Raw genomic sequence first — 72,089 nt, forward strand, 5'->3', positions numbered from 1 at the left:
TTGATGAAATGTAATAGCAATGAAGCATCTTTTTCACCTAAGCCCAAACCCCTTGCAGAATTCTGCTTTTTCCAAGACCACCTCAAAACGTCCAAATGCAAAATTTAATCTTCTGATTTATTGCATCTCAGATCAAAGGCATTGGTGTTTTTAAAGGATGCCATTGTGATCTGTGCAGGCCACCCCTCCAGGGGACACATTGCTGGTCAATAGCTCTCAGATGAAGAGAACTTCCTGAGACTTAATCCCTATCCTGGATCCAGGCTTCATCCAATGGCTTGTTGGTATGGGGATATGAAGCTTTAGCCTGTTCCCTCAACTGGGAATAGTTTTGAAGGGCCATCCAACTCCAGAGCCTCCTGCAAGATTGCCTGAGCTCTTCGTTGCAACTGCTTTGCAGTTCAACTTTTCTCTTTGCCCAACCATGCTTCCTTTACTCACTTACAGGTGTTAATTCCAAGAGTATTTCCCTGTATGCTCAGCTCTGTCACAGAGCCTTGTTTTCAGGCAACCACTCTGCTGGTATCAAGGGAAGTTCAGGAAACTCTAATATGGGGTTTTGAAGCTGGCTCTCCTGCTGATGGGCCATCAGTGAGTTGCTGGCGGCCAACAGCTCTCAGCTGAATCCCTCTTGAAGACTTAGCTTCAGCTGATTGACATGAGGTCAGACTTGCCCAGGATTAATATGAAGTCAGACTGCCACCAGTGACTGCTCAATATTAGGTAAGTGCCTAGCCTCTTTTACACATGTATTTGTGCTTCAATAAACAGTTAAAATATACATTATTTCCAGGATGTTCACACCTTGCAGAAGCAAGGTGGAAGCTGAATTATGTTCAGCATCATTGCCAAAAGAAGAGATCTGAGAAGTTGATATACTGGGAGTGGGGGCAGGGGCAGGGAAAATCCCACAAAAGAGACTTAGAAAGTTTAGAGGCAAGATTTTGGATGTCAGTGAACTTCGTTCCATTTCCTCGGGCCTCCTCGGGTTTCTCTAGGCCCTAGAGCACTAAGCCAGGGGCTGGTTTTGGCAGCTATCATTGACATACGTAAACAGGCAAAAAGCTTTCCCCTGGCTTTCCCAAATGTGTTAACAAAGCTGACTTAAGAGCAGCAATTCATTTTTTACCAACTTTTTAAAGCTTGATCGTGTGTATGATGTTAAAAATGATGGCATGTTGATAAGCCAAGATACTAGGCTTGGGTGTGAGTTGGAGAGAGAAGAAGTACCTAGAGAAAGCACTCGACAGAGCATTCTACTGCGGTAAATTCCCTCTCCCCTTCTTACATTGTCTTCATCCGCTTGTGAGAAGCCTATGTCACATAGCCCTTAGCTTTTGTTCCATCAAGGACTGGTTACTGTTCCTCCTTACCATCTTCAAGACTCCTGGTTTCTCCAACTGAAAAAGTGACACATATATGACAGCAATTATCAGTGGTCAAAGTCGAAGTGTCAATCTTTTGAAAACAAGAGTTTTAGTCCCCTCTGCAGGGGCTTTGCATCAACTCAGAGATTGTGCAATCTCCCTCCTCCATCCAGAACTGGTCTGGGCATCACCTGAACTTTCATTTATGCTATCTTCATGGATATTGACCATCTCGTAAATTTATTTCTAAGAAGTGTATCTCTAAGAAAATTTCCAGCACATTTTTTAGGATCCAAGTATAAGGTCAGGAAAAGATAGGCTAGTGCCCTCTTTTGGGGCCCAGGTCCTAGAGGCAGCTATTTCCATGTGAAAATCAGAACAAATGTATTATTAGTGGGCTCTGTGATCACCCTTGCTCTCACAAGAGCAGCCATCAGGATCCTTAAAGTTCACTTTGAAAATGGTTAACTCACTAGAGCATATTTCTAATGAAGAGCTCATGATTATATTTGTTAAAGAAGAAAAATAAAATGATAGACAGTTCCTTTTCTATATGAAGTCATTGTCTCAAATGCATCTGACTGAGAAAAATATCACACAAATGCCGTCATACCATCATACCTGCAATATTCCTTCCAAAGCCCTCTTATCATTTATCTTAAGCTTAATCACCCAATCCCACCACTGAATTCCTATGATATCCATCATGTCTTCTGTGTTTCTCTTCCATGAAAGGCCAGGAGAGCTGGGAATTTAAAAAAAAAAAAAAACAGACTTGGTGTTTTGAGTTTGATTCCATGAGTGGAAATTTTCTTGGTCTCTCATTCAAATATTTTTAAACCAGTGTCGTAAACAGAATTATTTATTACAATCTAGACAAGATATAACAGTGGCAATATAGTGGCGAGAGCACTTCTCAGGCATCAGGAAGCCTGGGTCTTGTTCTGGATCTTCTTCTCCTGAGTAATGTGATCTTCAATCAGTCCCTTCACTCCACTAGACCTTAGCTTCCCCCCTCTGGACAAAAAAAAGAAAAAAAAAAAGACTCTTTCTACCCTACCTCACATTTTTTTGAGGATTTCATGAGAATGTGAAAGTGATTTATAAACTGGAAAGCTCTAACCAAATGAAGAGAGACTGTTAATATGTTGGTGCTTGTCCCACCAGACCCTTGCTCCTTCACTATCATTTCTGCCTCCATCGCTTCTTAGGGAGAAAAACTGATTATGGCTAAGAGGGAAAGGGAACACTGGAAAATCCTAATCTTAATCTTTGTGCCCTTTTTATATCCAAAGTCTTTCATCAATGTTAGGTTTTTAACTTTAACTCGAAACAGGATAGTCCCAGGAGAAAGGAAATGTTTCTTTTGTCTTTAATTCTGTTTGTTAGAGGGCACAGACATCCACATAAGAATGGAAATTTAGGAATCCATATTCTCAGAATCGTATTTTTCCCTAAACAGCCTAAACATCCATTAACACAGGCCTCCTGGTCTCCGTGATTGCAAAGACTCAGAATGAGGCTTATGTGATGTAATTGCTAAGTGATCATCTCTGAAACTTCCAGGGCCATGAATTCCTCATGTTTCAGAATACTGCACGCTATCATGATGTAACATTTATTTTAATGCCCTAGAGATGCACCGTGTAACAGTGCAGCAAATTAACCCCATCTTTCTGCTCGCCTGAAACTCTAAAGAGGCAATTTGAACCACGTTTGGTGTTTATAATTATTTTGTGATTCAATTTGCATAACTGAAACTATTATTAGGTACATAGGTAATATATAAAGCTTAAAAAGAGATTTTGATTTTTTTAAAAAAAACACAAACATACCCACTTGGTCACTAGTAGAAGGAGGAATATTTACCTGACTCTGCTTGACTACTTCTTTTGGCTTCAGGAGAGTAAATAAGAAAGGAGACAGGATATTCTACATATATGCCTCTCAGGAGCAAAAACTCATTGTAGAGATAGATGCTCACTTTGGTTATTAGGACTTGTAAGGATTTTACCCATTGCAGACTATACTTGACTTTCCAAAGACTTAGATCAACTGAAATCCATTCCAGAACAGCCTCTGATAGGAGCTGCCTTCAGAAATGATTGAATCTCTCAGTAGCTTCTCTTGCTGAGATAGTGGAGTAACCAGATAAAAGTACCCTGGATCAATGAGTGCTCACATTAAAAATTTTTTTTTGTTGTTGGAGGATAGTTGATTTACAATGTTGTATTAGTTTCAGGTGTACAGACAAGTGAGTCAGTTCTGCATATACATATATCCATTCATTCTTAGATTCTTTTTGCATATAGTCTGGGCTTCCCAGGTGTTGCTAGTGGTAAAGAAGCTGCCTGCCAATGAAGGAAATGTGGGTTTGATCCCTGGGTTCGGAAGATCTCCTGGAGGAGAGCATGGGAACCCACTCCAGTTATTCTTGCCTGGAGAGTCCCATGGACGGAGGAGCCTAGTGGGCTACAGTCCATAGGGCCACAAAGGGCTGGACACAACTAAAGAGATTTAGCATGCTCATATAGGCCATTGCAGGCTATTGAGTAGAGCCCCCTGTGCTATACGGTAGGTTCTTGTTGGGTATCTATTATACAGATAGATATTTATATGTCAATTCCACTCTCCCAGTTTGTCCCTCCACCCTCACCCCTGGTTTTCTACATCTGTGATTACTTCTACTTTGAGTGTTCACACTGAGGGCAGCTGTTCTGTAGAATTGCCCGGTGCTGCAGTACTTGCCTGAGCAGGAAATACATCTTTGTTGCTTTAATCCTCTGAGATCTTTTTAGGGGGTGGAGGGTTGTTTGTTATAGCAGCAGAACCATATTAGTCTGCTCAGACTGCCATAACAAAATATCACACTCTGACTATCTTAACAGAACTTTATTCTCTCACAGTTCTGGAGGCCAGGACGTTCCAGATCAAGGCGCTGGTTGAGTCAGTTTTTGCTGAGAGCTCTCTTCTTAGCTTATAGGTGGCACGCTTTCCTCTGTGCCCTCGGAGAGAGGGAGGGGCAGGGATTTCTGATCTCCTCTTATAAGGACACTATGATCATAAAGACCTCGTTTTCGTGAATTCATCTATACTAAATCACCTTCCAAAATCTCCATTTCCAATCTGGGCTTCAACACACAAATCTTGGGGAAACCAGATTAGTCCAAAACAATCTAGCCTGTGCTGATTAATTTAGTAATGATTTCAGGATTTCTTAGCATCTTAATATCTCCTTTATATAAAATATAGAATTGGGAATATAAAAATGTTAACATAAGTTTTATCTCTGCAAATATTACCGTGTCTTCCTTGGCTGTGCTGGAAATGACCTCAGTGGAACTTGAATCTTCTAGTTCTTGAACTTCTAGTTCAAGAAAGCATGTCACTGACTATCTCCTAAGGTTTCTAAAGTTCCTAATGTCAGGCCCCTTGAAGGTTACTATAATATTTTCTCCTCTTGGGTTCTACTCTGAGTGGGGAAAACCAGGACATTCATGTTTATGCAGTTCACACTCCCTCTCCTTGTTCTCTCAGTAATCAACTAGGATGGGTAAAGTGGATTTCCACTTTCTTTTACTGTCTAGCAGAACTTCCTGTTCTTCTTTCCAAGAAGGCTTTGTTTTTCTCTCTTTATCTGGGAAATGAGGGAAGAGGCAGGGAGGGAAACTGACTTATTGATAAAAGGGGAAACAGAAGTATGGTATGCGGGAGCTGAAACTCCAGTACTTTGGCCACCTCATGCGAAGAGTTGACTAATTGTAAAAGACCCTGATGCTGGGAGGGATTGGGGGCAGGAAGAGAAGGGGATGACAGAGGATGAGATGGCTGAATGGCATCACCGACTCGATGGGCATGAGTTTGAGTAAACTCTGGGAGTTGGTGATGAACAGGGAGGCCTGGTGTGCTGCGATTCATGGGGTCGCAAAGAGTCAGACACGACTGAGCGACTGAACTGAACTGATCCATGTTCCCACTTTGTGTTTATTAATGGAATTATTTTATTAATAGTATATTCACTGCTAAGTGATGAGGTACATGAAGTGAGGAATTGGGTCTATTTTTCTCACATTGTTGCTTGGAAGAAAAGCCATGACAAACCTAGACACCATACAAAAAAACAAAAACATCACTTTGCTGACAAAGGTCCATATAGTCGAATCTATGGATTTTCCAGTAGTCATGTATGGATATGAAAGTTGAACCATAAAGAAGGCTGAGCACTGAAGAACTGATGCTTTCAAACTTTGGTGCTGGAGATGACTCCTGAGAGCCCCTTGGGCAGCAAAATCAAACCAGTCAATTCTAAAGGAAATCAACCCTGAAAATTCGTTGGAAGGACTGATGCTGAAACTGAAGCTCCAATCATTTGGTCACCTGATTCAAAGAGCTGACTGATTGGAAAAGACCCTAATGTTTGGAAAAATTGAGGGCAGGAGGAGAAGAGGGCAACAGAGAATGTTTGGATGGCATCACTGACTCAATGGACATGAGTTTGAGCAAACTCCAGGAGATAGTGAAGGACAGGGAAGCCTGATGTGGTGCACTCCTTGGGGTTGCAGAGAGTCGGATCCGACTTAACAACTGGACAACAACAATCCCTGGACTAGCACATTGCCTGATACAGAAAAGGAGAGCCATATTCATCCTTCAGAAGGGAGATGATGTGATACCAAGCAGATGTTCTTGACCACATGCTTCTCTCTCTCTCCTTTCCAATGCCTCCTTCATGCTTCTCCAAAGTTGGCTCCAACCCTCCTTCCTCCATGAGCCCGATGGTTAGAATGAATAACACATGAGTTAGTGTGACAGCACTCAGCTCAGTTGCTCAGCCATGTCTGACTCTGCGGCCCCGTGGACTGGCATGCTGCAGCAGGCCAGGCTTCCCTGTCCATCATCAACTCCCAGAACTTGCTCACAATCATGTCCACGGAGTCACTGATGCCATCCAACCATCTTACCCTCTGACATTCCCTTTGATAGCATGGCCTTGACTTAATTGTTTCTATGATTATGTCCTTTACTAGTTATGGAGAGCAGACTGCTGTATGTATCCCCCACTCTCCTTACTATTCTCAGTGGTGCCTTGTTTGTTGATTTTAGTAGGTGTTTGATGAACATTTGTTGAATTAAAATGAGTTCTCACTCTCATTTTCTCTCTCTCTTTTTAACTTCCTAGGAATAGATTCTGTAGAATTCCACACTATTTCTAGATCAATTTGTGTGTGTGTCTTTGTTCATCAACAGCATCTTCAATCTGCTTGCCGACCTGACACCTGAGGTCGTCCAGCATAGTTTTAGCAGAAGGGCTCAGCAAATGCTTTGTGCTGACAAATGGATAATGAAGCATGCAGGGACAAGAAACTGGCCTGGGGTTCCACCATGGCAAGGTGGAGGTTGAACTTCTTGTGCAGAGTTTCATTCTGGATCCATGCCTTCTTCTCATTTATCATTCTTCAGCTCAGCAATCAATTTTTTAGCTTAGCTGAACAGAGAATAATGCTAACAGGGGCAAAGCTGTAAAATTGGTTCTGTAAGAATGCTTGGCCTGGCTCTATTCTACAGCCATAGACTGGAGTACCAGTGATAGCCACAGCTATCTTGGAAATGCAATATCCAATTACAAGAGGTTCAGGCAATAAAGTGACACCTCCAAATGCATACACTATGCATGTGCCCACAGCATTACTTTTGTAAAAGAAGCAATCTTCTTTCTACTAAATTTATTTAATCCCCAAGAAGAGCATTGGCTGAAAATCCATCCAACTTCCTATTGATTGACTTTGGAGTGCCTGACTCCCTACTGTACAGTTGAAGTCTGGTCTTCATATTCATGTCTGTTCTATCAAAAGAGTCTCTCACTTGTCTCCATGAAAATGGTCACACCATTCTCCAAACTACCCTTCACCCCGACTCCAGAATTTTCCTTGAAAAACAAGTGAGCAAAAGATTTCATGCACCTGATTATGAAAGTAACTCTATCCATGGTAGAAAATGCAGGACCTCAGAGTTGGAAGAAATTGCTAAGGGTGCTTAATTTGATCTCTCACTTCAGGCCATGGAACCTACTTTATGACTGTTCGTTCCAATGGGGACTTTCCATTGAGAGAAAACTCTCTGCTCCCTGAGATAGCCAGCCAGTATTTTCCATCTTTGGGAAAGTATTCATAATACAATTAAGAAGAAAATATAAGTATGTGGGCCAGTTAATGCAAAGGTTCTAAAATAGGAGGGAGGTGGCCTTCCAGAGAAAAAGAAGCAAGACCAGTGGGACTGCAGGGCTGGGGTTAAGGCAAGGGAGAGAGGCAGGCTGGGGATAGAGCATACAATTATAATCCAGGGTTAGGAGATAGAAGGTTATTCAAGTTGCAGAGAAAGTCACTGGGAGATTTTAGGTAGGAGAGTAACAGGATCTGAGTTATGCATTGGAAAGATTATTATGACAGCCCTATAGAATGTGGACATGGGAGGGGGGCATGGCCTGCATGGAAACAGGGAGACCTGTTAGGAGGCTGCTCTAGTAACAAGATGAGAGATGATGGTGATTTGGATCAGGGCTACAGGATGAAGACAGATATGGGTTCCAGACATATTTTGGAAAGAGAGCAGTAGGGATTTCTGATATATTGAAAGTGGAAACTCTGGGTCTGAGCAGCTGTGTGAAAGATGGTATACTTTGGTGAGATGGTAAAGACAGGATGAAGAGCAGAGCTGGGTTGGGGTAGGATGCCCTGATGTCTTAATCATTATCCCTGCCAAATCTTGCATAATAACCTCCTTGTCTTCAGCTTCCCAACCTCTACCCCTTCTCCAGGGGGAAATCCTTGTTCCACCTGCTCTGCTCATGGAAGCATCTCTTTTCAGCCTTTCCACTACTGAACTTGATCCTTTACTGAATTAAGGAGCTGCCCCCGCTGTTCATGTCTAGAGCCTCTAAAGTGGGGTTTGTGCAGAGTGAGTGTGTCCCCTCTTGGAACACACTGTGACCACTGCTTCTGGAAACCCCACAGACACCCTCCCACCTACTGCTCCAGGTAAGCACACCATGGGACAATTAAAAATAACAAGGTAACCCTGCAAACACTTGTGCTTCCCCCAGGGTATATTTTCATTCCGTGGCATCATAAGACAGACAGATAAGGCAATAGGTGCCCACAGTTGTTTAGGTTACTGTTTACACTAACCCTAATCAGAATTCTGGGGCCTGTAGGCCTAGTGTAACCCTTTTGTATAGAATACCCCCCAATTTCCCATGAAGATCTCATCCTGTGTATGCTACTCTAATCCCTTCCAAACTTTGGCCCAGTAATTCCCCTTATGAAAAATAATCATAGTAGCTAATATTTTTGTGTTTATTCTGTTGCTAAGCATGTTACACAGATTATCAATTCAATTCCATGAAAAGTCATGAAGATCAAGTACTATTCTTTTCACCATTTTACAAAGAATGTGACTGAAGCTTAGGAAAGTTAAGTTACTTGCTCAAGTCACACAGCTGGTGGATCACGAGCCAGAACTTGAACCCCATTCTGTCCTCAAAGCCACACAAAAGTTGTTAAACATAAAGATATCCATTGCTACATTATTTATAGTGATGAAGAATGGAAATAAAAATCTGATAATCTGGGAAGGGTGAACTAAATTACGTAAAACATATGATATAATAGTTTTCAGCCTTTAAAATCATGAGTTGGAAGTAAATATTATATTGTAATATTATGAAGTAAATATTATGAATAAAATCTATTATAACTTAAAAAACAATTTATATAGCCATACTTAGTGTTGGGCAACATTTAAAAAAATCTGTACTCATATGTACACTTTGATAAAGGAAAGGCATACACTGAAATATCAATAGTGCTTTATCCCCAGGGTGATTGGATTATGTGTGATTTTATTTTGTCTTTTCTATATCTTCCACAGTTTATATAGGGGCTTCCCTGGTAGCTCAGCTGGTAAAGAATCTGCATACAATGAAGGAGACCCTGGTTCGATTCCTGGGTCAAGAAGATGCTCTGGAGAAGGGATAGGCTACCCACTCCAGTATTCTTGGGCTTCCCTGATGGCTCAGCTGGTAAAGAATCCACCTGCAACGTGAAAGACCTGGGCTCAAACCCTGGGTTGGGAAGACCCTCTGGAAAAGGGAATAGCTACCAACTCCAGCATTCTGGCCCAGAGAATTTCATTGACTGTATAGTCTATGGGGTTGCAAAGAGTTAGAAAGGACTGAACAACTTTTATATATTTTCCACAGTTTATATAATCACCATCAACATGAGTACCTACCATGTGCAAGGGCAACAAATACATTATCTATTTAATTCTCATATCAACACTATGATTTGAAGTTAACAGGTAACTTGCCACAGTACACATGTAAGAGGTGACATAATTTTAAATTATATTTTAAATGAAAGTTCATATTTAAATTAAAATTTTAAGTTATACTGAACTCAAAGCACAAGAAATGAACTGTTATTATATGCTGTCTCTAAATTACTTTTATGGTCAGAAAAATAAAACCACAAATGAGAAATGACACCAATGGGAGCTAACTAAACATATAAAATGAATGGTTGTGACACCTGGGTCAATTGGGACTTGCAATAACAAAAGTTGACTTGAGCTGGTCTTGAAAAAATGGATTAATCTTTAATATTCTTTGCATAACTTAAAACATGATAAACACTTCTTAGATATAATTTTTGTCAAGCTTTTGGCTGTTGAGGTGGAGTGGGGTGCTCCAGAAGAAATCTGAGCATCTTTTTGTTGGGGACACAGGGCTTGGTCTCAACACGAGCTCAGTCTTTGACTAAAATTCACCATGGTGGATTTTTTGTGGCAGTTTAGAGTTGAACCAGAATCATATTCCACAGAGTCATTGACAGAACACCACAAGAGTGTGGAGGGTTTTAAGCTTTGTTTAAATTACATAGCAAATACAAACACAGTTTCAGAATCAGGCTAAAAGGCCTCAACATTGTGACTCCAGTGAATAAAAATGTCTTAGATGTGGCTGAAAAAGTATTACCTATGCATAGAGTTTTTGGGAAAGTTATAAAGAAAATTTTATCTGTAAATATTTTTAGAGTTATAAGTATTTTTTAAAATAATTATAAAAATGATTCATCCTACCAGTCCAGGAAGAATGGATAACTATTGCTGTCTTTTCCCATTTTATAGTCATATATGTCTATGCTGGTCATTTATCTAGAATTCTACAGTTTCTCCTTCCAGGTGAAATCTCCATGTTTGCCCACAGAATGCAGTATTATGCTCTGCTTAGCTGAGCTGTGTAATTCCTCAGCCAGGAATCATCAGCATAAGAATCTAACATGTGCAGTGTATCATACATACTTAAAAATGTGCATTGAGGAGATGAATGAATGATGCATGGTTATAAAACATTTCATATACACCTTCACTCCTTCACACAGGCCATGGCTAGGGTTGCCAGTAGGTCAGTGGATGGTGATTCTGTGTCTTATGGTGCAAAATGTCCTTCTACCTTTCTGGTTGCCTTTTATTATTTATCATGTTTAAAGGTGGCTTCTTTGGTTAAGACAAAGCCTGTGTTAAAATACCCGATCTAGGAAGATACTGTTTCATTTTTGAATTTATTACTTATAGATAATGACTGAGCTGGAACTGGTGCTCATTTCTCTCAGGCTGTAGCTCAATTACTCTCAGATAGATATCCATGGTGTTGCCCTGCAGAAAGTGTGAAGCAAGTGGTCTGGGGTCTATTCTTTAATCATGCTCTTGCCCTTCTTATCATATATGATAGTAGGTGTCATTCATAGAACTCCAGGGAGGCTGACAAGGCCACCTGGGATTTTCCAGAGACCATATTTATGGTTTTTATTCCTCCCCTCTGCAAGGCTTGTTTTTCCCTCTTTTTGTTCAACAGCTATCTCCAGAGATCAAGGGATTAACTACTTCCTTGAAGTTCCATTTAAAATTTTAAATGGAGTTCCATTTAAAATTTTAAATGGAGTTCCATTTAAAATTTAATAACAAAACATAGTACTAAAATAAAGTTTGAAGATCATCATTACCCATGCTTCTTTATCTTGCATCAGCAGTACATCCCATTCAATGAGTAATTTATGTATACTAATTCTTTTGTCACAACAAATCCTATTACATATATGTAGCATTATTATCACCTCTGTCTTACAGATGAAGAAACCAAGGTACAAAAAGATTAAACTCTAGAAGTCACATAGTAAATGATGGAGCCCAGATTTGAACCCAGGTAGGCTAATTGTAGAACTTTCACTTTTAACTTCATGTTACATTGACTCTTTTAGAGTTTTATTATAACATCTATGAGGATTATCCAAGTAAATTTAGTTTCAGGTATGATACCTTTCTGTTGGTTAGCTGATGTGGGCTTGGCTGATTGGACTTGGCACAACTCCAACAGCTGCCTAACTGGGCAGTCACAGACAGGAAGACACATGAACAGGCGTCTTGATTCTCTAGTTCTGAATTCATTTCAGGAGAATAAGAGAAATAGACTTACATGTTAACCCTGCTGTCTCTTTTCTTTCCCCAGTGAAGATTTGCTAGTAATCCTCTTCTCTTTTAATCTGTCTCTCCCATTATTAGAAGTAGGTCAGCGTTTCCAAGTGAGAAGTGTCCTGCCCCTCCTGCTTTGGATGGTTCTCATTGTGTTTGAAATACCTTCCTTTGATGCTTTAAGGTTGCCATATCCTCACTACATCCATGTTCAAAAGAGCTTGCTCACTAGGCTGCTTTGGTCTCTCCATTTCAAAACTCTCAGAATGCATAGCTAGACGCACCGACTTTAAAAAGTTTTGACATTGGGAATAAACAAGTGAGATGTGGATGAAATGGTAGGCCAAATAAAGCTTCTTATTTAGAACCTTCTAATAAGATTCCAATTTGCACACTTACCAACTTAAAATGGAAAGCTTGATCATGTGGCCAGAATGATATCTCAGAATCCAACATACTACAAAATGCCCAAGCATAGACTTGGATTGATTGGCTTATGCCACTTCGATGCAAGTGCATTAAAAGGAAAACAAACAAAAAAGCAGAAAAACAATATTACTGCCTTTCTTTGTTCCAGGTATTTCTACACTCAGTCTCCTCTAATTGTCATGATAATCAGATTTCATGCATGCTAAGTTGCTTCAGTTGTGTCCAACTCTTTGTGACTCTATGAACTATAGCATGCCAAGCTCCTCTGTCCTGGAGATTCTCCCAGGCAAGAATACTGAAGTGCGTTGACATGCCCTCCTCCAGGGGATCTTCCCAACCCAGGAAGAAACCTGTGTTTCTAAAGTCTGCTGCATTGGTAGGTGGGTTCTTTACCACTGGAGCCATGTGGAAAGCCCAATAATCAGATTAGGTAGGTATTATTGTCAACATATTACAGATGAAGAAAGTAACAATTATTGTTTAAGTAGCTGTTCAGGATTACAAACTTAGTTGATGACAGCAAGATTTGAGCCTGGCTTTTTGACCTCTACTATAGTAATCTCTTGCATTCATAAGTGTTCAAACAATGTGCAAGCAAGTACCAAATTTTTCAAGTGGATTTACTTAAAATGCTCTCCAATCAGATAACATTTTTAGATGCAACTATTTTCCATGAAGAGTAGATTAATCAAATATAATCACTTGATTATCTACCTGATTAATCTTATCCTTCCCAACTTTAGATAAGCTTTGGTGGAACTCTCTTTGACCATCAAACTGACTTTCATGATTAAATGCAATGCCACCTAACTGCTCTGCTTCAGAGAATCTATGTTTGCTGAGCTCCTAATCTAGTGGAACATCTATACTGCCTAGTTTTTTCTACCCTGTATATTGGAATTCATGCCAGAAGGTCTTTGAGACTTACTCTAATTAACTTTCTCTGGAGACTATTATCTTGCCAATGTCTCCTTCTTACATCAGTAATCCCAGTCCAGTCTCATCTTTGTCTAGTGCCTAATTTCCACTTGCCTATTCTAATAACCTCCCCAATGGTCTCCATAAACTTTCATGCTATTACTTTTGTTCAAAAACTCTCATGCCCAATCCCAAATCACACACTATACATATTGGAAAAGATTAAATTCCTTGCTGTGTATTTAATACTCAAATTTCTTTCTTTTTTTTTTTCAAATTTCTTTCTTTAAGATAATTTTCTAGATGTATTGCTTTCTATTCTTGCTCAGGATACTTGTTCTAAACAAACTGTTCCTTTTCTTTTCCCAGCACATGTCTTATAATGTCTTTCTCTCTGTCCCTTGCTACATGCTGGGCCTAAAGTGACTTTATCCCCTTCTTTGCTTGATGTCATCTTACACCTTCCTGGCCCAGTTCAGATTCTTCCCTCTTTGCGAGACCCTTCTCAGGCTTTGCAACTTCAACTGCTCTCTTCTTCATTTTGGCTTCCCTAGCATTTTGAGTTTCTTACTATTATGCTTTGATAGTTTCAGCCTTAAATTACAGCTGCTTGTAAATATATGACTCTGTCATCTATATTCTATAACTTCCCTAAGGGAAGGATCGTTTCCTAATCATAGTTGTATCCTCTGCAAAGCTTAGCACAGCATCTTGCTATTATTATGTGTTCAGTAAATGTTTAATGACTTAAATACATTCTAATAAATTTAGTTTCTGAGGGTGTGACAAAGGTTATGAAACCATTAAAACTAGATGGTTAAGAAGCAAGAACTAAAATTATTTTTAGATTCTGCTGTCATACTGACAGAATGGTATATTTGATGAGATGCTTTCTTTAATGTTACTCCTTCTGAAACACCCAATATATTCATGCAAAGGAACTCACTATAATCTGCTTCTTATTCTAGATGTCACACATTGCCATTTACTTGATGATTATTTCAGCAGTCTTTGGATAAAAGCAGAATAATTTGATCTAACCTGCATCCATCATTGTGCTTTGCTTTGATCTTATTGGTTTGTAAAAAATATGATGTGTTCTCTCACAATAATAAGGTTGTCTTCTTGTTATTCAGTTGCTCAGTCAAGTCCGACTGCAACCTCATGGACTGCAGCATGTCAGGCTTCCCTGTCCTTCACTGTCTCCTGGAGTTTGCTCAAACTCATGTCCATTGAGTCGGTGATGCCATCCAAACATCTTATCCTTTGTTGTCCCCTTCTCCTCCTGCCTCCAATCTTTCCCAGTATCAGGGTTTTTTTCTAATGAGTGGACTCTTTCCATCAGGTGGCCAAAGTTTTGGAGCTCCAGCTTCAGCATGAGTCTTTCAAATGAATATTCAGGGTTGATTTCTTTACAATTGACTGCTTTGATCTCCCTGCAGTCAAAGGGATTCTCAAGAGTCTTCTCCAATACTACAGTTTGAAAGCGCCAATTCTTTGGTGCTCAGCCTTCTTTATGGTCCAACTCTCACATCCATACATGATTACTGGAAAAACCATAGCTTTGACTATATGGACCTTTGTCAACAAAGTAATGTCTCTGGTTTTTAATATAACTGCCTAGGTTTGTCATAGCTTTTCTTCCAAGGAGCAACTGTCTTTTAATTTCACGGCTGCAGTCACAGACCGCAGTGATTTTGGAGTTGAAGAAAATGAAGTCTATCACTGTTTCCATTGTTTCCCCATCTATTTGTCATGAAGTGATGGGACTGGGTGTTATGATCTTAGTTTTCTGAATGTTGAGTTTTAAGCCAACTTTTTCACTCTTTTCTTTCACCCTCATCAAGAGGTTTTTTAGTTACTCTTCAATTTCTGCCATAAGGGTGGTGTCATCTGCATATCTGAGGTTATTGATATTTCTCCTGGCAATCTGATTCCAGCTTGTGCTTTATCCATCCCAGCATCTTGCATGATGTACTCTTCATAGAAATTAAATAAGCAGGGTGACAATATGCAGCCTTGATGTACTCCTTTCCCAATTTTGAACCAGTCCATTGTTCCATGCTCAGTTCTAACTGTTGCTTCTTGATTTGCATATAGGTTTCTCAGGAGGCAGGTAAGATAGTCTGGTATTCCCATCTCTTTAAGAATGATCTACACAGTCAAAATTTTAGTATAGTTAATTAAGCAGATATTTCTCTGGAATTCTCTTGCTTTTTCTGTGATCCAGTGGATGTTGACAGTTTGATCTCTGGTACCTCTGCCTTTACTAAATCGAGCTTATACATCTGGAAGTTCTCAAGTCACATATTGTTGAAGCCTAGCTTGAAGAATTTTGAGGATTACCTTGCTAGCATATGAAATGAGTGCAACTATGTGGTAGTTTGAATATTCTTTGGCATTACCCTTCTTTGGGATTGGAATGAAAACTGATTTTTTCCAGTCCTGTGGTCACTGCTGAGTTTTCCAAATTTGCTGGCATATTGAGTGCAGCACTTTCACAGCATCATCTTTGAAGATTGAAATAGCTCAGCTAGAATTCCATCATCTCCACTAGCTTTGTTTGTAGTGATGCTTCCTAAGGCCCACTTGACTTTGCACTCCAGGATATCTGGCTGTAGGTGATGGACCACACCATTGTGGTTATCCTGGTCATTAAGATCTTTTATGTATATAGTCCTTCTGTATATTCTTAGCAACTCTTCTTAATATTCTTCCTCTTCTATTAGGTCCATACCATTTCTATCTTCTATTGCAACCATCTTTGTATGAAATGTTCCCTGAAGAGATCTCTAGTCTTTCCCATTCTATTGTTTTCCTCTATTTCTTTGCAATGTTCACTTAGGAGTGAAGTGAAAATCCCTTGGTCGTGTCCATCTCTTTGTGACCCCATGGACTATACAGTCATGGAATTATCCAGGCTAGAATACTGAAGCGGGTAGCATTTCCCTTATCCAGGAGATCTTTCCAACCCAGGGATCAGACCCAGGAAGGCTTTCTTATCTCTCTTTGCTCCTCTTTGGAACTCTGCACTCAGATGTGTATATCTTTCCTGTTCTCCTTTGCCTTTTGTGTCTCTTCTTTTTTCAGCTATTTGTAACACCTCCTCAGATGACTATTTTGCCTTTTTGTGTTTCTTGTTCTTGGAGATAGTTTTGATCACTGCCTCCTGTACAATGTTGAGAACCTTCATCCATATTTCTTCAGGTACTCTGTCTATCAGATCTAATCACTTGAATTTACTTGTCACTTTCACTGTATAATTGTAAGGGATTTGTTTTAGGTCATACCTGAATGGCCTAGTGGTTTTTTCTACTTTCTTCAATTAAAGTCTGAATTTTGCAATAACCTGACTGAAACTCAGATCGTGAACTATCTCCTGGAGTTTGCTCAAATTATATCCATTAGTTGGTGATGCTATCTAACCATTTCATCCTCTGCCACCTGCTTCAACTTTTGCCTTCAATTTTCCCAGAGTCAGGATCTTTTTCCAATGAGTCATCTCTAGGGATAGGGTGGCTGAAGCATTGGAGCTTCAGCATCAGTCTTTCCAATGAATATTCAGGGTTGATTTATTTTATGATTGATTGGTTTGATCTCTTTACAGTCCAAGGGACTCTCAAGAATCTTCTCCAGCACTACAATTTGAAAGCATCAATTCTTTGGTGCTCAGCCTTCTTTATGGTCCAACTCTCACATCCGTACATGACTACTAGAAAAGCCTTCGTGTTGATTATACAGACCTTTGTCAGCCAGGAGAAATATCAATAACCTCAGACCTCAGATACACAGATGACACCATCCTTATGGCAGAAAGTGAAGAAGAACTAAAGAGCCTCTTGATGAAAGTGAAAGAGGAGAGTGAAAAAGTTAGCTTAAAACTCAACATTCAAAAAACTAAGATCACGGTATCTGGTCTCATCACTTCGTGTCAAATAGATGGGGAAACAATGGAAACAGTGAGAGACTTTATTTTGGGAGGCCCCAAATCACTGCAGATGGTAACTGCAGCCATGAAATTAAAAGACCCTTGCTCCTTAGAAGAAAAGCTATGACCAACCTAGACAACATATTAAAAAGCAGAGACATTACTTTACCAACAAAGGCTTGTCTAGTCAAAGCTATGGCTTTTCCAGTAGTCATGTATGGCTGTGAGAGTTGGACCATAAAGAAAGCTGAGCGCTGAAGAATTGAAGCTTTTAAACTTTGGTTTTGGAGAAGACTCTTGAGAGTCCCTTGGACTGCAAGGAGATCCAACCAGTCCATCCTAAAGGAAATCAGTCCTGAATATTCATTGGAAGGACTGATGCTGAAGCTGAAACTCCAGTACTTTGGACACCTGATGCAAAGAACTCATTGGAAAAGACCCTGATGCTGGGGGAAAAGAAGGTGGGAGGAGAAGGGAATGACAGAGGATGAGATGGTTGGATGCCATCACCGACACGCTGGACATGAGTTTGACTAGGCTCTGGGAGTTGGTGATGAACAGGGAAGCCTGGTGTGCTGCAGTCCTTTTGGGGTCACAAAGAATAGGGTATGACTGAGTGACTGAACTGAACTGAACTTGTCGGCAAAGTGATGTCTCTGCTTTTCAACATGCTCTTTAGGTTTTTCATGGCTTTCCTTCCAATGTGCAAGCGTCTTTTAATTGTGTGGCTCCTGTCACTGTCTGCAGTGATTTTACAGCCCAAGAAAATAAATCTGTCACTGTTTCCACTTTCCCCCATATATTTGTCATGAAGTGAAGGACTGGATGCCATGATCTTAATTTTTTAAATGTTGTGTTTTAAGCCAATTTTTTCATTCTCTTCTTTCATCCTCATCAAGAGTCTCTTTGGTTCCTTTTCAGTTTCTGCCATCAGAGAGGTATCATCTGCTTATCTGAGGTTGTTGATATTTCTCTGGGCAATCTTGATTCTAGCTTGTTATTCATCCAACCATGGTCTCTCCTTGATATTCTCAATAAAGTGAGAGAATCCTATTATCTAAACTATCAATGAAAAAAAAAAAAAACTATCAATGAGATACAATTTACGTCACAAAGTTGATTACCTCAATGGTCACCTTTTGCTTTTTTCCAAAATTTTTAATTTCTTTATATTTTTTAATTACTAAAAAGAAAGCTTGTACAAATGGTAATATATATGTATATATCATTTATACACATTTATTATATATATTTTATATGGTACATATATCAGCAATGGAAAACTCCAAAGGATGACAAACTTTGGAAGATAATAATAGCATTTTTAGTGCAAAATAATCTTAAATTGAATGTGCAAGTACTATGCAAATCATTTGTAAAATTAATTTATAGTCTTTTTGCCAAATTGTGCCAGACTGAGGTTAAGAGGAAAGTGTCCTTCAGTAAAGCATGTATTATGTTTGCATTATGTAACTCACCAGTTTGGTCCTAGGCTGATGAATGAAGAGGCACATGGACAAGTTGAAATGTGTTCTGAGAATAATAATGAAAATGACACAGCTCTTAAAAATATGAAAAAGAGGTTACCAAAGTGGATTAAATAGCAATGAAGGGCTTCCCTTGAGTAGAGTTTTCAAAGTTGTACCTCTGTTGGTGACCAGCTTCCTTCTCCAGCCCAGGAGTCAGATATGTCTTTTCAGTATCAGGTACTCACCAACAGGTGGTCAGCCATCATTTCCCCTGCACGGTCCCTCTTGGACTAGACACTGACCTCTTCTCTATTGAGACTACACACAGCAAACCCCACCCTTCCTTTTCTTTTGTCTGTGGTCATGAATGTGACACTTGCTTGGGACTATTATCTCTGTCTTGGTGGGCTTTCATGCTTTGTGCATTGGTCCCTGATTAGAATCAGGTAACGGTTATTTACTCTGCACTCTGAAAAGTACACACACTCCCCAAAGCTTTACAAGTAATTTTTGGAGTTCACAGTCTCCCTGATCCCAGTCCATGGTCTCTAAGCTTATAATTTCTTCACTATACTATAAAACTCTAGTTGAGCAGAGATTTTACTTTAATCATATTTGTATTCTCAATGAACCGGCATGTCATAAATATTAATATTGGTGACTGCTTGATGAACTAACAAGAATAAGAAATTTGGACCATTATTTTGGAGAAGAAGGAGGGAGGATCTGCTTAATTAGTTAGAAGAATTTCTATTACGTTAGCTTTTATGGCTGTTGGTCTCTAGCATCATTGAGTATACAAAAAAGAGAAAAAGGATTACTTCTACTAATTTAATTTGACATTTCAGCCACCTATAAAAGAAGCCTTCCAGTAGAAAAGTTGGTGCCTTCATGTTGATGTAGGTTTAAAAAGCAGGTGAACTTCTCTGGATTGCTTTCAGAGCAGAGTTCTGTGTGGTGGAACAGAGGAACATGAAGGCAAGGCATCTGGGTGACTGAAGGACCAGCCTGGGGATTCCACCACGGATATTGCCTTCACATGCACGGACTCTGCAAAGCACCAAACCAGAATGGACTCTATCCCTGAGAGCTTAGAGCCCTAATCTGAATCCAAACACCAGACTGAATAGGATCCCAAATCAAATGCAGAGTAGGTAATCAGAAACACAGTGGCGGCATGGGGAGAAATCCACTTGGAGGGATGGGGTAAGGGCTAGATTTACAGGAATTTGACGACAGGGGCTTGGAAGTCTGGTTCTGGCAACAAGGAAAAGAAGATAACAGGGAATAATAGGAAGAAAGAAGCATCTGCTGCAGTCACAACTTGATAAATTTCCACTTGCAATTAACTTCTCCAGCTCAGAATCTATCCTCAAGGTTAGGAAGGAAAGAAAATCATACCAAACACCCAAGTTTAAAAAAAAAATAATAAATTTTTAAAAAAGGAGAAAGAAGATTACTCCTACTAGTTTAATTGGACATTTGAGCCAACTATAAAGGAGGCTGTCCAGTGGTAAGGATTTTGCCAATGTTGTTCCAGGGCTTACATTTTCCTAGAAGCATTGTACTGTGTGTAATGCAACCAAAGAGTCAGTAGGGTCTCAAAGAGAGAATGCTGTTGTTGGCAACTCTCTCCTTGTTTTTCCTTCTCATTTCCTCTCTGTGACCTTCTCTAGTTCTTTTTCCCTCTCTTCACCATCTTTTTATTTCTTCCCCTTCCAAGTGTTTTTTTTTTGTTTCTTTTCCAAGTGTGTGGTTAATTGGAAATAGAAACAAGCTGGTGCTTCTGCCGATTGTGTGACTTGGGAAAAGCCACTTCCTCTATTTTAGTTATGTTCTATCATCTGCGCAGTAAGGGCACTGGACTAAAATTTCTAAGTTGTGATTGTCTCTGTGTGTGTTAGTCGCTTAGTTGTGACCAACTCTTTGCGACCGTTTGGACTGTAGCCCGCCAGGCTCCTCTGTCCATGGGATTTTTTCAGGCAAGAATACTGGAGTGAGTTGCCGTTTCCTTCTCCATGTGATGGTCTATGGATGGCTAGTGCTTACCTTCCCTTTCTCTCTTCTCATTCCTCTTATCTCAACTTTTGGGTCCAGCAGGGCTAAAATATTTTTATGACTATCAGGGTATAACATTAATATACCCTTAGTATACCCATTAGTATACCTATTAGTATTATTTTCCAAGGATGGCCACCACCATACACCACACCCACATGATCTCATTATACACCACGCCATTGATATCCTCATATTAGGTGGTGATGTCTATGTCCCTTTCCCTTGAATTTGGGAGGAACTTGTGGCTTCTTTGACCAGAAGACAAAGAAAGTGATGCTGTGCCAATTTCTGGGCCAACATCTTCAGAAACTCTCAATTTCCAATTCCTGTCTTTTGGGACACTGAGTCATGAAAGCCAGCCACCATGCAGGGAGAAACCAAGTACCCACTTGAAGAGGCCCTGTTTGGGTGTTCAGACCAACAGCCCCTGCTGAGCTCCCAGTCAATAGCCAGCATAAACTGCCAGGCCTGTGAGTGAGGAGGTCTTCAGACGATTCCGGCCTCCAGCTATTGAGTCACCTTTCACTTCCCAACCGATGCTTCAGACATTGTGGAGCAGAGATAAGCTATCCACAGGACACATTTCCAAGTCCCTGATCCACAGAATCCAGAAGCATAATAAAATGGTTCTTGCTTTATATCATTAAGTAAAGGTGGCTTGTTAAAACAGCAGTGAATACCAGAATGGTGACTAACCTTTACTGAATGTTTGCTGTGTGCTTAACACTATTCTGAAGGCTTCATTTAACCCTCCGAGCAATCCTGTGAGGTGGGTACAGCTACTGCCGTCCTTCACTGAAGGGAAATCGCATAGAGAAACTGAATAACTTGCTCATATTTACCCAGCTGGTAATCCAACAGAGGCGGTCAGCCCTGGGGTCCTATACACTCAATCATTACACTATTATACCACTCAGATACAGGATTTTTTAGAAGATGCAAATATATTTCAACCATGGTTTTTATCTAGAGGAAATCATGGGATCAGATTGATGATCAGCCAAATAAAAAAGTTAGGGAAAGGGCTTCATAGATGTTAACTCATTTAAATATCAAAGGAACGCTGCCAGAGAGGCATTGTTATCTTCCTTCTCTTATAGATGAAGAAAGAAGACCCAAATAGGTTATAGATAACCTGCTGCTTATATACAGATGGGTGGCTGGGGGAAAAGGCGTGTCCAAGTCTAAAGGCTGCTTTATCCCGTTAAACTGCCCACCCTCCCACTGGGTCACATGGGCAGTAAGGATGGGAAAGGTGAAAAGTAGGAGAATAACTAAAGAATACATTCTTTCTTATTATAAAAAGTCCTAATATTAATTAATTACTATAATAAAAACATCAGGCAACTCAGCTCCTTGAGGGATGACCTTGTGCCTCACCTTTGATACCGTAATTCCATAGCAGCATTTAATCAATGTTTGTTGAATGTATAAATGTGACTATCTTGTAGTTGTTCTATGCTAATGTAGATTCCTATTATTTAGATTCGTTATCTATTTATTATTTATCATTCAAATTTATTAATATTAAGTTATTCAAAAGTTATCTGCCACATCTTAATAGTTTAACCCTGTTAGGAAACAGTTTTCAACAAGAAAAACGAGGTTCCTGCTCTCATGAAACTTAAAGTTCAGTTGACAAGCAAACAAAAAATTGTTCTTGTGAGGAGCCTGGTAGGCTACAGTCCATGGGGTCACAAAGAGTTGGACTGAGAGACTTCACTTTTTCACTATAATATACACAAATTATATTTATAAAATATGATAGTGACATTTAAGTTGAAGACTGAATGTCTAGGAGATGGCTATGTAAAGTCTAGAAGGCAAAGCACTCCAGGCACTGAAAACAACTCATGCAAAAACATCTTTAAGGGACATAGGAAAGCTAGGGCTCTCAGAATTGGACACAAACTCAAAATGTTTGAGGAGCAGTAAGAAAGCAAGTGAGAAGAGTGGTATTAGGGTCAGAATGATAACAGTGGCTGGATCCTGCAGCGTCTGGATTTTATTCTGAGGATGGGTGTGGAGCCACTGGTGACTTCAAGCCAAGATGGGTGTGATTAGATTGACATTTAAAAAGTCACTAGATGCTGTGTGGAGAATGTATTGAAGGGGCCCAAGTGGAAACAGGAAGACCTGTTTTGAGGTCATTTTAGAGAGCCAGACAGGAGAAACTGTGTTTGGGATAGGGTGATGGTAGCAGGATAAACAGAGATAGACAGATGCTAGATACTTTTGAGAAGCAACCTCAGTATAATCTGCAATTTTATTGGTTATGCGGGAATGAAAGGAATCCTGGAAGGCTTCCAGTTTGGGGTGAAGTACTTATGGGGATGAGGGTGCTATCGAATGAGGTAGAGAAGATGGTACCAATGGGGAGTAAGTTGGAGGAGAAAATAAGAGACATATGGTAAAAACATGCTCAAGAGACTAAATGAGTACTGAATGACAATGGCTGTCATTTAACGAAAGTATGACCATGTGTATGATAAACCATAGTTCTTAGAATGCCCCACAGGGTGTTATTTAGCATCCACATTTTATTAATGACCTCACTGAGGTTGAGGTTAAGGAAAGCATGTGAGACCACTCAGGTAAGGAGAGGAGAAGCCAGGATCAGAATTCATATTGCCTGACGGAAAGATTTTCACTGAACCACGTGCTGAGTGCCTGCTCAGTCACTTCAGGGGTGTCCGGCTCTTTGCGACCCTATGGGCCATAGCCCTTCAGGCTCCTGTCCATCCTATTCACCGGGCATTAAACTACACTGCCTCCCAACACCAGCATTCACACACACACACACACACACACAGAGAGAGAGAGAGAGAGAGAGAGAGAGAGGAGAGAGGGGAGAGAAAGAGAGAGGAGAGAGAGAGGAGAGAGACGGGGGGGGGGGGGGGGGGAGAGAGAGAGAGGAGAGATGGGGGGGGGGAGAGAGAGAGAGAGAGAGCGCTGGATTTGCTGCCCCCTGCTGTTCGTTCAGTGTAATCATTTGCAGTTCTGAATGGTTATTCCAAGAGAAAAGTAAAGTCAAAGTGAAAGTTGCTCAGTCATGTCCGACTCTTTGCCACCCCATCGACTATACAGTCCACGGAATTCTGCAAGCCAAAATACTGGAGTGGGTAGCCTTTCCCTTCTCCAGGGGATCTTCCCAACCCAGGGATTGAACCCAGGTCTCCAGCATTGCAGGTGGATTCTTTACCAGTTGAGCCCCAAGGGAAACCCATTTCAAGAAAGGTCATGTTCAATAAAGCTCAACAAAATCTACTGGACACCAACTAATCACAAATTTCATGGAAGACTTGGTGGGGAATATATTCAAAAAGGAGACAGGCCTGCCTTCCAGGCACTGTAGAAGAGACAGGTGTTTCTTGAGCAAAGGAGTGAAATGCCTTAGCATAAAGGAGGGAAACCCCAAATGCAGGTGAGAGGAGCAGGGATTAGAAGACTTCTGAGAGGCAGGAGCATTTGAACTGGGTCTTGAAAGATGGGTGGAGGCTGAAGGAGAAACCACTCCACACCAAAGAGACTGGCAAGGCAGACGGGCATCCGCAGGTCCCCGGGACACAGGAGTGGCAGGCATGGCCAGAGCCCGAGCCCCGCGGGCAGAGCCCTCCGCAGGCTCTGTCACTGGCTTCTTGGGTGACCGCCACAAGTTACTTAATCTTTTTAAGTCTCAGTATACTTTTCGGTAAAATGTTGATAATAAGAGCATCTACTTCATAGGGCTGTTATGAGATATAAGTTGAAGAGCTTAACACAGACCCTAATTCATAGGGAATGTTACAATTCACCTGTGGATAATTGTAGGGGAAGGAAAGTCAGAAAGCTGGAACCAAATCTTGGAGGGCCTTGACTGCCATATTAAACATTTCAACTTTATCTGTAGCCCACAGAAATTCCATCAGAAGTTTATGAGCCAGGACTGACATGGGTTCAGTTGGCCTTTTTATTAGCAGGTTCTACATCTGTGGATTCAGCCAACTGAAGGTGATGGAAAATATTTTGGGGAAAAATTCCATAAAGTTCCAAAAAGTAAAACTTGAATTTGTTCCAACTATTTACATAGCATTTACAGACTATTTACAACTTTTTACATAGCATTTATATTGTGTTAGGTATTATAGGTAATCTAGAGATGATTTAGAGCATATGGAAGGATGTGGCTAAGTTATACACAAGTATTATATCGTTTTATATAGGGGGCTTGAGCCTCCATGGGTTTTGCTATCCATGGGGGATCCCAGAACCAACCCACCACCTCTCCCTTCCCCTCTATGCCCCAGATACCAAGGGAAGACTGTAATCTTTCAAAGATAATTCCAGCCTGTATATGTAAAGAGATAGGAAGCAAGTGGCCTATTAGAACGCAAACAGATTGCCTCTCTAAGTGTACAAAAGGCGTGAATGTGTATTTTATACCTTGCATTTTCTTTCCTTCACAAATGTTATAAATATAAATTCACGTGAGTCAAAGGCTGATTTAACATGTTGTAAAGGGTCTGTGACTAGATATGTTTACTAAGGAATATATTTTAATTTTTCTAGAAATACTTCAACAGTGGAAATCTATGTAGTATAGAAGATTCACAGTGAGACTGTGATTCAATGAATAAGACAAATTCCTATTCAAATGTTTTTCCAAAGTAGAGATAAGAAGTCACTCTCTTGTTCAGAAATGAGGGGAAAAAATGATATTAACAGGGCCAAATAGAAAATGCCTTTCTTGGTTTCACTGAACAAGCAGATTAACTCAATAATGATCCCCTAACCCATGCAAAAAACTTTCCCCCAGGTTGCCCTTAAAAGGAGTTAAAAACAAAGAAGAACAAAGTGATAAACACTTTCTTTTGAACTTAAGAAAATTTGTTTCTTTTGCCACAGTTGTTCCTTCAATGAATTAATTTTTTAACCTGAGTTAGTGAGTTTATCTGTTCATAAATATTTTGTGAGCAAATTCAGCAATAGCTTAAGGAAAATTGAGTTAGCAAAAATTAAGTAAACTGATTCAAGAAAACAATACTTGCTATATGCAAAGAAATACATAAAGGCTGTTTGCTTTTTCTGAGTGTCACAGGGTTGAAGTAAGTGTTCTGAGTTCAAAAATTTATAGAATCACCAAAGTTGAGAAAGTTGTGAACAGAGTGAAGGATTACTGCCAAGACGTGTACCTGTTTGACCTAATGACTATGATTAGACTTAATATAGCACCTGAAATGAATGTTTATTTTCATTATTGTAACTTATGTTTTGTTTTAAATCAAGCATTTACTGTCTTCTGTTACATGCATCTTCACAATTTAGCCTCCTATGCAGAAAAAAAATCTGTGGCTTGATACATTCATTGGACTGAATGTATCACCTTTTCACCTAACCTTGGGTGAAAAATGAATCTTATTACCTCATAAAATTCTACCAGTAATTTCTTGGTTTAATTTGAATGCAAAACATGCAAATTGTTCCAAGAGAACTGCATTTTAACAATTGTATTGATATGTGGTACCTGATTTGAAAGACTGCACCACTGGTTGAAAGCACTGACTTTTATTGCCTTGATGAATACAAAGTCCCAAGGGTGGTGACTTCTTTGCAATCTGCTTACTTAGCACATACCTACCCTTTAACAAAAATGTTTTCCTGTTTATTTGTCCTCTGTTATCACAGCAAGATAATAACCTCTGTATTACCACTCCATTTCTGTGTGTGATCTTAAAAAGCCTGATGGATCAATATGAGGCTTTTAATCTACTTTTTCTGCCTTTCTGATTATAGGTTTGCAGTCAGAATACTAAAATGCAGCTGAGACACAATCTCTTTCTAGTGTTTGGTTCCCAGGAAGTGCTTCCAAGGAGAATGAGGTCCACACACGCTGTCTCTCAAGAAATAAAGCCGTGGCGTTTCAGTTCCAACAATTTTATGGGACTCTTCTTCTCAGGCATTAGAGATTGTTAAGCAGATGTTTATAGCATCCTTCATGTGCATTCTAAAGTACTATCTTTATTTGAATGTTTAATTCTCACTGTGAGCTGAGTAAATCAATAAAAGAGTGTATTCCAATGCACATAAGTGGTATACTGGCAAATGGTTAACAACCATTTCTGGGGGGCTGGGGATAGCCTTGATTTGTAGCATTTACTGATTTTTAAGGTATAAATAATGCCACCAAGACCAATTTCAAGCTACCAAATTATACCATTGAATATGGAATTGGAAAAAAGATACCTAGTGGTACATAATTATATAGCATGGTACAAATACAGTAGGTATGAAAAAAACCTCACTAGTATGGATAATAGTAAAATGTAGCAAAATGGGAAGGAAGTGATGGGGGTTGACTTTTTATTATCTTTGTTTTTAATAATATTCTCTTAGTTGTAAGTTTACATAACTTTTACTAATAATGTTATAGCCACACGTTCCGGGAAACAAACTCATTCAGAAGGACAATGCAGATAGTGGAGTGCAGTTTATTACACCAGCGGGCCCAAGGCAGAGTCTCTTCTTAGCCAAGGACCCCGAACAGCATTTGTGAAAATCTTTATACCCCATGTGTATGTATCCAAACCCACCACCCCAAATCCCTTGAGGCTTACAAAGGAAGGGTAAATACAATCACAATAGCCCCATCATTCACGTGTTATGTGTTCAAACAGTTAATAATGAATAAGCCCGCGGTTACATTCCAACCAGTTAATAACCGATAAACCTGTGGTTACAGTCCGATAGATACTGTCCGGAGGCAGGGGTGATTAGTGTCTGTTTTCTCTTAGGTGATGAGTAACCTGGATATGATCTTCAAGGTTCCCCTGTCTGGAGGGTGTCTTATCCTTCCATTGTCGTTCCCACAGGCACTAAGCAGAGAGTTCAGAGTCCACTGGAGAGATGGCCGAGCACGATCGGCATGGACAGGCCTGAGATGGAGTCCAGGCCCTGTGAATTCCTTCTTCAATAACTGTGTTTAACAGTAGGTTTGCAAAATTCATTATGGGTCTGACAAGCCGATTTCAATGACCTGATGCACATGCTTTTCTGATCAAAAAAATTACCTTTTCCTAGATAAATGATCACTTCTACAATGCCTCTGGCCCTTAGTGGAAAAATCCCTGCAGCCATTTCCTGGAGAGTTGGTTATATTTACAGAACACAAAGTCAGTTGTGGGAGCAGGCTATGCTCATGATTCATAGCAGGCCATCTGGGCTCAGCGCTGGGAAGGCTTCAGGCAGCATGGCTATAACCGAGTTAGCACTGTTGTTGTTAAGTTGCTCAATTGTGTCCAGCTCTTTGCATCCCCATGGACTGTAGCCTGCCAGGCTCTTCTGTCCATTGAGTTTCCCAGGCAAGCATACTGGAGTGGGTTGCCATGCCCTCCTCCAGGGGATCTTCTAGGTGCAGGGATCAAACCCGGGTCTGTGGCTTGGCAGGCAGATCCTTTACCACTGAGCCACCAGGGAAGCCTTAGCTAGTACTAGTGCTCTTTAAAAAAAAAAAACACAAGGAAATTGTGTAAAAGCGTTCAACAATTCTGCCTTGCAATTAAACCTGATGACATGAAATGGATTCAATATGCATATATTAATTACTTAGCCTATTCTTTTAATGAAGATAGGGGAGGGAATTGGACTTTCGATCAGTAGTAAGTTTTTCACATCATTCTTGCTTTGAGTATGTTGGTACCATTGGTTGAGGTAAACTATCTTTGGTAATGTGCTCATTCATTCATTTATTCTTCACATATTTATTAGCTCCCAATGGCAGGCAAAGTGAGGCATGAGGCATAGTATGTTTAAAGAAAAACAAACTAGTCTCTTTTGCCCTGGAAATCACAGTCTAGTGAAGCAATAGTTATGTATATAAATCAAAATTTAACAAATTAACATTTTATTACAGAAATTAATTAAGTGAGCCATAGGGCTGAATGACTGATTGGAACTTTTCATAAACTTACTGCTTGAATGGAGGACTGGGGCCCACCTGCTTGAATGAGGTGACCCTGGAGGACTGACTCTGGAGAATCCAAGTAAGTCTCAGCGTTCTTGGGATGTAACACAGTGGACATCCAACGTGGAACTCAACAGAACAAGAATCTGCTGTAAGCTGGAAATTGCGTTCCTTGTGGGGCTTAGAAAGGGGAATAGGAACAATTCCTGACTTTCAAAGTTTATGACAAAGAAATAAGACATGGGTGTAGACCCTTATGGTACTAGTCCAAGAGTGCCTGAGCTGAGCCAGGTGTCTTGCAGGTGCTGTGGGCACACAGGTTGGATGTGGAAAGAGCAGCCCTAAAGCAGCAGATGGGCCTGCAGCAGGAGACTGGAACTCAGCTGGGCAAGTCTTGGAGCTCCAAATCTGTGAGAAGAAACTAAATGAGATTGTAAAATCTCACTAAAGATTTTTAAACATAGAAATATCTTCAAGAAAATGGTTATGCAGGATTAACTTTCTCTGGGAAATAAACTGGGTGACCTCTATTAGGTCCCAATCCAGTCCTCTGATTTCAGGAAAGGGTGAAAGAAGAGGGTCAGGTAACACCTGTATTTGTTTTTTTTTGTTCTCAGACAAAGGTGTACAGCATGAGAAAGCATCCTGATTTTTCTTCTACTGGCCAATGGGATGTTGTGGTGGAAGCTGAGAGGAAGCAAAGTCATCTGCTCTGACAATAATGGGCTGCAGTGGCCCCCACACTGATCTCATTTACCATGTCAGTTTTCCCAGGTATGTAACTTTCCCATTTCCAGGAATCCTAAGGGTGAATGCTCTACTTATTGGTTAAGTAGAATAGATTTAAAAATCTTTTGATAATAGCAAATGATAAGTCATTAATCCAAATAACACAATTAGAAGAAAACCTAACCTCTGTCAGCTTTTAAGTTTTATAAAGGAAAAGCATGTTATCATCAGAATGTCTGAGGTCACGTCAATAGCACTTACATTTCAATAGAAGAGGGGCATCTATTTTACCCATGTTTTTAGGCCACACCTGGAGTGCTCTGCTCTGTTCTGGCATCCCCTCCAAGAGGAATGGCAGTTAAAGTGAAGATAATTAAAGGAGAACAACCAGCATGATAAGCAGTCAGGCAAATGTAGCATGAATGTTTATAATCCACTGAAGCTGTTTAGCCTGGAGGATACTTGTTGGGGGGAGGACGGCAGCATGAACACCATCTTTGACTATAATATGACCATCATATAAAAGATGGAGTTGATGCTGTGTGTGTTCTTGTTGGGTAGAATGAGACTTGGCAAGCAAAAGTTATAGTGGGAGACTTAGCTCAAAAGAAGAGAATTACCAAAAAGAAGTGGTCTTAAAATGAAGTGATCTGCCTTGTGAAGTAGTGAGTTTCCCAATTCTGGTGGTGTGTAAGCAGAAGCTAACAACCATGAATGAGGAGTTTTTAGATCAGTGTATCTCAAACTATGATAAAGTAAGAATTGCCTAGAGACTTTGTTCAATCACATTACTGGTTTTAACTCTCAGCGATTGTGATTCAGTGTGTTTGGAGTGGGGCCTTTGCCTTTGACTATGTTCCCAGGTGATGCTGCTGCTGCTGAGTGAGTGATAATTGCTGCAGTCATGTCCAACTCTTTACGACCTCATGGACTGTAGCCCACTAGGCTCCTTTGTCCATGGAATTCTCCAGGCAGGAATACTGGAGTGGGTTGCCATGCCCTCCTCCAGGGGATCTTCCCGACTCAAGGATCAAACCCACATCTCTTACATCTCCTGTTTTGGCAGATGGGTTCTTTACCACTAGTGCCACCATGTGCAGATATCAGAAAGATATTCATTAAAGACAAACTATAGGATGGTGTGCATTTGTGATAGCAGTTTTAGGAAAAAATCTTAATACTATGGTTGCACATGTGTATTCAGGAAGATGCAAAAGACTGTTAATAGTGGCTTTCTCAGGGGGTAAGCGGTGTGTGTGTGTGTGTGTGTTTGGGGGGAGTGCATATGTAAAATAATAGTGAAGCAAAATAGGCAGCAACAGGGATAATTAATTCGGTCTATCTCTTTGCCATCCTGACTGGCTTTATTTAGAAATATTCCAACACCTGCAAAAAAGAATTGAGCAGGGGGTGAGGGAGGATTATATTAATAGAATGATCTAGATAGATGACTTAAATAATGTGAATTTTCCAAATAGGTATTTAATATGCCACTCACTTTGAGGTCTGTGAATAATTTTTACATATGTATAGTTGTGCCCATTTAGTATGGTTGAAGTGAAAGTGAAGTTGCTCAGTCGTGTCTGACTCTTTGCGACCCCATGGACTGTAGCCTACCAGGCTCCTCCCTCCATGGGATTCTCCAGACAAGAATACTGGAGTGGGTTGCCATTTCCATCTCCTTTAGTATGGTTAACAATGCGCAAATCGGTTGTTGGAAATATGTTAGATAATTGCAAAATAATTGAGTTATACGCTGGGGGGCGCTAACACACCAAGGTATTAATAGTCAGTTTTGTCAGTGTACAAACTCTCCCTCTGCTGGACATTCTTAGAAAATAACACCTATTTTAAAGCAACTGTGCCTTCTCTATGGTCCAGATCATTCATTCATTCCAAGAGTACTGATCACCTATCATGTGCCAGGTGCATATGTATCATCATATGTGATATTTGAATGTCTGTTGTATGATTCTATTTACTTTTTTGTATGTTTAAATATTTCTCTTTAAAAACTAATGTTAAGAGGAAAAGGGGTCAGAAAAATGATATGATAAACAAAATTTCATATCTTAAATTCTGATGGTAGTTCTTTGGACCAATTAAATGAAGTAAAGGCATGTATTAGATAAGATATCAAGCCATTTTAGAACTGGGTCTGGCTTAATAAATTATTTAGTTTAACTCTGTTTTAGAGCCAAGAAAATTGAGGTTCATAGACATGAACAGCTAGTGTAAAGGCAGGCAGAAAATTAGGAAAAAAAAAGCCAGTACTAAAATTTCAGTCACCTTGTTAGTGGATTTGTCACACTCAACCTAAGAATAAAATAGTAATCAAGTTGTGTGTGTGTGTGTGTGTGTGTGTGTAGTTGTATTTTTTGTGTTTAAGCAATGACCACTGGTTTGACAGAAGAAGCACCCAATCTGTTTATGTATATTTAAGGTTAATCCACACCAAAGTAAATAGCTGACATCAGAGAAATGGATGAGGTCATCAGGAGGTGAATTGAGAAGAAAAAAAGAGGAAAGTTGATCTTAGCCCTTTGCAAGATTTAAGATTTGGGAGCTCCAGCTGAGAAAATGCTTGTTCTACTGCAAGTCTGGAAACTTGCAGAGTTCAGGACCCCCAGAGGACACAGGCCCTGCTGGGGACTTTGATATGTAAAGCATGAAAGCACTGATGCTGAGAAACCGTAGATTAGCAGCAAACATATACTATACCAATTCAAAGACTGAGAAGTCGTGGTTTACCAAGGCCTTTTTACAAAGAAGAACACATACTGCAGTTTGAGGAACAGTTGAAGGCATTTGTCTTTTTCAGCCCTTCTGCCAGCTCACAGGCCACCATTTTCAGCAGGATCGCCAAAGGAGTGAGGAGGCTCTCCCAAGAGCAGGCAATAGGTGTTGAAGTGATGAAAAGGGGAGAAATTCTGGCTTATATATAGTTTCTAGATTTTTACATCCTTTACTTGGTGAAGTAGATTATATGGCTCTGTTTTTACTGAAGAAGTCAGAAGCTTCTATGTCTTTGCCCTGCCCCACAACTGCTTGACTACCCCAGTTTGAACACACTCATTATTTTCCAAGTTCTGAGAACCAGGTAGCCTGGGTATTGGACCATGTGTGGGAAGAAGTCTATTGCCATGAACAGTCCTTTTCACTCACTTAATATCATCAAGTAGACCATGGAGGCATTTATGTTGAGGAATTGGGCAGAAAATAAATTATTTGTTTTTATTTCCATTACTCTAGGAGGCTGATCAAAAAAGATATTGCTGCAATTTATGTCAAAGACTGTCTGCCTGTCTTTCCTTGAAGAGTTTTAGAGTATCCAGCCTTAAATTTAGGTATTTAATCCATTTTGAGTTTATTTTTGTGTGTGGTGTTAAAAAATGTTATTTTTCACATGTAGCTGTCCAATTTCCCTAGCACCACTTATTGCAGAGATATCTTTTCTCTATTGTATAGTCTTGCCACCTTTGTTATAGATTAATGAACCACAGGTACGTGAGTTTATTTCTGGTCTTTTTATCCTGTTTCACTGATTTACTAGAAAAGACCTTGATGCTAGGGAAGATTGAAGGCAATAGGAAAAGGGGGTGACTGAGGATAAGATGGTTGGATAGCATCACCAACTCAATGGACATGAGTTTGAAAAAACTCCAGGAGATAGTGAAGGACAGGGAAGCTAGGCTTGCTGCAGTCCATGGGGTCTCAAAGAGTTGGACACTATTTAGCTAGTGAACAACAACAAATTGATCTGTAGTTCAGTGCCAATACCATACTGTTTTTGATGATTATTGCTTTGTAGCACAGTCTGAAGTCAGGGAACCTGACTGCTCTAGTTCTGTCTTTTATGTCTCCATACAAATTTCAAGATTTTTTTGTTCTAGTTTCGTGAAAAATGCCATTGGTAAAGGCTCCCTGGGTGACTCAGTGGTAAAGAATCTAACTGCCAATGCAGGAGACATGGGATTGATACCTGGGTTGGGAAAATTCCCTGGAGAAAGAAATGGCAACCCACTCCAGCATTCTTGCCTGGGGAATCCCATTGACAGAGGAGGCTGGTGGGCTACAGTCCATGGGATTTCAGAGTCAAACACAATTTAGTGACTAAGCATGCATGCACACCATTGGCAAATTGATAGGGATTGTGTTTAATCTGTATATTGCCTTGGGCAGTACTGTCATTTTGACAATATTGATTCTTCCAATCTGAGGACGTGGTATATCTTTCCATCTGGTTGGGTCATCTTCAATTTCTTTCGTCAGTATCTATAGTTTTTGAAGTACAAGTCCTTTGCTTCCTTGTGGAAGTGAAAGTGAACTTGCTCAGTCGTGTCTGACTCTTTGCTACCCTGTGGAATGTAGCCCACCAGGCTCCTCTGTCCATGGGATTTTCCAGGCAAGAATACTGGAGTGGGTTGCCATTTCCTTCTCCAGGGGATCTTCCCAACTCATGGATTGAACCCAGGTCTCCCGCATTGCAGGCAGATGCTTTAACCTCTGAGCCACCAGGGAAGCCCCTTAGATAGGTTTATTCCTAAGTGTTTTATTCTTTTTGATATGACGGTAAATGGGATTCTTTCTTTAATTTCTCTTTCTTATCTTTCATTTCTAGTGTATAGAAATGCAACAGATTTCTATGTATTTATTTTGTATCCTGCAACTTTATCAAATTTATTGATGAGCTGTAGTAGTTTTATGGTGGCATCCTTAGTATTTTCTACACGTAATATTGTGTCATCTGCAGTGACAGTTTTACTTCTTTTCCAATTTTGTTATTTTTAGGCACTAAGCTGTGTCTGTCTCTTTTGCAGTCCCATGGACTGTAGCTCACCAGGCTCCTCTGTTCATGGGATTTCCCTGGCAAGAACACTGGAGTGGGTTGCCATGTCCTCCTTCCCAACCCAAGGATCAAGCCTGTCTCTCTTACATCTCCTGCAATGGCAGGAAGGTTCTTTACCACTAGCACCACCTGGGAACCCCTTTTCTTGGTGAGCTCTGGTTTAAGGTTTATCAATTGTGTTTACCTTTTCAAAGAACCAGCTTTCAGTTTTATTGATTTTTTTCTATTGTTTTCTTCATCTCTGTTTCACTTATTTATGCTCTGATCTTTATTATTTCTTTTCTTCTATTAACTTTGGGTTTTGTTTGTTCTTCTTTATCAAGTTGGCTTAGGTGTAAAGTTAGACTGTTTGTTTGAGATTTTTCTTGTTTCCTGTATTGCTATAAGCTTGTATAACATTGTATTGCTATAAGCTTTCCTCTTAGAACTGATTTTGTTGCATCCCATAAGTTTTGGATCATCATGCTTTCATTTTCATTCATCTCTAGGTATTTTTTATTTTCTCCTTCATTTCTTCAGTATTCCATTGGTTGGTGAGTAGCATACTGTATAGCTTCCCTGTGTTTGTATTTTTACAGTTTTGTTTTTTTTCCCCTTATTGTTGATTTCTAGTCTTGTAGTGTTGTGGTCAGAAAAGATGCTTGATATGATTTTAATTTTCTTAAATTTACTGAGGTTTGCTTTGACAAGTTCTGGAGAAGTTCCATATGAACTTGAGAAGAGTGTATACTTTGCTGCTTTTGGAGGGAATCGTCTATAAATATCAATTAAGTCCATTGGTCTAGTGTGTCATTTAAGGCCTGTGTTTCCTTACTGATTTTCTGTCTGGATGATTTGCCCATTGATGAAAGTGGAGTGTTAAAGACCCCCATTATTATTGTCTTTCTGTTGATGTCTCCATTTATGGGTGTTGTTGTTTGCCTTATATATTGAGGTGCTCATATATTGGGTGCATATATATTTACAATGGTTACATCTTCTTGGATTGATCCTGTTCATTATGTAATGTCCTTCTTTGTCTCTTATAACAGTCTTTATTTTAAAGTCTTTTTTGTCCAATATGACTATTGCTACTCCAACTTTCTTTTAATTTCCATCTGCATGGGATACATTTTTCCCATACCTTCACTTCAGCCTGTATGTGTCCCTAGATCTGAGGTGGGTTTCTTGTAGGCAGCATGTATAGTGGTCTTGTTTTTGTATCCATTCAGCCAGTCTATGTCTTTTGGTTGGAGCATTTAATTCACTTATGTTTAAGGTGATTATTGATATGTATGTTCTTATTGCTGTTTTGTTCATTGTTTTGGATTTGTTTTTGTAGGTGTTTTTCTCCCCTTCACTCTTGTGATTTGATGATCAACTTTAATGTTGTGTTTAGATTCCCTTTTCTTTTTTTGTGTGTGTATCTATTGTAGATTTCACAGTTTGCAGTTAGTGTGAGGTTTTGATATAACAGTGTATATATAAACAACATTGTTTTAAGTTGCTGGTCTTTTGATTTCAAATGCATTTCCAATATCCTGCATTTGTGCTCTCCTCGTCTCACCGTTGCTGGTTCTGATATCATTTGTGTGCAGATGATTTCCTACCTTTAATGTATGTTTGCCATTACCAGTCAGCTTTTCCATTTGTAACTTTCTTATCTCTAACTGTGATCTTTTCTTTTCCACCTTGAGAAATTCCTTTAGCATTTGTTTCAAAGCTGGTATGGTGATACTGAGTTCTCTTATTCTTTGCTCCTCTGTACAGGTTTTGTTTTGTTTTTTAATTTATTGATCAAATCTGAATGTGAGCACTGCTGGGGAAAGTATTCTTGATTGTAGGTTCTTCCCTTTCTTCACTCTAAATATATATTGCTGCTCCCTTCTGGCCTATAGATTTTCTGCTAAGAAATTGGCTGATAACTTTATGAGAATTCCTTTGTATACTATTTGTTGCTTTTAATATTTTTCTTTGTGTTTAGTTTTTGTCAATTTGATTACTATGTGTTTCAGCATGTTCTTCCTTGGGCTAATCTTGCCTGGGACTTTCTGTGCTTCTTGAAATTGAGTGACTGTTTCCTCTCCCATGCTAGTGAAGTTTTCAGCTATTTTCTCTTTAAATATTTTCTCAGGTCTTTTCTCTCTTTTCCTTCTTGGATGCCTATAGTGTATTTTTCATTTCAGTTACTGTATTGTTCATCTGTTTGTTCTCTATCTTCTAGCTCTTTGTTAAACATTCTGTGTCTTCTCAGTCATAGCTTTGATTCTTTTTCATAGGCCTTGGATCATCTTCACTATTATTACTCTGACTTCTGTTTCAGGTAGATTGCCTATCTCTACTTCACTTAGTTATTCTTCTGAGGTTTTATTTTATTCCTTCATCTGGCACATATTTCTCTGCTATGTCATTTTGTCTAACTTTTTGTGATTGTGGCTTCCATTCTGCAGGCTACAGGTTGTAGTTCTTGGTTCTTCTGTTGGCCCCCTGGTGAATGAGGCTAAGAGAATTGTGCAGGCTTCCTAGCTAAAGGGACTAGTTCTTGCCCGCTGGTAGGTGGAGCAATGTCTTGTCCCTCCAGTGAGCAGAGCTGTGCTCAGGAAAACCTTACAAATCTTATCTGCTGATGGGGGATGGGGGACTGTGTTCCTGCCTTGTTGGTTGTTCGGCCTGAAGTGTCCCAGTATTGGAGCCTACAGGCTGTTGGGTAGGGCCAGGTCTTGGTGAGAAAACAGTGACCTCCAAGAGGGCTCTTGACAGTGAGTACTCCACAGAAGTACTGCCTCCAGTGTTTTTGTCTTTGCAGTAAGCTACGGTCACCAGCTCCACCCACCCCCCACCCCCTGCCCCATCTCCATAGGATACCCTCCAAGACAAACAGAAAGTCTCGCCCAGTCTCTTATGAGGTCACTGATTTTTTTCCTGGGTCCTGGTGCACAGAAGACCCTGTGTGTGCTCTCTAAGAGTACAGTTTCTGTTTCCCCTAGTCTTGTGGAATTCCTGTGATCAAATCCCACTGGCCTTCAAAGATAGATTCTCTCAGGGTTCCTCCTCCCATTGCCAGACTCAGAATTTTCATTCCTGTAAGAGAACGTCTGTGGCATAATTACTTTTCGGATTGTAGATCACCCACTCAGCATGTAAGGGATGTGATTTGATGGCAATTGCACCTTTCCTACCACCTTGTTGTGGCTTCTTCTTCATTTTTGCATGCAGGATATCTTTTTTGGTAGGTTCCCATGTTTTTTGTCTATGGTTTTTCAGTAGTTGTAATTTAGGTGTTTCCATGAGAAGAAGTGAGCTCACATCTTTTTGCTCTGTCATCTTGTCTCCCAGGAAGAGAATAATTAAATTTAAGATTCAACCATGAAAACTGCAGTCTAAATCCTTAGGAAAATATTCATGCTACCCATTATCATGCATTTATGTCTCAACTGTTGTGATTATAAGAACTAGAAAGGCCAAAAAGACTTCTATACATTATGGCCTTTACACTTCACTAGTGTGACAGACTTGAAGATAATCTCTCAGAATATGTTTATCCTTATTTTACAGATAATTCTAATCATGATCTGTCTTATTTGTCAGGCCAAATCAGCAAAACAGAAGGGAAATACTGCTGACTGCAGATACTATAATAATGAGTAACATAGGGAGAAGACATTAAAAGTGCATTATGGCTTTGAGCAATAATTAAGTTGCTTATGATAAGAATTAGCAATAAGATATGGTTATGCTCATTATGCATTGTTTAAGAAATAAGACAAGAGCATAATAAATTTAAAAAATATATTTTCATCAAAACACAAAGTAAAAACTCAAGGAATCAAAGGTAAAAAAAAAAAAAAAGGATTTCCTCATCTGTGTAAATTTCAGTTTCTCAGAATTCTGTTTGTATGAAAGTGCTAAATAAATGAAGCTTTGCTGTATATACCCAACCACCACCACCATGTGAAATTCCACTAAAGCTCTCAGGGCCTGTCAAGGACCGTGTGCTCAAGCTGAGACTTTATACCACAGAGAGAATGGGGAGTAGGTCACTGTGATAAATGCTTGATCAGACCTGAGAGTCAAAATCAAAGATATGAATGGGACCTTCACATTCCAACATTTATTTATGCCTGTGTCTTGCAGTAATGGAGATAACTATGTTTAAGAGTAGAATGCCAGACATAGCACTTTGCCCTGGGGAGGGCCAGAACTTTGTTTTCCTGGCTTTTTACTGGCTTCTTAGTATAAGCATAGCCTTATAAAGGAACAATAAAAGAAAAGGAAAAGGATAATCCTGGAATCTTAACCTTTCCTAAAGATTATTTTCATCTCATTTATAGAAACAGAAAGGAGAAAAAGAGTACCCAATAAAGTTTGCTGGAATGAATAAGTAGATAAGTGAATAAATAAATGGAAGAGAAACAAGTTAATATGAATCATTTTCCCTGGTTTTCCAGATTTCTAAACTCTTAGGTGAGTATTCATGGCAACCTTTCTAATCACATGATTTCTGGAAGAGTAAAGGTCAGATCCAATGTGGAAGATTTCCTGGAAATAGCTGCTGTTTTTGAAGATGGTAGCACTGTGAAGAACATTGATAGGCCATTTTTTTGCCACAGGCTACACCTCGTTTCTTTTCTTTGATTATTATTTGAATATCATTGATGACTAAGTATCTCTATATCATTTTGTATCCTCACTTCTTTTGGAAAAATTAACTTTGGCTTTCATTGGTTTAATTCAATGAAATCTAGTGGTAATCCAACAGAACCCCAGTCACTGGGTCAGCTGTGTGCGTAAAGGGATGAGAATGTTGCTGAATGAGTTCTCATGGCTTCTCTGCTGCTATCGGGTACCCTGCACCAGAGTAGTATTAAAATCAAGCCAGTTTAAATTAAAGGACTGGACAATTACAGTCAATGTTACTATTAACTCATTTCTTTCTTTTAGAATAATTCCATGTTCCAGCCAGATTTTATTTAGGTTAAAGGTCATAATAAGGTCAGATTTTTTTTTTCTTTTTTGAGAATTTAGAAAGAAAAAGAAAAGTGGGAGAATCTATTTGTAACAATTTTATAAATGTGGGAAACTTCACACCTTTTCAAAAAAAGCAATTCTGGTTAATAATTCAGGAATTAAAAACTCCCATCTCTGTTGCTAACAGGGAAAAGTCAGGTATGCATTTTCTTTCTAGGGTTTCTTTCTCAGGTTCTTTTAATCAGCTTTGGAGAAGCTCAGCACCAGAATCCTACTCTATTCCTTTTATGGAACCATTCTCTGTCATTCGCTAGACCCTTCCTTATAATATATTTCTTTTCATAAGACTGAACATATTGCCCTTCTCTGAGAACATGATAACTGATATTGTTTGGAGAAGAAAAGCTTTGGGGAAAAGGTAGGAACGTTCCCCAGCAGGAAATTACTAAAAGCAAGATTTATGGGCTTAAGGGAGTCAGGTCAAAGGAGGAAAAAAAAATCTGTGAGTCAGATTTTAGACATAAAACTAGGGAGGCAACTTATAGGAATATTCAAAGAAAAGATTCAAAGAAAGCTCCTTATTGCAAATGCTTAATCTGTGCCTGGTTTTAATATTCAGATATAATTTGATTATCCTTCAGGCTAAGAGAAAATACTTCATAATGTAGAAAGCATAGAAACAAAGTAGAAATTCACTGATGAAAAATGTCAGAGTGCTTACTATGTGCCAGAGATGTTGCTAGTCAGATGGGATCAAGGTATCACTAACATCACTCCCAAAAACGAAGTACTCCTATCTGATGGTGATTTAAATGCTTCCCAACTGAGAAAATGAACTTTCACATAAACTAAGACCACGAGTGTGTCCTAAGTGACATTCTGAAGATGAAAAGAATAATTTTAATGCTCGTATCTGGAAAAGACATAGACACTAAAATATTTTGTAGACTCTTTTTTGCCATCTTTTAGGAGACTTCCATATGGGTCCATTTTGAAGAAGGATAATGACTAACACTGAACAGGAGAAGAATAAAGCCACATTCAATCTTTTGCAACCAGAGTCTGCAAATGAACGCTTAGATAATTGCAGTGCATGTTTAAGTAAATATTTGCTCCATGCCAAAATATTTACTGAGATGTATGTATTCTGTAAAATAGACTGCAAGTTCTGACCCTTGCCCACAGACAGCTTATAGCCCAAGACCCCATGTGTACAGACCACACTCAGACAGTATACAAAGTACAGACAAGCAATGGTTAAGACAACCAATGAGGGCAACGGTGGTTGGTTGAGAAGAACACAAGTGGTCAGAAGGGGAGCACTTGAGATTTGGCCTGAAAATGACACCTGTGTGTGCAAAAGAGAAGGACAGGAGCTGAGCCTCCCAAGATGAAGTGTGACATATGATCCCAGAAACTACAAAGTCATTAATGGTTTCTTTTCTCTCTGAAGTCTATGAGAGCCATGTAGTTTGTTTTTACATATACTCACAAGCCTTGGCACAGGCTTCAGGAGGATTATAAAAACTTCAAGGACAGAATTTCTTCTCTGACAGGAGTGAAACCCTGTTTGTAATCTCTTCTATCCACTGATCCCAAACTATTAGTGGAAGTTTTCTTTGGACCATATATCCCCTACCAGTACCACTGCAGGAACTGGGGAAATGGAATGGAGTGCAGAGAACCATCCTGATACAGACAGAATAGATTCTCAAACCCATGAGGACACTTAGTGGTACATGAAGACATCTGTCAATTTCATAAGCCAACTTGGTTACAGTTTCTCTGTGCCAGCCTACCCATCTCAATATTTGTGATTACCCATTAACATGATAGAATAAAGCAAAGACTACAAGGGGCCTAAATGTCCACTTCCTAAGGGAATACCTGCTGCCTTTGGATGGATTAATTCCCCTTGCCTGGCTTGCTCCCAGAAAGACACTGATTCTTCAGGGATCACTGACAGAGAAGGTTTGACTGGTTGTCATTGTCTTCCTCTATCATTATGTGCTCACTTATACACACGGCACTGTACCCCACAATGGTAAGATTCCACACTGATTGAGCTTCAGTTAGATAATATGCCCATCATGGAATTCTGTTTGGACAGTATTTCCATTGAGTAAGAACATTTAGATCCTGCTGCCTTGATCCTGGTGCTTTCCCGGTGGTTCAGACGGTAAAGAATCCACCTACAATGCAGGAGACCTGGGTTTGATTCCTGGATTGGGAGGATCCTCTGGCGAAGCGAATGGCTACCCACTCCAGTAGTCTTGCCTGGAGAATTCTATGGAATTCCATGGACAGAGGAGCCTGGTGGAATACAGTTACTGGGGTCACAAAGAGTCCAACATAACTGAGCAACTAACACATCCATACCTACCTTGACCATATGAGCTCTATGCATTTATTCACGAGAATTTAAAAGATATTCACTCACCTTAGTGAGTAGGATAGGTGCTGCGCTGTGCTCAGTCGCTCAGTTGTGTCTGACTCTGCAACACCATGGACTGGAGCCCGCCAGGCTCCTGTTTTCTGGGATTCTCCAGGCAAGAATACTGGAGTGTGTTGCCATGCTTTTCTCCAGGGGATCTTCCCAACCCAGGGATTGAACCCAGGTCTCTGCATTGCAGGTGGATTCTTTACCGTCTGAGCCACCAGGGAAGTCCAAATAGGGTAGGATTGCTGTGCAATTTCAATTGCCCAAGATTCAGTTAACTTATAAATAAATGAACATTTATTTTCCTACCATGTGCTAGCCACATCTCTAGGTGCTTTGCATGTGTTATTTGACAAAGTTCACAACAATATATATGTGAAGAATTTTAAATTCTTTTAATGAGGGTGTTAGCTAAGATTGCCCAAGGTTATATAAAAAATGGAGTTTCAACGTTTGAACCTATTACCAAAGACAGTGTTCTTTACTGTATATCACACTCCCTCTCATTCATTTAAAAATGCTAAGTTCAATCCCTGGGTAAGAAAGATGCCCTGGAGAAGTAAATGGTAACCCACTCCAGTATTCTTGCCTACCTGGAGAATTGTAGACAGAGAAGCCTGGTGGGCTACAGTCCACGGGGCTGCAAAGAGTCAGACATGACTAAGCAACTAACACTCACTTTCACCCTATTGTGAGAGAAGAGCATGTATCAGAAGAAACCCATTGTTTTGAGAAATAGAACTTTTACACTGAAAGATACCTTTTTATTAATAAAAACTGTGTTCTTTAGAGGCTCAGTTCTAAACTAGTTTTCTGCCGCCCACCCCAGTTATTCTCATCAGCTGTCAAGCATCAGATTTGTTCCCAGCAAACCTGAATTAAAATCTCAGGTTACTCTTTAAAAAAAAAAAAAAAAACCCTATCTTTGGAGTCAGCTTCATTGATAATGTGAAAATACTGAATTGAAAGCACATTCCCAAAGATCAAAAGTGAAATTGCACATTGAAAGCATTTTTATAAATTAAAAATAAATCATAAACCAACCCCTAACAGCATCCCTCTCCATAAACTTAAAGCAACATTTTTAAAAGGATGAGCTGCAGGAATAGAAATGCAGAAGTAGAGAACAAACTTATGGACAGAGCAGGGGAAGGAGAGGGTGGGACACATTTAGAAGAGTACCATTAACATAAATACATTACCATATGCAAAATAGCTAGCTAGTGGCAAGCTGCTGTAACACAGGGAGCGCAGCCGAGCACTGTTAGGACCTAGAGGGGTGGGATGGGGATTGGGGTGGGAAGGAGGCTCAAGAGAGAGGGGATATATGTATACTCATGGCTGATTCACAATGTTGTATGACAGAAAGCAACACACACTGTAAAGCAGTTATCCTCCAATTAAAAGTAAATGAAATGGTAAACAAAAAAAGATAGCAAATCAGGTGCCATTTCTCAGTCAAAAAGAGTCATCACTCAATCATCACCAAATGTTAGTATAAGAAAAAGAAAAGATGAGGTCACCATCGCTGGTAGAAATGTAGAGATCAAGTCCTCTTTCATTTTACAGATGAGGACTCTGTGATGGCTCTCACGTAGCCTGACAAGGATCTGGTTTAACTGTGCCCAGATCAGGGTTTCCCCACTTCTCTGCCCAGACTTGCTCTGAGCCAACTGCCAGCATTATCCATCCTACTTCCTGCCTACCAACCCACTCACTCCTGAGCCCCCTTCTTCTCTCTGAACCCCCATAAATCAGGCTCTAAAATCACCAATGAATTTTCAATTCCCACAGCCAATAGGCCCTTTCAATCCTGTTTTGAGTCTCTCTTTGGCATTTGCCACATAATTGCTCTCTCCTTTAAACTCTTTCTCCCTTAGATTTGGGTATTCACACAGCTGCCTGATTTCCTCCTACTTTCTTATCATACCTAATTACTTATTTTTCAGAGCTATTTTCTTCTATTCACCATCAAATGTTGGTGTTTCTATATTAATTTTCACCCTTGCATAGACTTAACTACAGTACTTGCCAGGCATTGTCTTCAAGAACTTAACAAAATATTCTTTCATTTAATGGCATAACAACCCCATCATGTAGTTGGGGTGAGTGAAGCATAGGGAGAATAAGTAGCTTGCTCTGCTGCTTCCTACTATGTTATGCTAGCTCTGAGGTCTCCAGCGCTCTCCCATTGGCCCTCTTGGCTCCCGACTTCATTTATTCTCATGAGAGAGTAATAGCATTGCCTGCCCTTGTCTTCATAAGATCTACATCCTAAACCTATATGTCTAGGTTTTGAGAGTGTTAACACTCTCGGTGTGAAGGCTTTGGCCACCCGATGTGAAGAACTAGGTCATTGGAAAAGACTCTGATGCTGATAAGATTGAAGGCAGGAAGAGAAGAGGATGACAGAGGATGAGATGGTTGGATGGCATCACCGACTCAATGGACATGAGTTTGAGCAAGCTTCAGGAGTTGGTGATGGACAGGGAAGCATGGTGTGCTGCAGTCCGTGGGATCTCAAAGAGTCGGATGTGACTGAGCAACTGAACTGAACTGAACAGCCTCGGCAGGGAGGCCAGAGGTCCCCATGCAGCAGGAGGAAACAGACTGCAAGTGGCAGACATTTTTCCCTTCTCTGTTGAAGACACCTGCTTCTGCCTGAGCTTAAATTTCCTCAGATCTTGAGCTAACAAATGCGTTTTTCATATGGAAATGTTTTTCTTAAGCTATATTAATGAAACTATGTATTTGTTTTGGAATCTGCCTGTCTTCAAGTCAGTTCTGCCTAAGACTAACCTTTTGTTCCTTTTCTCAATCTTGTGCTGATAACGGCTGAACAAACCAGTATTCACGTCCATTGTTTTATGGCCAGGGACGGCACATTTTGTGCTATTCTATCTCAAAAACACACATTTTTGGGGGGATAGAGGGAGAGGGGCCTGGTGAAGCGCCCTCAGCCTTGAGATGTTCCTCTTATCTGATTAGCAGATTCCTAACAGACATAAAACACCTTGCTAAAAACTAGCAAGCGGGCATTCTTTCTGCCCCCTTCTGATGTCTATGTCAGAAGATTTCTCTATCTCTTTTATACTTTAATAAAATTCTGTTACACAGAAAGTTCAGAGTGGTCAAGACTCGTCTTTGGCCCTGGACCGAAATCCTCTCCTCTGGGGGTCATGAATCCCGGCATAGCACATGGCTCGCAGCCACAACCTTTCAGTTTGACCCCTCTCCTGGGCCCCACATTCCAACAGCACATTGGATATCAAAATCTGGGTTTACCATGAGCATTACAAATGTAACGAAATGCAAACTGAATCCTTTGTCTCCGTCTTAGACTTGCCTACCACACAGTCTTCCTGTCTTTTTACTTCTCTGGACCTTGGTTTCCTCATTTGTGTAATTAATGGGTTGAAGGAAATAACCTCCACAAATATCCTTATTTTAACAATTTTAATTATCTGAACCATGTCCCTGCACTGTCTCCAGGTTTTATATTCTCTCTCCCTTTAAGTTTTCTTTATCAATTCTATAAGTGAGCATATTCTGTGGACCAAATACTGGGCAAGCACTAGTGGAAGAAAAGATGTTTGCCCTCAGAATGTGCACTGGAGAGAGGAATGTAAGTGAGGAAAGACAGCTCATACTCTTCCACAGGGTGGTCACTGTTGTCCCATCTGTCCACACAAAGGCCAGGAGGTGAGAGCATCATCACAGAATCAGCTGCCAAGAAGGAGGCCCACCAATCAGCTTGATGCCTGCTTCTCCCTCACTGATCACTCCGTCAGTCACTGAGTTCTGTGTCTTGACCTCCTAAATGTCAGTCTTATCTCTAACTGTTGTCTATGTGGGTCTTTGTTTCATAATGGCTCAGCTCTGGTTGATTTGTTTTCCTTTCTTGATATTTCTTCCCCACTATTTACAGAGTAATCTTTCCAAAGCCCAAGTCTGACCATGGCACTGCCTTATCCGAAAGCCTTCCGTGGTGCCTCACTGTTGTAGGACAAGTGCTGCAGGTAGCAGACTTCTTCTGCAGCCTGCCCTATCCTCTCGCAGCCCCCTCCTGTTCGCGCTGCTCTCCAGGAGGGCCTTCAGCCCCGGGGTCCCTGCCTGTCTGTGCTGCTGCTCCCTTCTGCGTCTGTGTGCACACAGATTGTGCAGTTGCTCTGCCTCTTATCTGGGTGATCAATTTCTAGTGATTCTTGGAAGTTCAGCTCAGATAGTGCCCTTTTTGAGAAAAGTTTTCTGACCCCCACCTCCTTTGGAGTCATAAATTTCTTCTTCTTGTGCCACTTCCATTCTATAAATGCATTTCTGTTACTGCCCACAACATACACGTTGTAACTATTGCTTATTGTTTCCCAGCTAGAGCAGGCAATTCTCTCAGGTGAGAACGGTGCCAGGTTAATCTCAGAACAGAGAGTGATGGATGGATACCAGCACATCATCAGCCCCTGGTAAAAGTGTGCTCACTGGATGATGGAGAGGTATGATTTGGAAAAGTCATAAAGGCAAACACAGGAGTATGTTAGGATATCCAGATAAGAGTCCAAGATCTAAAGTCACAAAACACAGTTTTGGCTTATGTCACTGGCGTCAGAAGTAAGAAAACAAAAAGCAGCTCCAGGATGTGAAAGAGAGATGACAATTACTCTCATGAATCTGAGCTCTTCTGCACTTCATGTCTCACCTTATTTCTGGAACAGAGGTGTGGGTTTGCCCCAAGAGACAGATAGGGTCCCGATGGACATGGCACTCTTCAGACACACATGCAAAGCAATATAAACCACTTTACCCTGGTGTTCCACCATTTGTCATTTAGGGCCTTGGTTGGGAAATTGGGAAATGGAATTCTGTTTACACAGTGAGATAGTTCTGTGGAGGCAGAAGGTTAACTGACTCAGGTTGAGTACATAATTATAGAAATAATCATTCTGCAAATTGAGGGTGAAGCAGGGGCTTTATATGTGTCCAAAGGGATGAGCAAAGTTGCTGGGAGCCAACACATGAGACCCTACCCATGACAAGGTCATGAGGGAGAAAACCTGACAGGCAAGGCAGATCAGATTTTCAGGGATTCCCAAAAGCTGCCCCCGATGCTCACCTTAAAGATGATATCTGTCTTTCTGATGCCTGCTTCAATAGACTACTCCCTAATTTCTGTGGCACAGGCAGAAGGCCTTCCCCAATCTCTTCCCAAATAAGAATCAATTTAGAACTTTAATCAATAAGTTTCCCAGGTGGTGGTATTTTATGAGATTATCCAGGGTGAAAGGAGTGTTTTAATTTAAACTCCTTTGCTGGTAGTTTGTTTGCCAAATGCATTTATGCCCTTGGTACTAATATGCATGATTGCTTATAATATCCTAATCATAGAATAGCATAAAGAACCTGATTATATAAAAGCCCTAATAGACATAGAGCCTTTTTGAGGGGTGAAGGAGTACTATTAGAAAACATAAGAAAAATTATTCTAAAGGTGGTTATTGGGCTAACATTTGCTTGCTGTGTTTTTGCTTTTATTTTATTTGTGTGTGTGTGTGTGTGTGTGTGTTTGCTTTTTTTGTGTTTTTGCTTTTAGTGTGCTAAGGTTGTGTTATAGAAACCCTTGTTAATATAGTTAAAAATCTAGAGAAATAAGAGCTTAGCCCTAGTGTGGTAACAATGAGATGGCTGTTAATTGTCACCCAGGAGTGCTAGGCAGAGGCTGCCTCACCAAAGTCACAGAGTCATTGTGGGGTAAACTTCTTAGATAAATTCAACTGACAACTTCTGCAGAAGGATTAATTTTTGTGTTAACATGGTTATACTTCTACTCTGTACTGTTGCCCTATGAGACTGTAGCTTTTCTGTTAAGATCACCACAAGAACAGAAAACAGGTTTACATTCACCTGACTTGCCTAAAATGTTAATAAGCCCCAAGGCCAGAAGATAATGTACAAGACCCTCATAAACAAAGAAGTATGCAGAAAACACCCTGGTTTCATGAAGAACAAACTAATATAATGTTAAACTATCTTCCCCTTAGAAATGTACTAACTTAGGGTATAAAAGCCATGGTAAAAAATAAAGCACAGCCAGACTCTGCACCCCCCGTCTCGTCACTCTCTCTCTCTCTTTCTCTCTCTCTTTCTCTCTCTCTCCCTTGCAGACTTGGCCCTATCAAGGCTGGTCTCACGTGTCTTCTCTTGCCGCCGCCGTTCATCCCGAGGGTACCCCCTGGATCCTGCCGAGGCTGGACCCCGGCACAAAGTCTTGATTTGTTTCCCTTCAGTTCTCATGTCCTGTCCTGGCCTCAGCCTAAAAAGGCACACACAGGCTCACGTAGGCTTCTGGTAAATGCCCTTAATGCCTTGAAAGCTATGGGCAATCTGAAAGTGATCCTTGGGTGAACAGGAAGGATTGTGCTTTAGCCTGCAATTATTTTTCATTTGTTCACTTGTATGGGCATCAAGCCAGGAAGACAGGCTGACTCCATCTGGAGAGAACTAAATCTTTTCAGTAAAGAATCTGCCTGCAATGCAGGAGATGTAAGAGACAAGGATTCTATCCCTGGGTCGGGAAGATCTCCTGGAGAAGGACACAGCAACCCACTCCAGTATTCTTTCCTGGAGAAACCCGTGGACAGGGGAGCCTGGTAGGCTGCAGTCCATAGGGTCGCAAAAAGTCGACGTGACTGAAGCAACATAGTATGCTCAGCCTTGTCTTCTCTGTATTATTGTAGCAGAGGTAGGATGTCTTTGCTATGACACCAATAGCGGACTGTTAAACCAGTGCTCAGATGTCAGAAAACTAAACTCAATAGCCTTCTCAGAAGCTCAGCTTCTGCATTTCCTGGGTATTGTACAGTCACTCAAGCGGTGAATGAAGCCCCAGCTCTATCCTCTGTCACTCTCCTTCCCAACCCCCAACTGCATACACTCACGCCCTTGCCTCTGGCCTCTACGGGGGCTACGCTATTGCAGTGTGTGAGCTGCTTCCCTTCACTTACATTTCTCTCCCCTGTGCGTGCTCATAGGGCAGGGAACTTACCTTAGTTCATCACACATTTCAGTGCTCAGCCCAGGTTTGACCTACAGAATACACTTGCAGAATTAATGAATGCATGAAGAAAGTTTAAAAAGGAGATAGAGCAAGAGTAAAACCTGAAGACAGTTCAGGGAACAGAAGTTTAAAGAATGTTAAGAAGTAAGAACGTTTATGGAAATTATTTAGTTCAACTTTTTAATTAAACAGATAAGGGTCATGATAAGGAGCATCACTTATTTTTGTGAAGTGAGATTAAAATACACCTGTTATAACAGGAGTGCTATTAGGCTATTACATAGGTGGTCGTTGAGCAGGGGATATTTTACCTTCCAGGGAATGTCTAATAACGTCTCTTTTCGCTTTCATGACTGATGGTAGGTGGTGCTACTGGCATCTACTGGGGAGAGGACAGAGATGCTGCTAAATATACTGTAATGAGCTGGGCTGCCCCCTCCCCAACACATCAGTGAGGAATCATCCTGTTCAGTATTCCAACAGTGCTGAGCTTGAGAGACCCATACTGAATGGGTCTACTGATGGCTTCAGTCAAATGTGATTGTTTCACCCTGTGCCTTCCTCTCCTTGCAACTCCTTAACAGTCATCTGTGATTCAGAATCTGTAACACATAGTCTAGAGCGAACTCAGATGCTGATGTTCCAATGGTGATACAATAAATTGTGGTTTTTTTAGACTCCATTATTAACTTGATTCATTTGGATTAATTTTATAGTCTATATAGAACTGGAAGATTTCTGTATAAGATGATTGTTGGTTTCTAGTTTACTAGTTAGTCCAATCATGTGATGTTAGTCCAGTCTTCTTCCTCTGCTGGAAAACAAGAGCAAATGATGGAAGACTGGGAATTAAAGGTTCCATTTTCAACATTAGAGGAAATTACCAACAGACATGGAGATATGCCCTCAGGACCATTTCTGTGGGTGCAAGGATTGGGTTGAATGAGATCTAAGAAATGTAGAATGACAGATGCCAAACTTTTATATAAGCATTGATATTTTTGTATATGTCAAGTTTTACAATAAGCTTATACTTCAGTGCTTTTGCCAACATCATATCTGCTTTGTTACTTTCAGCCCAATATGTAATAATTAACTGCTTATGTGTTTGCCTGTCCCTTATACTTTGAGTTCCTTGATGGCAAGAACTCTACATCTTATTTCCTGGCTTGGCATGGTGCCTGTGATTTATCAATTGCAGTTTCAGACAGTGAATTTTAAATCCATTGTAAGTAGGCTCAGATACATCTTTATTAATCAAAATAGGAACCATTGCAATCAACATAGTTTTGCCAAAAATAAATATTTGTTTATTCCTGTAGCATAAAAATCTGTGCTTCAGAATTTGACAAACTCTTGGAAAGCATTTTCTGCCTCCTGCTGGCTGTGGAAGCATTTTCCCTGCAAAAACTTGTGAAGATGTTTGAAGAAGCGGTAGCTGGTCAGCAAGAACTCAGGTGAATATGATGGATGAGGCGAAACTTCATAGCCCAATTCATTCATTTTGAAGCATTGGTTGTGCTACATGTGGTTAGGTGCTGTCACGGAGAAGAAATGGGCCCATTTTGTTAACCAATGCTGGCTGCAGGCATTACAGTTTTAGGTGCATCACATTGGTTTGCTGAGCATACATCTCAGATGCAACGGTTTTCCTGGGATTCAGAAAGCTATAGTGGATCAGATGGGCAGGAAACCACCAGAGTGACTGTGACTTTTGTGGTGCAAGTTTAGCTTTGGGAAATGCTTTGGAGCTTCTTTTCCATCTAACCACTGAGCTGGTTGTCATATAAAATCCACTTTTGGCCACATGCCACAATCTGGTCGAGAAATTGTTCCTTGTTTTTGTGCCTAATAAGAGAAGATAACACTTCAAAATGACAATTTTTTTTATTTGTGGTTAGCTCATGAGGCTCCCACCAATTAAGCTTTTCCACCTTTCCAATTTGCTTCAAATGCCAAATGACCATAGAATGGTCGACGCTGAGTTCTTTGGCAACTTATCGTATAGTTTTAAGAGGATCAGCTTCCATGATTACTCTCAGTTGGCTGTTATCCACCTTGGATGGTCAGCCACTACATTCCTCATCTTCAAGGCTCTTGACTCCTTTGCAAAACTTCTTGAACCACCACTGCACTGTATGTTGGTTAGCAATTCCTTGGCCAAATGGTTTGTTGATGTTGTGAGTTGTCTCCACTGCTTTGTGACCCATTTTGAACTTGAATAAAAAAATTGCTTGAATTTGCTTTTTGTCTAACATCCTTTCTATAATCTAAAATAAATATAAAATAAACAAGTACTAAGTCATTAGCAAAAAAGCATAAAATAAGAAATGTGCATTAAAATGATATATAACATAACTACATTTATTTTAGAATGTTTTCCAATATCAAACATCAAAGTTCAACAGTGCAAAACCATGATTACTTTTTCACCACCCTAAATGGTACACATAAAATACAGGCTCCTGGTGCTAAATAGTTGCTCAGTCGCTCAGTCATGTCTGACTCTTTGTTACCCCCATGGACTGCAGCATGCTAGGGTTCCCTGTCCTTCACTATCTCCTGGAGTTTCCTCAATCAAACTCATGTCCATTGAGTTGATGATGCCATCAAACCATCTCATCCTCTGTTGCCCCCTTATCCTCCTGCCCTCAGTCTTTCCCAGATTGGGGAAAGAGTTTTCCAATGAGTTGGCTCTTCACATCAAGGGGCCGAAGTATTGGAGCTTCATCTTCAGCATCAGTCCTTCCAATGAATATTCAGGGTTGATTTCCTTTAGGATTGAATGGCTTGATCTCTTTGCCATCCAAGGGACTCACAAGGGTCTTATCCAGACACCACAGTTGGAAAGCATCAGTTCTTCAGTGCTCAGCCTTCTTCGTGATTATTATAAGAATAATCTTGAAAAAAAAAAAAGAATAATCTTGAATCAGGCTTAGATTTACAGTCCAAATTAAACTGCCAGGCTCCTCTGTCCATGGGATTTTCCAGGCAAGAATACTGGAGAAGGTTGCCATTTCCTTCTCCAGGGGATCCCAGGAATTGCATCCAAGTCTCCTCCATTGCAGGCAGACTCCTGCATTGCAGGCGGATTTTTTACTGACTGGGCCAGGAGGGAAGCCCAAGAATAAGAATACAAGGTTTCAACTGTTAAGGTCAGTTGGTATACAAGGAAAGATAGGCTTAGTTTTGCTAAACCAAGACTAAGCACACTCAAAGTCAGAGCTAGACACCAAAGAATAAGCACTCTAATTTAGGGTCACAGGTAAGTTGAGAGTGGTATCTTTATCAGAAAGGGATAGAGAATTTTAAATAATCTATTCTTATTCACCCAGATGCAAAGATTGACTCCCAGTGCTCAATCTGCTTATTTCTCCAGAGGGTTCTGGTACTTCCAATAAATCACTAAATACTATTGCATACCTGCTATGTCAGAGACCAACGATATAGAAATGAACAAAAGAGAGACCTGTTCTTAATGAAAGTCTACACATAGTACTATATACCATATTTACAAATGCTATACTTGCTCGGAAAGGCTCCAAACCCTTTGCCCGCTTGCACTGACTTTGCTTCCTAGCTCAAAACCAGATCTGAAAGTGGAACTTTTTTTGATTCTTGAATATGATCTTTTCTATTATCTGGAACTTAAAAAATAAGCACTCATTAAATCTAATTGAAACTTTTTGTGCAAATATAGAATAATTGCTTGGAGATGTTTAAAATATTTATTGGTACTTTGTTTAGCTGGTTTTGTTTTGCTTTAGGGGATGCTATAGGATTATAAAATGTATTTTTAACTGATTGCACTCTCAAATAATGTTTATAGTACAACCCAGGATATTTTATTTTCTCCCTCTGTCCTCTGTGCTATTTTTATGATATACTTTATTTCTACATATATATTTTTTAGGCTTTACAATACATTGCTATTAGTTTTATCCCCAGATATCTATTGTTTTAAAAATATTGCTTAATTACAAAAATATCTTGTATCAATACATTTATCTCTATATTTATCATTTCTGGTATTCTTCCTTCCTTTTGTATATCTAATATTCTATGTAGTATAGCTTTCTTTTTTCTCATAGAATTCCTTTAACATTTTCTCATAGCAAAGATCTGCTAGTTAGTACTTCTTTCAGTTTTGCTTGTCTAATAATGTCTTTATCTGGCCTTCGTTTTTGGAAGTTATTTTCACTGCATGTTAAATTCCAGGTTGATCTTTTAAAATATTTTGGTGATATGCTGTCCTCTGCCCAGGAGTCTGCTATCATCTTATCTTTTTGTCTTGAACACAATGTGTCATTTTTCTCTGGTACTTTTAAGAGTTTCAATTTATTGCTGATGTTCTGCAGTGCGATTATAATGTCTGTAGGTGTAGTTTGCTTTAAGTTTCTTCCAACTGGGGTTTAGCGACCTATCTGGGGTTTACTGACCTGCTTAGATTTATGTGATGTATTAAAGTTGTTATTAAATTTGGGAAACTTCTGACCTTTATTTCTTTACCTTTATTTTCCCTCCCCCCATCTCTTTTATCATTCTGGAACTCCAGTTACATATTTTAGATCATTTGATGTGTGTGTGTGTGTGTGTGTGTGTGTGTGTGTGTGTGTGTGTGTGTGTGTGTGTGTGTGTGTTTGCTAAGTTGCTTCAGTCCTGTTCAAGTCTTTGCGACCCCACGGCCCACAGCCTGCCAGGTTCCTCTGTCTATGGGACTCTCTAAACTGGGTTGCCATGCCCTCCTCCAGGGGATCTTCCCAGCCCAGGGATGGAACCCATGTCTGTTATGTCTCCTGCAATAGCAAACAGGCTCTTTACCACTAGCACCTCAAGGGTGGGATTGCTTGATGTTTCCTCAAAGTCAATAAAGCTCTGATCAATTTGTTACTGTGTTATTTTTCTTCTTTGCCTCATTTGGATAGTATCGCTGTGTCTTCAAGAAAGGAGTCCTGATTTCTTTTTGTGCAATATTTTTGTTGTTGTTGTTGTTATTAACCTCCAACATGTATTTTTCACTTCACACATTATATTTTTCACCTCACACGTTGTATTTTTCACCTCTAGAGATACCATTTGGGTTTTTTTTTTTTTTTAGGTCTTCTATTACTTTTGTCATGCTTATGTTTCCCTCTACATTTTTTGGAGCATATGTAGATTTGCTGACAGGTGTTTTAATTTTTCTTTGTATCATCTCTTTTATTTTTGGCCAAAAATAATTTCTTCATTTTTCTCCTGGTTATAGGTCTTATTTTCTTGCTTCTTAGTTTTTCTGATAATTTTTTTTTTTTTTGTATACTGGACATTTTAGATTTTATTCTTCAGGATATTAGATTTTAATGCTTTTCTTTCATTTTAAAATTTTGTTCTGATATACAGTTTAGTTGCTTTGAATCAATTTAATTTATTGACCTTTTGAAGTTTGCTTTTAAGTTTGATTAATATTGATCTGGATCTGGCTTTAGCTTAGGACTAATATAACCCCACTGCTAAGGTTACACCATGGGGGGAATACAGAAAGATTATATAAGCAGTTATATAGGTTTTCAATGTTTCCAGTTATTATCACCATGCAGCAAGTTATCCCCAAACTTAGAAGCTTCAAATAACCATTTTTTATAATGTTCACAAATTTTGTACATCCAAGACACAAAAAAGGGGCATAGTAAAAACAACGGCCTCTGTTTTACTATGTCTGGGATCTCATGGGAAGACTTGGCAGTTTGGGGCTAGTTATCATGGGGCATCTTTACTCTCAAGTCTGGTGGTGGACACAGATGTCAGTTGGAATTTTTTCAAGTGTCCTGTGCTTCTTCATTGGTAGTTTCCCGGTGTCTGGAAACGTCCTCTATTAAGACTCCCTTCCCGGGACGGATCTCCGTCCTTAGCTCTTTTGTCTCACTTTTTATCTTTTATATTTTGTCCTACCTCCTTTCGAAGACAATGGGCTGCTTTTCTGGGCGCCTGATGACCTCAGCTAGCGATCAGAAGTTGTTTTGTGAAGTTTGCTCTGTGTTCAGTTATTCTTTTGATGAATTTGTAGGAGAGAAAGTGGTCTCCCCGTCCTACTCCTCCGCCATCTTGGCTCCTCCCCCTCCAAACAATTTTTCATAAAGAGTTTACATAGTCGTTTCCAAGTTGTACAGAGATGGAAACAGGAAAGACTTTGTAACATTATAGTGACTGCTCCTTTATTAAGTGACCAGTGCTGAGGTCATTTGTTTTGCATGCTAGTGAGAAATAAAGCTGGGTTTCACGGATATGCTTTTGTTTCCTGCCTCTTCATCCTTTCCTCTGTCCCTACAGCTTTTTCTCTTTAGTACTTTCTCCAAATTATGCTTTCCTCCAGAATCCGCTGCCCCTCATCCTAGAATCAATTCTCAACCTCAACAAGCTCTTCTTTGTGTCTTGATCATTTAATGATACTAGACACAGACTATCAGTGATTTTTCTTCTCTGTCCAATTACTGCTATTTCACAAAGGGAGATGATTACGTTTGCAGGCTACTAATTTATGGATGAATGAGAACTCAGTTTTAGCCCTTTGGATAGGCCTAGATGGTGAAGGCAGAAATGATTGTGGAGATTGTGATGGAAGTGTGTGTCTGTGTTTGTGTGACATTAAAGGTAGTTTTCTCCTAGAGGTTTCCTAAAACTTTTCACAAGCTCAGTGATGGATTTCCTTTTCACCTGTTCCCATCTGACCCTTTTAAGAGGTATATATTCCTATTATTAACATACCATTAAATAATTTTTTAAAATGAACTAGTGACCCTTGCCTTTTAATATTGAAAGTCTCATTCCTTATCTTGAGCTATCTTGTTTAGCTTTCTGCATTAATTGATAGTGAATGATACCATTCACTTCTTTTTTTATGTCTTTTTTTTAGTTACTTTTTAATGAACAGTTATCTCCCACCTAAGAGGAGGGGTGAACAATGAAAATTTTGCACATCTTACTGTGTATGGCCTAGAAATTCTCACCTCTGCAGAGAACATACAATTTTGTGATCTGTATATTGAAATTAAGAGAAACACCATGGAAGTTATTTGTTGTCCCAAAGCTCATGCTTATTAAAATAAGCAAAAGTTTGAGAAAGAAAGAAATTGAATTTGGCTTCTGCCTGTTCTTGGTGCAAGAGCTAGACAAAATGAAAGCCAGAACTTATAGGCGTAAACTTCTTAAACATCACAGAGAAGAAATGATGAAGAGACAAAGCTGGGAGTTTCCAATTCCAGTTCTTCCCACTCCCAACTCAGACAAAGAATCACTGAAGTGATTGTGTATTTTAAAAAAAACATATCCTTTTGCTTTCTTTTCTCATCTGAATCTTAATAATTCAGACACTTTCCCTTCAAAATCTTAGACAGTAGACATGTCTATTTAATTATAATCCAATACTCAGTGTGGCAGAGAGATATATTTATTAACCCAAACCCATTTACCAGTTCATCTTTAAATATTCCCAAGTTTTAGATGGGTACATGATTTACCTGACTACAGATTCCAATTCCGAGCTAGATGTATCCATGAGATTAAATTCTTTCTAATTGGATGTCACTGAAAGTGATGGGTGCCAGTTCCTGGCTGTATCATTAAAGAGAATAAGCAAGTTGTCCTCAACTCTTCCCTTCTTATAAGATAAATTTATGAGATCTATACAAAATACTCTAGAGCCAAAAACAAAATTCATGTTTGGAACTGTTTCTTTGACTTACTTTTCACTGCTTTTGCTATTATTATCATCCATAATGGCCTGCCTCTGAGAATCTTACCCCTCTGCCTGTCAAACTAAAATGGCTTTGTTCAGGACACTGTCCACCTGTGGATGGCAGGAAGGAAGAAACTGATGTATCCTCTGCCTGAGGCTTTCCATTAAAGGAGATATCTGCAAGATTAATGGCCTTTGAACTTTGTATCTTCAACTCTGCCCATCTCTGTTTTACAAATGAACTTGGCATCCAGACCCAGATAAGATGTTTATTTTGAGACATTAGTCTGCTATCTTTTTGGTCAACCAGCTTTCCAAATAACGTAAGATTCCTTGCCTCAGCACCTCGTCTCTTGGATTTATTGGCCTGTTGTGTGATGAGCAGAGCAATTTTGGACTCAGTAACAATTATACTTATTTAAACCACCCTGTTCTGGAATCTCATTTTAAAAGCAGGTTAAATTGTACTTTAATTCCTTTATAAGGTAGTTACTACCATTGCAAACACCTAAAATTTGAAGACACTGGCTAGGTGATTGGGCAGGGAACAATGAAAACATATGTATTGTGACTGAAAAGCATATGATCCTTATATAAATAAGAGCAAAATATTTGTTAAAACTGTCATCTATGATACCTTGGAAGGATGATCATGTTCTTACTCAGCCCTCAGTTATAGAAAAAGTCATTGGAAAATATAGCAATTTATTGGATTTCTTTTCTGTCTTTTTTTTTTTTTTTTTTGCCTTTTGCCTTTTCAATTAAAATTCTTCAACAGAGAGCTCAGACAAAAATTAGCAATTTTTCAAGCAAAAGGAAAAGATACATGCTCTTCCTGGAACCAAAAATTTAAGTGGCTGTTGCCTTCCCACCCAAGCTGTTGTTTCAGGTGACTTTAAGATAGGCACCACTGAACAAAGTGAGAGAAGGATGGGGAAAGCACAAAGACCAATGAATACGATGCGAGTCAACAGACTTAAGAATGTGGTCTAGGGAAGCACTTGAATTATGGTTATTTACATTTTTCTTTTTTTTTCCCATTTATTTTTACTAGTTGGAGGCTAATTACTGATCCCCCCTCCCACCCCCATCTCATCCCTCTGGGTCTTCCCAGTGCACCAGCCCTGAGCACTTGTCTCACGCATCCAACCTGGGCTGGTGATCTGTTTCACCCTTGATAGTATACTTGTTTCGATGCTATTCTCTCAGAACATCCCACCCTCGCCTTCTCTCACAGAGCCTAAAAGTCTGTTCTGTACATCTGTGTCTCTTTTTCTGCTTTGCATATAGGGTTATTGTTACCACCTTTTTAAATTCCATATATATGCATTGGTATACTGTATTGGTCTTTATCTTTCTGGCTTACTTCATTTTTCTGAACAGGAGCTAATAACCTAAAAGCCTATAAAGGTTTTGAAGAGATTATATTACTGAAGGAAACAAATATATTGTTTATTAAGGGCTGAGACTATTCAACTCCAAAGCATCACTTAGTGTCCCAAACCTGTACCATCAGAAAGTGAGTTGTGGGACTTACCTGGTGGTCCAGCTATTACGACTGCACGCTCCCAACACAAAGAACCTGGATTCAATCCCTAGTCAGGATCCCACACGCCACAATGAAGATCTTGCATGCAGCAACAAAGATCTCATGTGCCACAACTAAGAACCAGTACAGCCAAATAAATAAATGAAAATTAAAAAGAAGTTGTTTAAAAAAAAAAAAAAGAATGTGAATAGTGAAATTTGAGAAATGCCTACAGGAGGCATATTATTCCATGCCTACTTTAGATGTAGCTGGGGAGTGCAGTGGAGAAGAGGGTTCCACAGACTGTAGAAGCACGGTCTAAGCAAAACACCTAGTGTCTTAATTTACAAACACTAAATTTGTGGTGTTGCAAATTTCATGCTCATTTGTAGCATGAAAGGTCTACTCTAGTGCAAAAAGCCAATAGTGGATCTCTGATTGTTCCTATTCCCAGCTCCTGCTCATAGATGAGAGATTTCATACCTTGAAAGGCAACACCAGAAAATGGGGCTCCCACCCTCTTATATCTCCAATTGGAATGGTGTGGTATTACTCTTCAAAAGGGAGGCCACGACCTTACCCTTGTTTCCACCTCCTATACCATAACACAGCATATGTCCAAGGAGGAAGATAAGGTAAGAGGATTCAGCAGCATTGCCAAATGAGCTTTATCTTCTTTAGAACAGAGCATGGAAGAATTCGTGGAGCAATTAAGAGAAGGCCAACAGCTTCATGAAGCTAGTAGCAAAAAATGGCAGACCAACCATTTTAGCAGAGAGAAAAAGAGAAAAAAATTGCTAATGAGCCATGCATAGCTCACATTCATCTCTGGGAGTGGGGTGTTTTACAAGGTTGAATGTGTGCAATAAGTGTACCCACATAGGAGCAACTAGGGTGAATCATTGAGAACCTGTCCTTGAAAGAACACACAGATAAGCCTTCCTAACTCAAGGAGCTTAAACATGACTTCTGACCAATCACTGGCTGAAAATGAAACTATGCTAACTCACAGTGATTTCTAGGAGGCCAGGCTTGAAATATAAAAGAAGAGAAAAAACCTGAGCAGTGATGTCAGATGTTGCACACTACAAAGGAAAAAGACTTCATATTATTAGTTCATGCAAGCCACAAGCCAATAAATCAACAAAAAACCCAGCAACATTAATAAGCCTTGTAATGGGAGAAGGAAACTAATCAGAATCCAGACTTACTACAGTATAATCCCTTAAATGTCAAGTTTTCAACAAGAAATCATGAGACATTTGGAGAAACAAGATAGTATAATCTTTGAATGGGAAATAATAGTAGGCCATAAAACTACCTTTAAGGTGACCCAAATGTTAGACATAGCAGACAAAGACCTCAGTGCAGCAATAATAAATGCATTTGAAATGCATGATTTCAAACCATTAATTGAAATCAAATGCATGCTTAAAGAATTAAAGCTAAGTATGGTAATTCCAAAGAATAGCCAGGAGAGATAAGAAAGCCTTCCTCAGTGATCAATGCAAAGAAATAGAGGAAAACAACAGAATGGGAAAGACTAGAGATCTCTTCAAGAAAATTAGAGATACCAAGGGAACATTTCACACAAAGATGGGTTCGATAAAGGACAGAAATGGTATGGACCTAACAGAAGCAGAAGATATTAAGAAGAAGTGGCAAGAATACGCAGAAGAACTGTACAAAAAAGATTTTCATGACCCAGATAATCACAATGGTGTGATCACTCACCTAGAGCCAGACATCCGGAATGTGAAAGTCAGGGGCCAGAAAGCACACGACAAACAAAGCATGAGTTGAGGAATCCAGTTGAGCTATTTCAAAATCCTGAAGATATGCTGTGGAAGTCTGCACTCAATATGCCCAGCAAATTTGGAAAACTCAGCAGTGGCACAGACTGGAAAAGACAGTTTCATTCCAATCTCAAAGAATGCTCAAACTACACACAAGTTGCATTCCATCTCACATGCCTAATAAAGTAATGCTCAAATCTCAAGCCAGCTTCAAGCAATATGTGAACTGTGAACTTCCAGATGTTCAAGCTGGTTTTAGAAAAGGCAGAGGAACCAGAGATCAAATTGCCAACATCCACTGGATCATCAAAAAAGCAAGAGAGTTCCAGAAAAACATCTATTTCTGCCTTATTGACTACACCAAAGCCTTCGACTGTGTGGATCACAATAAACTGTGGAAAATTCTGAAAGAGATAGGAATACAAGACCACCTGACCTGCCTCTTCAGAAACCTGTATGCAGGTCAGGAAGCAACAGTTAGAACTGGACATGGAACAACAGACTGGTTCCAAATAGGGAAAAGAGTACGTCAAGGCTGTATATCGTCACCCTGCTTATTTAACTTATATGCAGAGTACATCATGAGAAATGCTGGGCTGGAAGAAGCAGAAGCTGGAATCAAGATTGCAGGGAGAAATATCAATAACCTCAGATATGCAGATGACACCACCCTTATGTGATTGCCGCCATGAAATTAAAAGACGCTTACTCCTTGGAAGGAAAGTTGATTGACCAACTAGATAGCATATTAAAAAGCAGCAAGGGAAGACTGACTCATCACAACAAGCGGACACCAATAAGATTATGTTTCACCAGAATAAGCTTATTTTTCATCAGATATAATCAAGGGTGAAGGCAATGAGATAATATATTCAAAGTGCTTAAATTTAAAAAAAAAAAAAAAAAAGGTCCACCAAGAATCCTATGTTCAGCAAAACTTTGTTTCAAAACTGAAAGTGAAATAAAGACATTCTCAAATAAGGACTGACAAAATTGCTAGCAGGCAAATTATTTTATAAGAAATACTAAAGAATATTCTTCAAACTAAAAGGACATGATACCAGATAGTGTTTTGAATCTAAATGAAAAAAAATAAAAAATGCCCCTATAGGAAATTATGTGAAAATAATAAAAGACAATATTTAAAAAAGAAGTGGAGAGAATAACACTATAATAGGGCAAGGAAGTGACATTGATTATAACTTGAATCCACAAGAAGAATACAGAGCACTAGAAATGGTAAATAAGGAGGTCAGAATAAAAACTTTAGAAAAATATCTTTCCTTCTCTTAGTTTCTTCAAAGACATAAGATTATGTTAAACAACAATTACAGCATTGTATTGTTGGGTTTGGAACACATATAGACATATATGGCAGTAACAGCATAAAGAAGGGAATAGGGAATGGAGTTATAGTAGCATAAGTTTTCCAAATTTCAGTCTAATTAAGTAAGCATAAAATCTGAAGTTGGATGTACCTTTCCCTTTCTCCCTTTCTTTTCACTTCTCTTCTTTTCATCAGCTATTTGTATAGCCTCCTCTGATAACCCCTTTGCTTTTTCTTTTTCTTTGGGATGGTTTTGTTCACTGCCTCCTGTACGGTATTATGAACCTCCATTGATAGCTCTTCAGGCATACTGTTAACTAGATCTTATCCCCTGAATCCATTCACCACAGCCACTGCATATTCATACGGAGTTTCATTTAAGTTATACCTGACTGGCCATGTGGTTTTCCCCATTCTCTTTAATTTAAGCCTGAATTTTGCTATGAGAAGCTGATGATCTGAGCCACAGTTATCTCCAGGTGTTGTTTTTGCTGACTATATACAGTTTCTCCACCTCCAGCTACAAGGAATGTATTCAATTGGATTCCAATATTGACCATTTGGTGATGTGTATGTGTAAAATCATTTCTTGTGTTGTTGAAGAAGGGTGTTTGCTATGACCAGTACATTCTCTTGGCAGAATTCAATTAGCCTCTGCCATGTTTCATTTTCTTCTCCAAATCATATGGAGAAAGGGAAAAGTACATCCAACTAAATGCAGAGTTCCATAGAATAGCAAGGAGAGACAAGAAGGCCTTCTTCAATGAATAGTGCATAAAAATAGAGGAAAACAGCAGAAGGGGAAAGACTAGATATCTCTTCAGGAAAGTTGGAAATATCAACAGAACATTTCAACCAAAGATGGCACAATAAAGGACAGAAACAGTAGAGATCCAGTAGACACTGAAGAGACCAAGAAGAGATGGAAAGAATACACAGAAGAACTGTACAAAAAAAGATCTTAATGAACCAGATAACTAAGATAGGTGGGAGACCAGAAAATTACTACAGCTAATCAATGAATATAGTGAAGTTGCAGGAGATAAAATTAACACACAGAAATCCATTGCATTCCTATACACTAACAATGAGATAACAGAAAGAGAAATTAAGGGAACAATTCCATTCACTATAGCAATGAAAAGAATAAAATACTTAGGAATAAATCTACCTAAAGAAACAAAATATCTATATATAGAAAACTGATGAAAGAAATCAAAGATGACATAAAGAGATGGGCATGATTGGGTGCCTTCCTGGGCTCAGCTCTTCAAAGGGGCCTTTCCTCTCAAAGTAGGCCCCAAGCCCTACTGGGGAAGGGCTTTGCCCTTCTTACTTCCACACTGCCAATGGGTGGAACAAAGCTGGCTCTGTGAGAGGTACAAAAAGTGCAATTGGGTGGATGTTCAAGCTCTTGCCAGTCTGAACCACTTGAGGGCCCACTTGAGAGAATCAGTTGCCCTGGGGCCCCTAGGTCGGGTATGCAGGTTAACGGACAGGGTGTGTTCCCATCAAAGCACAGAAATTTCCAGAGAGACCCTGGCTCACTAGACCTCTCCTACAGAGCAAAAGGGATACAAGAGATGTGTGCACGTGGCTGTACCTTTCTTTTTCAGAGTGGGGCTACTCCCTATTACCCCAAGCTGAGGGATAACTGCCCTTAAAAAAGGAACTCTAAGAAGCGCTTTTCCAGGAGCCTGGGACAGGAAATTCGCAGGATGCGTGAAAAGCGATTCTCCTTCGGGGGAAAGAGACAGCAAGCCGCGGTGTGTTTGCCAGCCTCTATTTGAAGCAAGACGTTCGCTGATATAAGGGGAGACCTCCAGTTCTGCTCAGAGGAATGAAGTTCTAGTGACAGGGCCGTGAAAATCCCGTTTCCTTTCCAATTCTAGCACAGACATTCTGGTTGAGAGCAGTACTGCCAATGAGGCAGAAAGCAGCGGGAGTGTGTTTGGCATAATTGGGTGCCCTTCTGGGCTCAGCTCTTCAAACTGGCCTTTCCTCTCGAAGTAGGCCCCAAGTCCCACTGGGGAAGGGCTTTGACCATCTTCCTTCCACACAACCAATAGGTGGAACAAAGCTGGCTCTGTGAAAGGCACAAAAAGAGCAATTGGGTGGATGTTCAAGCTCTTGCCAATCTGAACCACTTGAGGGCCCACTTGAGAGAATCAGTTGCCCTGGGGCCCCTAGGTGGTGTATACAGTTAGACAGGGTGTGTTCCCATCAAAGCACAGAAATTTCCAGAGAGACCCTGGCTCACTAGACCTCTCCAACAGAGTAAAAGGGACAAAAGAGATGTGTGCACGTGGCTGTAACATTCTTTTTCAGAGTGGGGCTACTCCCTATTACCCCAAGCTCAGGGATAACTGCCCTTAAGAAAGGAACTCAAAGAAGCACTTTTCCAGGAGCCTGGAACAGGAAATTCACAGGATGCAGGAAGAGCGAGCCTCCTTCGGGGAAGAAGAGACAGCAAGCCGCCGTGTGTTTGCCAGCCTCTATTTGAAGCAAGAAGTTTGCTGATACAGTGGGAGACCTCCAGCTAGAAGTGTTATTCCAGGAGCCAGGGACGGGAAATTCGCAGGATGGGGGAAATGCGAGCCTCCTTCAGGGAAGAAGAGACAGCAAGCTGTGGTGTGCTTGCCAGCCTCTATTTGAAGCCAGAAGTATGCTGATACAACGGGAGAACTCCAGCTCTGCTCAGCGCCCAAATTTCAAGTGAGAGGGTCGTGAAAATCCCATTTCCTTTGCAATCCTAGCACAGACCTTGCCAGCTGAGAGCAGTACTGCCAATGAAGAAGAAAGCAGTGGGAGTGTGTTTGGCATGAGTGGGTGCCCTCCTGGGCTCAGCTCTTCAAAGGGGCCTTTCCTCTTGAAGTAGGCCCCTAGTCCCACTGGATAAGGGCTTTGCCCCTCTTCCTTCCACACTGCCAATGGGTGGAACAAAGCTGGCTCTGTGAGAGGTATGTAAAGAGCAATTGGATAGATGTTCAAGTTCTTGCTAATTTGAACCACTTGAGGGCCCACTCGAGAGAATCAGTCGCCCTGGGTCCCCTAGGTCGGGTATGCAGGTTAACAGACAGGCTGTGTTCCCATCAAAGCCCAGAAATTTCCAGACCTAGGGGCTACAGGGCACAGGGGCTACATGACACCCCTTTTGCTCTCCTGGGCCCTAAAGGCCGCATACCACCAGGAGCTTGAAAATCTATCCAATTGCACCCTTTGGACGTCTTGCAGAGCTAGCTTTGCTCCACCCTTTGGCAGTGTGGAAAGAAGAGGTCTAAAGCCCCTCCCCAAAGGGAGTTGGGCCCTCTTTCAAGAGGAAAGGCCCCATTGAGGAGCTGAGCCCAGCAAGGCACCCAGTCATGCCAAAAACTCTCCTGCTGCTTGCTTCTACATGGGCAGTGCTGCTATCAGCTAGGAATGTTGTTTCGAGGATCACAAAGGGAAGGGGAGATACATGGCCCTGCCCCTGGAACTTCGTCCTCTGAGCAGAATTGGACTTCCCTCTTGTATCAGCGAACTTCTTGCTTCAAATAGAGGTTGGCAAACACACAGCAGCTTGCTGTTTCTTCTTCCCCGAAGAAGGCTCACTTTTCATGCATCCTGCGAATTTCCTGTCCCAACCTCCTCGAAAAGTGCATCTTAGATTTCCTTTCTAGGGTCAGTTATTCCTGAGCCTGGGGAAATAGGGAGTAGCCCCACTCTCAAAAGGAATGGTACAGCCACTCAACACATCTCTTGCGTCCCCTTTACTCTGTAGGAGAGGTCTAGTGAGCCAAGGTCACGTACAGACCTCCAGTTCGGCCCTGAGGACTGAAGTTCCAGAGGCAAGGCCATGTATCTCCCCTTCCCTTGAGATCCTTGCAACACATTTCTAGCTGATAGCAGTATTGCCCATGAAGAAGCAAGCAGCAGGAGAGTTTTTGGCATGACTGGGTGCCTTCCTGGGTGCAGCTCTTCAAAGGGGCCTTTCCTCTCCAAGTAGGCCCCAAGTCCCTCTGGGGAGGGGCTTTGACCTTCTTCCTTCCACATTGCCAATTGGTGAAAGAAAGCTGGCTCTGTGAGAGATACGAAAAGAGAAATTGGGTGTATTTTCAAGCTCTTGCTAGTCTGAACCACTTCTGGGCCCACTCGAGAAATCAGTCACCCTGGGGCCCCTAGGTCGGGTATGCTGGTTAACAGATTGTGTTCCCATCAAAGCCCGGAATTTTCCAGAGAGATCTTGGCTCATTATAGCTCTCCTACAGAGCAAAGGGGACACAAGAGATGTGTGCACATGGCTGTATCTTTCCTTTTGAGAGTGGGGCTACTCGCTATTGCCCCAGGCTCAGGGATAACTGCCCTTAAGAAAGGAACTCTAAAAAGCGCTTTTCCAGGAGGCTGGGACAGGAAATTCGCAGGATGCGGGAAAAGTGAGCCTCCTTCAGGGAAGAAGAGACAGCAAGCCACAGTGTGTTTGCCAGCCTCTGTTTGAAGCAAGAGGTTCGCTGATTCAATGGGAGCCCTCCAGCTGTGCTCAGAGGACCGAAGTTCCTGAGGCTGGGCCGTGTATCTCCCATTCCCTTTGCGATCCTTGGAAAGACATTCCAAGCTGAGATCAGTACTGCCAATGAAGAAGCAAGTAGTGGGAATGTGTATGGCATGACTGGGTGCCTTCCTGGGCTCAGCTCTTCAAAGGGGCCTTTCCTCTCTATGTAGGCCACAAGTCCCTCTGGGGAGCGGCTTTGCCCCTCTTCCTTGCACACTGCCAGTGGGTGGAGCAAATCTAGCTCTGTCAGATGTCCAAAAAGAGCAATTGGATGGATATTCAAGCTCTTGCTAGTCTGCAGTGCTTCAGGGCCCACTCGAGCAACACGGGCGCCCTGTAGCCCCTAGGTCTGGTATGCAGTCTCACACACTGGGTGTTTTCCCACTAAAGCCAACAATTTTCCTGACAGAGCTGGGCTCACTAGAGCTCTCCAACAGAGCAAAGTGTACACAAGAGATGTGTGGAGGTGGCTCTACCTTTCCTTGCAGTCCAAGGGACTCTCAAGAGTCTTCTCCAACACCACAGTTCAAAAGCATCAATATTTCGGTGCTCAGCTTTCTTCACAGTCCAACTCTCACATCCATACACAACCACTGGAAAAATCATAGCCTTGACTACAGGGACCTTTGTTGGCAAAGTAATGTCTCTGCTTTTTAATATGCTATCTAGGTTGGTCATAACTTTCCTTCCAAGGAGTAAGCATCTTCTAATTTCATGCTTGCAATCACCATCTGCAGTGATTTTGGAGCGCCCCAAAATAAATCTGACACTGTTTCCACTGTCTCCCCATCTATTTGCCATGAAGTGATGGGACCAGATGCCATGATCTTAGTTTTCTGAATGCTGAGCTTTAAGCCAACTTTTCCACTCTCTTTCACTCTCATCGAGAGCCTGCTTAGTTCCTCTTCCGTTTCTGCCATAAGGGTGGTGTCATCTGCATATCTGAGGTTATTGATATTTCTCCCTGCAATCTTGATTCCAGCTTCTGCTTCTTCCAGCCCAGCATTTCTCATGATGTACTCTGCATATAAGTTAAATAAGCAGGGTGACGATATACAGCCTTGACGTACTCTTTTCCCTATTTGGAACCAGTCTGTTGTTCCATGTCCAGTTCTAACTGTTACTTCTTGACCTGCATACAGATTTCTCAGGAGGCAGGTCAGGTGGGCTGGTATTCCCATCTCTTTCAGAATTTTCCACAGTTTGTTGTGGTCCACACAGTCGAAGGCTTTGGCATAGTCAATAAAGCAGAAGTAGATATTTTTCTGGAACTCTCTTGCTTTTTTGATGATCCAGTGGATGTTGGCAATTTGATCTCTGGTTTCTCTGCATTTTCTAAAACCAGCTTGAACATCTGGAAGTTCATGGTTCACGCACTGTTGAAGCCTTGCTTGGAGAATTGTGAGCATTACTTTGCCAGTGAGATGAGTGCAACTGTGTGGTAAACCAGGCAAATCAACTGGAATGGAAAAGGGAGCCCAGTGATCTGGCTTTCACTGGGACTCCTTTTCCAGTCTGGGGCCACTGAATTTTCTTCAAATTTGTACTTGATTTTATGCCTCCAGCTGATTCAAAGAAGACACATCTCTATCCGTTACCTCCTTCTTTTATTACAATGTATTTGATTACAAAATATTAAAATATACAAAAAAGAACAAAAAAACTTAAGTAAAAAATCAAGAAGTTTGGTGTGTATACTAATCTTTATTTAGACTAAATATATGTAGTGTATAAAACCAATTTTAAAACTTTCTATAGTTTTTAAAATCTATAAGCTATTATTTTTACACCAGTTCCACAAAAGAAGCTTTCAGGCTATCAAGAGGAGCATGAGATAATGAAAGCAAGGTCATTACATCTTCTAAGAATCCAATCAAGAGCTTTCGGTCTTCTTCCTACAGAGGAAAAAGAATGACAATGAATTTCCAAGCAATCAGGTAGAACTTAAAAACCATCATTTCGTATCTACAATTAGAAAATTTTATCAAATAAGGGAGACATATCCTAATTTGGAAGCATTTTAATTAAAGATATTTACTAAGCATATCTATGATCACAATGGTATGAGGACAAACACTATTCTGCTTCATAGATTTAGACCTGAGCTGTCAAATATGGCAGTCACTCACCACATATGGTAACTTACACTCAAACTAAAGAGAAGTAAAATCAAAGATTCAGTTCCTGAGCTGCACTAATTACAATTCAAGCTCTTTAACATCCATGTGTGGTTTCCTCACTGGGCAACTCAGATACAGATTACTTGCATCGCTGCAGAAAGTTTGATGAGATAGTTCCGGTTTGAGACATGAAAAGGGTATTTTTTTTTTAATTAAAATTCATTTTAACAGTTTTACTTCCCATTAATTTTGGCTCTAAATACTTAAGTATAAGCCACTAAAACAGTTATCCTCCTAAGAGTAGAAATTGATATCTGAGAAATTATTAGTGGTGAGAAGTCGCACAGTTGCTGAAATACAGACCATTGTGTCCTTAAAAAAAATAGTCACACCTTTGATTAAAAAATTACCTTTATTTTTAAGCTTTCTTTGACAAACCACTATTTTAATAATCAGAAAATCTTTCTTTCTTTCTTTGTTTACACAGCACACTACTAAGAAATTTGTTAGAAAAAGCAAGTCTGCTCAATAGAAAAGTTAAAAAGATAATTGTACGTTAAATTAGCCACAATCTGTAAGGGAAAGAATCTGACATTCTATCAGGAAATAAATATATAATAAATTAGAGTCAAATATTTTGTCTTTAGGGCTATATTATGTCAACAATAAATGGCTTCTATATATATCAGTATCAATGCTTCCTGGTGGCTCGGTGGTAAAGAATCCACCTGTCAATCAATGCAGGAGACGCAGGTTTGATCCCTAGGTCAGGAAGACACCTGGAGAAGGAAACGGCAACCCACTCCAGTGTTCTTGCCTGAAAAATCCCATGGACAGAGGAGCCTGGCAGGCTATAGTCCATGGGGTCACAAAGAGTTGGACATGACAGAGTGACTAAAAAGGCACATACATCACTAGATCCATGACGAAGACTGGGTTACCATCTAACTTTTCCTACATGGTCAGGTTAACTTAGAGTGAGGCAGAAATAAAGGACTGACCAAAGTAATGCTCACCATGAATAAAGGATGGACACAGCAGTTTTATAATATGCTGGTCTGCTTAGTGAAGGACAGAAATACTGACAAGAGCTATGGTGGAACAGAAACCTCACTCATTTTTAGTTGCTTACTGTATCAGAGGATCCACAAAATTTGGAAAATAAACTGTAAATCTGAAAAAACTTAACTGTGAAGTAACAGCTATAAAACATACTGCTAAATGAGCATGAATTCTTTGATTTGAAAATATACTACAACACGATTTCTCAACTTTGAAATTTCAAAACAAGTAATACTGCTTACGTACTTGATTCAAAATAGGCTTTGTTTATCAAAGCAACAAGGACAGTTAATTTATCTTAACAGAAAATTTTTTTTAGTAAGAAAAACCCTGGCGTGTGCTTCCTTAAGCAGTGGCAATCTATGATAGTGACTCAGTTCTCATTTTGTAAATAGTAGCAAAGCTCTTATCTCTTTAGATATTTGGATTTCACACAGTTACTCAAAAAATACGTCTATATTGATTTATTCAGTAAATCTATTCTGAGGGACTACTATGAGACAAACCTTCTATTTCATACTTTATCAAGCCTTAAAATATGTATTTCATATTTATTATGCCTTAAAATACTATTTATGGTCAAAATCAACAGACTTAGCATACTTACTGCCCAAGCTTAAAAATGAGAGAGGAAAATACTGACATCACCTTTGTTTTTCTGCTGCAAGAGCTTCCAAAATTAAAGAGGAAAACGGTATTCGTGCTGTTGTGCCTGGTAATGTGCTAGGACTTAATCTCCACAAATTGAAGGACAACAACGGATGCAATCTGTTAAGGTTACATGACTTAAAATATTCTAAACACAGAGATCCTGTGTGTACCTGTATTATGAGGTAGTCTGAGAAACTAGGGTAGAAACATTAAAAGAATACTGCACTACTTTAACTGAGTTGGAGCTTCTACTACAAGATATCTTATGATATTGTAGAACTACAGTTTAATATTATAAGATGGTTCAAATCTGTTTTGGAAGAAGAGTGCAATAAATATGAATGGCTACACTTTGAATTCAAAAAGCAAAAAAAGTTAGGAATTAGTGTGGAAAATTTAGGGAAAAAAGATTTTCCTCTTTGATTTTCCCATTCTAGTTCCTTTTTAAAACTTAATTTGGATTTATTTTATTGTTTTCCTAGGATTACATTCAGATTAATTGGGGGGAATGGTCAGGAAATACTACATAGGAATTATTGTGTCATGATTTCTAAAAATGCTTTATCTTGAGTCCATATTTTCAACTCACAGGTGGGACTGCCTCACACTTAAAAACGACTGATGTGCCTTAACACACAATGTGTTAATTTAAAGCAATGCTATGTAGAGTGAGGTGGTCTGCTATACTGGTGACCACCAATGAACCACCTCCTGGGTCAGGCTCTCATTCAGTTTCCTCTTTTTTCAATCCGGATTGGACCTGTGACTTGCTTTAACCAACAGAATGCAGTAGTAGTGATGTGCTAATTTCAAAGCCTAGGCTGCAGCCTAGCAAATTCTGTTTCTTACAATTTTGGGAGCCCTAAGCTAGCACAGAATGAGTCTGGCTCTGCCGCTTCTCAGGACGTGCAGACAGAGAGAGGCCCTGAGACCGTGGGGACTGAAGCCCAGCCACCCTTCCAGGAGCCCCACCAACCAACCAGGTGAACGCAGCCACACAGCGACTACCAGCAAGAACAGCGGAAGAGACGCCCAGCTGAGCAAAGACCATGAGCAATAAAAGAGTTATAACAATCCTTCATGTTTCGGGATTACAAAATACTTTGCTAAAAATGATGAAACAGTATGTTACAGCATTTTGCAGTGTGCTTCAGCTAACACATGTGCTTTATTAATGAAAAAATTATCATGAAACACAAAGAAACTTCTACATAAGTACAATCTAACACTTTTAAACAAAATATCATGAAGCACACAATCTCTAATTTTATTTGTTTAACAGAGACAGTCCTCAAGAGACTTTATTAAAATATGCTTTCTTCTATAAATTATTTATTGAATAAGAATAAATAAATTTGTTTCTCATTTATGGGTATTATTTTCACTTTTAAACACATTAAAAGACATAACATGAGCTATCTTTCTAAATAGAAAGGGCTTTTACATTTTCCAGGCAAAGAATTTTTCACTTACCTAAATATAACACGTAAGGACTTCTGTTGCATAAATGGGGACAGTAGCTTTAGTGAGGACCCCACTTCCTGCTGAGGAATCTAAAAATCACAAAAATAATTTTAAATATCTGAGTATGCTTTAAATGTAAAGCAAAAAGTCAAAGTCATAGTACAAATTATATTTCAAATTAGAATTGGTTACAAGGCTTACAAATAAATGTTATCATTACTTTAAAAATACTTTGATGAAAACATATATATCCACTGGTGGTTGTGAAAATAAAACTGAATACTTTTCAGAGCCATTAGCATACACAATTTTGACAGATGGGAAAAACTTTAATGACCAAAATGAGATGCTATACTATGATTTGCATAGTCATAAATCAGAGCTTTCTTTTAACACTTTCCCAAGTGGCCGTATAAGCATGTTGTATGAATTTTCAGGCTTCTAATTTGCAGTATTCAGTAAAACATCACGGTACTCAGCTGAAAGGAGACACCTAGATATATATTTAACCTGCTTCTGGACATTGAGACACTAGTTTCTAGTATTAGCCTAGTTCCAGAGCTCTTCCTAAATCCTGTACAGGGCTTTTTCAGAAGCCAGACAGAACCCTGACTATTTTCATGGAGTAGGGAGGCTAAATACAGCTTGGGGAGAGGGGAAAGCATCCAGCCACAGCTGAGTGTCCTGTGACGACTTTAAGACATCAGATTTTCTTATGCAGCATGTGTAAACGATTATTTAAAAACAGGTCCAGAGATGATATGGCAGTTGTGATTTACAGCACCAACAGCTCTCACTTACTGATGTTAGGCATTATTCAAAGCACGTGACATTTGCTTTTATGTACTCAAACTTTTAAAAATTGCTTTTTTCTATTCTTACATGGCTTTAAATTCTTTTCAGAAAGTAGTACATACAGAATTCAGTTAAAAGCATGTATTTAACCATCTTGAAGGTATTTTCACCAAAAAAGAATCTATTTTCATATCAATTACTATTTGAGGTTTTTTTATTCTCTTGGTAAGACTCATTTTATCTTTTGGGGAGTACTGATGTTGGCTGAGTGTGACTATGGTAGCTGAGAGGTAAATTGGAGGCTACGTACATAAGCTTAGGTTGAATTCATACATATAGACTGTATATAATCACCTCATAACTAATAATTCTGAAAGCTATCATCATCAGAATGAATAATTAACTAAACAGATAATACCAATTTTTAATTCCAAGTAATTAAACCATTAGAAAGCT

This window comes from Cervus canadensis, chromosome 2 (genome assembly GCF_019320065.1).
Source record: "Cervus canadensis isolate Bull #8, Minnesota chromosome 2, ASM1932006v1, whole genome shotgun sequence".
In the NCBI taxonomy this organism is placed as follows: Eukaryota; Metazoa; Chordata; class Mammalia; order Artiodactyla; family Cervidae; genus Cervus; species Cervus canadensis.